Raw genomic sequence first — 72089 nt, forward strand, 5'->3', positions numbered from 1 at the left:
ATTGTCAAATGTCACTTTTTTGATTATTCCAAAAAAGAGAGAATTAATAAAATTCTTAACATTTTTTAACAGTCTATGAAGACCTCTGCAGAATCTGCAGAATGTTACAACACGATTTGAATCAAGCCTGATATATAATAAATAGTGGCCATTGCGTGGAAACCAATGCTCAATCAGCAAACTGAAACGCATGATCCAAAATGCTCCTCTATCGAATGTAAATAAATCCTTTACATTCTTAACAAAGGTTCATAACGTCAATTAGATATATTAGCTTTATGTTATACACAGTTTTTGAGAAGCAATGAACCAAAAAACGCTGGATGGGGAGAAAAACATTTGGGTGCCATTCTAAAATAATTATAAACCAACACATAACAGAAGTAATCGCATTTCACAGATCTAGCCCACCAGGACATGTTCGATCTAAGCATCCGAAAAATTCAATCTAGGTGTCCGTTTTGACATATCACCCACACACACTATGCTTCGGTTTCATTTTAGATATTTTGAAGGGCCTAGTCTTTTATAAGGCCTAATCTCATAAAAAAGGCTGAATTGTGAGATCAACATTTGGGCGCCAATTTCAAATATTAATAAAACAAACAACACAGCAGCCTTCAATTTTCACAGATCTGACCCACGGGATCCCGTCTGCTGAAAATAAAGGCGGGACAGATTTTAGATATTTGAAAGGTCCTAGTCTTACTTTTTCTCAAGTACATTTCATAATTTAATATTTCGGGATGATGATGAAAAAACTTCTAAAATTTAAAATTTGCACAAATCCTCCATATTATGTTTCGGTTGAATTTCAGGTACTTTGAAGGTCCTAGGTCAATTAAATATATTAGCTGTAAGTTGTGCAGAATTTTCGTAAAGCTATTACTCAAAAAAGACCGGATTGGGAGAACAAATTTTCGCAAAAAAGGCTAGATGGGAGTAAAAACATTTGGGCGCCGTTCTAAAACAGCACAACACAGATCTGACCCACGGGGCTTCGTTTGTTTAAAATATAGGCAGTATCCATTTTAGATATTAAAAGGTCATAGTCTTAGTTTTCCCAACCCATATTTCGTAATTTTGTATTTCGGGATGTGGATGAAAAAACTTCCAAAAATTTCATTTTTTTTACATATCCACCATATTATTGTTCGGTTTCATTTTAGATATTTTGCATCACCTTGTCTCATACCAAGGTCAATTAAATATATTAGCTATATGTTATGAACAACTTTTGCAATGCAACTACTAAAAAAAGGCTGGATGGAGAAAAAACAGTTGGGCGCCATTTGAAAATATTAATAAAATAACACAATGTCTATCATTTTTCACAGATCTGATTCACGGGGTCCCCTCTGCTGAAAACAAAGGCAAGGTCAATTAAATATATAAGCTGTTATTTATACAGAATTTTCGCGAAGCAATTACTCAAAAAAGGCCGGATTGGAAGAAAAACATTTGGGCGTCATTTTAAAATATTAATAAAACAACCAACATAACAGCAGCCAATACATTTCACAGACCTGGCTCATGGAGACCTGTTCCATTTCAAGGTCCTAGCCTTATAATTTAGTATTACGGGGTTATAATGAATAGCATTTCAAGTTTAATATCAAGGGTTATAAGGTCCATTAAATACATTAGCGGATCATTTAATCAAAAAACCGGTATTGGGAGAACAACATTTGGGCGCCATTTGATTTTAAGTACTGTAGAAATATTATTTATAGCAAAAAATTACTATGCAGCTACTTATGTTTCAATCGTTGCTATTTATCAACTTTTCCGTAACAAATTGTATATTCAGCTACTACTTTTCTAGAGAAAACGTTGCTATTCAATTGTCTTTTTAAAGACATTTTTTAGTATTCAGCTAATTTTTCAAATCTCAATCTGCTCTACATAAAGACCGGGAAGCCTCTTCACATTTGGCGAATTATGGAATTCCCCAAAATTTCTTTAGCAAAAAACAATCCCTTAAGAATTTAATTTTAAAAAATACAGCATCAATTGATTTCCTTTTTAAGAAGTATTTCCCTCTCCTTCTTTGTAAACAACTACGGCAGCAGCAACATCAACAAAGCAATCGCCTTGCAAATATTAGCAACAAAGTAGAACGAAATCCTCCATGGAAATTTATTACCCTGCTGCCGAAGTTGTTCACTTTATCGATGACAAAGACATAAAAAGAACTCCTTTATTTTTGGAATGCAATAAAAAAGAAAGAAAACGAAACAAACAACAAAAGCAAAACCTCTTAAAAAGTGTCAAACAAGGCAATTCCAACAACAACAAAAGCGAAAAAGAAAGCAAACAACAATAAAAAATCGAAAAACTCAATACGTTTTTTTAAAACAAATCAATATACGATTCTCAAATTGATAACGCTAAAGAAAAGCGTATCCTTCCTTACAGCCATGATTTTGGGCTGCTTAACTTTTATCCTGCCCCAACACTTAAGATATTAAGCACCAGCAATGGCTAGACGACGGCGGTTCTCATACAAAATATCTTTGCCGGAGGATATATATTTTCTTTTTCTGTTTTTATTTTTTGAGGGGGTGTCACAATCAATTCACACCCCCACCTCTAACATTTGAAAATCCTGAAGCACTCTCCTCTACTTAAACGTCTTCAAACGAAATCATTATTATATTGTCAGCATTGTTTGTGGGTGTGAGTTTGAGGGTGTATGTCTGTGTGTGTGCTCTGAGAGTTGGGGTATCTCTCCAAAAAAGGAAGGCGTAATAACAAAGCTTTTAGCATTGTTTACATTTGTCATGTGTTATTGTTTACATTCGAAGACATGTTTTGCTTTAGATCACACTCCCTCTCCTCCCTCCTCCGGCCACCTACTCCATTTGCCGCCAATTTCTCTTTCATTTATCATTGGAAAACAAAGTGAAACCAAATATTCCCTTGACAATTTTTAGTTGTTCTTTTTTGTTTTGCAAAAAAATATCTCTAAGTTTTTATACACACACACATACACACACCTCCTATATTGCCACATACATAAAACCATATATCAAAGCTTTTTTTTGGCCAAAAAACCATTTAAACGTTATTCGATTCCCTCTTTGCCACAATGACAACAACAACTGCCTGGAGCTGTCTAATCGAACAAATCGAACCGAACAATGGGGGGAATGGCAGCAGCAAAGAATCGGTAGCCTGACAAGTGGTTAACTTCTCATGGCTGGTTGGTTAGGTGGCTGGATGACTGCTTGGCTGCCTGCCTGGCAGTTGGGGAAAATTCAATTGATTTTCGATTGTTTTGTTAAAAAACGAAGTACTTTTCATTGTCTCTGTAGTTGTTGTTTTTGTTGTTGTTCACTTTTTTCAATTTGCCAATATGTCGTCTGCCAAGTTAGCTTTTTTTCTCCATGGTTATTGGTAGGGGAGAACCGAGAGGGAGTTGGAATTTTTAAAAAAGTTAATCTTGGCACAATAATTGGCGTTAAGTTCTGAATAATTTACAAGGCATGATTTTTTGTTTCTAAGTGAATAGAATTGAAGATTTTTCTATAAAAATTAGCTGAATAAATAAAAATATTTCTTTAGAAAAGTAGCTGAATATTAAAGAAGGGAACTGAATAGCGAAATTGTATCTGAAAATGTAGCTGAAAAGAAAAGTGTCTATGAAAATCTTGCTGTTACCAATTCAGCAAGTAGCTGAATATAAAAGAAATAAGCTGAATAGGGAAGTTGTGTCTGAAAATGTAGCGGCATAGAAAATTGTCTATGAAAATCTTGCTGAATAAGTAGATATGTTATCAATTCAGCAAGATTTTAATGAAAAGCAGTCATAAAAGGTAGCTGAATAGAAAAACTTATACAAATAAGTAGCTGAATACCAACATATAGTATATAGCAGTAAGTGAATACCGAAATTATGTAGCTGAATAGAAAAAAAAATTGTATATGAAAGTAGATAAAACTGTTGCTGAATACCAAATTTATAGAATTTTTATGAAAAACAGGTATAAAGGGCAGCTGAATAGCAAAATTTCTACAAATAAATAGCTGAATATCAACATTTTGTATATAACAGTGGCTGAATATCCAACTAAAGTAGCTGAATAGAAAAAGCTTGTACATGAAAGTAGCTAAAACAGTAGCTGAATACCAAATTTGTAGCATATCTATGAAAAACAGCTATGAAATGGTAGCTGAATAACAAAACTTCTATAAATAAATAGCTGAATACCAACATATTGTCTATAGCTGTAGCTGAATACCGAAATTATATGCATAAAAGTAGCTGGATAGAAAAATGTTGTATACGAAAGTGCTAAAACAGTTGCAAAATACCAAATTGGTAGCATATGTATGGAAAACAGCTACAAAGAGTAGCTGAATAGCAAAACTTCTATAAATAAATAGCTGAATACCAACATGTTGTACATAGCTGCAGCTGAATACCGAAATTATGTGCAAAAAAGTAGCTGAATAGAAAATTTTTGTACATGAAAGTAGCTAAAACTGATGCTGAATACCAAATTGGTGAAAAACAGCTATGAAATGGTAGCTGAATAACAAACCTTCTATAGATAAATAGCTGAATACCAACATTTTGTACATAGCTTTAACTGAATACCGAACTTTGTATATAAAAGTAGCTGAATAGCATTTTCAAGTTTAGCAAGTTTTCTATAGAAAAGTAGCTGAATAATAATATTTTCTACAAACTAAGAGCTGAATAGCAATTATTTAGATAAAAATGTAGCTGAATATCGATTTTTTTTCATAAAAATATACGATTAGCAAAATAGCCTATAGAAAAGTAGCGAAATATTAATATGATCTAAAAATATCCTTAATAAAACTAGTGGAATGACAATATTTTCGAAAGAAAAACATTTGAATAACACGGATTTCTTTATAAATTTTGCTGAATTGTAAAACTCGATATATAAACGTAGCTTGATAGCAATGTTTTCTATAGAAAACAAGCTGATTAAGAAATTTTTCTGCAGCTAAATAGCTGAATGATAATCATTTCTATATAAAAAAAAATAGTAATTATTCTGCGGGGAGATCTTTCCGAGAACTTAGAATAGTGTCAAATAAAGCGGAATTCGTATAAGAGGACCATGGCGAAACACGAGCAAACATTGAAACAATTCTGCGCGAAGATCTTTTAACAATTGATATTCGAAATCAAATTACAGCTACTTCGGTCGGAAAGTATGATTTTAACCTTTAAGATCAGCATTTTTGAACAAACCTTGTAAATTTTCAATTTCAAGGTAATTTTTTCTAAATTTTTGAGGAGAAGGGAAATAATGTTGTACCATTATACGCTGGGGTATCAACTTGACTATAGTCACTTGACTGGTCATCTCAGCATTATTACTTGTAAAATATCACCTGAAGAATTTCTAATGAAATTTAAAATCATTATAGGAGAAAATTTCTTTTTTGCTCTACCCTCTATGGAAAATAACCAGCATTTGACCAATACCTTAAAGAAAGTTATTAAAAATATTAAATTTCATATCTTTCATATATCATGATATTTTCAAAACTTTTATATGAAAATACTTATAAGTGACATGATAAAAATCTTTATTGGCAATAAAACCTCCCAACAGAAAGAAAGGGGTAAAACATATGTTTTTCCTATAACTTGGCTATAATATTTTCTTTTATTACATATTTCAAATTTTATGTATTGCTTATTTCAAAATAAAACATAAAAAACACATGCATTAGTTTAAATAGAATCACATAAAGTTCAACAGGTATCACCATTAGGAGAAATGATAATAACTCTATACTCCATGGAGTAAAAAGAGAGCTTTTCCCTCGCTTTAACAAAGAACGAACACCTGTTGATTCCATAAAAACCAAAAATCCATTAGAAAATCTCCAAACAAAAACAAAGCATTTAAAAAAAACTCCATACCTCCCCCAACCCCTTCCATTTCTAATCATTTATTTCATATTTACATGCGTTGTTTTATTCGTCAATTAATTAATTGATGATTATCGTTCTTCTATGGAAAATTGTTTCCAAACTCCAAAATTCATTATGAATTCTCAAATCATATTTTTGTTGGTTATTAGAAGACCCGAACATTAATGTTAACGTTTAATAACACAGATCGTGTTCTAGAGATAATCGACGACGACACAACAATTTTTTTGGATACTGTTTACAGTTGTTGGTGGTGCCACGATGGTGGGCCCCACACTCGGCAGCGCCACTTAAGTGGACGCTATTAATGCCCCTTAGAAAGTACCGAGTGCCGTGTGTCGCCATTGATTTCCTTAGAGATTTCCAAGAAAAAACAAAAATTCCACCTTCTGTTGTGCACACACACATGCATGTAAAAAATATGAATAATATGTTTGATTTTCTTTCTATTTGGTTAATTAGTTGTAATTGGTAGTGTTGTTGTGGGTTTTTTTATGATTTGTTGTTGTTGTCATATTATTAGTAGAAAACAACAACTCATGTAAATATTTTTTTTATCATACTGCAGATCTAATATCGTAATATTTTGCCGACATACTATTCCGCTCTGTCTGTGTGTGTTCCTCTTTCCCTCACGACACCGACTCCAGCAGTCGCGGAGGTCTCCATAAAACTGTCATAATTTGTGAAATTTATTATGTCTGCTAACCTCAAATTATCCGGGGTCTTGATGGAGACACACGTCGTGTCTACTTTGGGCAATGACATCGAATTTGAATATTGCGGCATATTGGAAAATATGTTCCCACACACCTATATTTCTTTTAAGGCAACTATAGGCTAGTGTTTCACCATAGCTCCCTACATAAATTGCAGATTTTTTAAAATTTAAAATTATTTATGTTTAAATAAAAATTAAAAAAAAAAACTAAGGGAACTGATGAGGATCAGTGGCGAGATCCGAAACTATCATAAATTGATATTTTAGACCCTCTAAGGTGGAGTGTGTACTAAAATGGTCACTTCGTTTGCAACACCTCAAAATATTTACCAAAGATCCCATTCAGTATCCATTAAAATTCTATGTCGATATAGCCAGGTTCGCCTGTCTGTTAAGATATTTCGATCGGCATTTTTAAAGTTTTGGTTACTTTTTTAACCTACTTTGATATTTTGGCAGTGCGAACGCCCAGCTAATAAGTGTCCGCATATCCACATATTTTCTGCATATTTTCGAATGGTCCTTCAGAGTTTTATCCAAAATTTTGCATAAAATCGAAAATACCCTCAAAAACTCCATTATTTCTCCTGAATTTTTTTACGAATTCGTTTAGAATTTTCGACAATGTTTTCCAAATTCATGGACACCTTCACACAATTTTGTTCTAATTTCGGTACGAACTCGGCATCAGAATCAAAAACTTGTGCAGAGTTTCGTTCCGAATTCGGAATAAACTCGGAAAACATTTTTAGCTGGGTGGGTAGAAAATCTTTTTACAAAAAATTATCAATATTGATCCTCTTTTAGGGTAACCCTACTATATCAACACCCTCCATTATTCGGTATTTTTAAGTTTTCGGTGACGTTTTTCAACCTAATACGCAGTAATTTTGTATTTCGGAAGTTCGCGGTGTAGAAAATCTCCCAACCAAAAATTATCAATACCGGTCCACTTTTTGGAACCTCATTGGGTAGAAAATTTCCCTACCACTAATTATCAATGTTGGCCCACGTTTCCGGACAGCTTCCATAAAATGGTACCATCCATTATTTTGGGAGGTACAGGCACATTTGATAACCAAATTGACTCTAATTTGATTTTTCAGATGCTCATGGGATGTCAAATATTCCTATCAAAAATTACCAAACCACCCCATATTCGGTATTTTGAAGACATTCAACATTTTCCCACTGAAAGGACTTTAAATTGACATTCCGCGTCTTTGAAGGGCGAACAATATCATTGAAGAAAATATGGGGGCAATTTCAATGTTCTGACATAGTTCCCATTTAAAGTCCCTGTATTTTGACGGTCTTCAAAGAACTTTCTCATCAACGTACATTTTATTCGGCTTTCCGGGATCAGCAGGAACATTTTGAAAAGGGACAACTTTTGAGTATAGCCTCCATACAAAAATCCCGCCTCATGTCCGGTATTTTGAAGGTTTTGACATCAATTTTCCCAACGTCGTTTCGCTTCAAGGGAGGGTGTCTATTAAAATTGTATAAATAGCTGCATATTTTGACATGGATCCGCCCCAATTGTTAGTATTTTAAAGGATTTATCCACATTTTTCAACGAAGTGACTATAATTTTGCATTCTAGAATCCAGGGGAATAAAATCCTTCTTCCCATAAAATTGTTAATTAATATCTATGTGTTTTAATAGCCCCATGCAATGAAGTTCCGAGCTCTGCTTTTTAACCTAAGTGTCTGGTATAAGGAATTTACTTTTTTCAGGCCATAAATGCATATGACCCCATCCGAATAAATTTATCGGCGGTTTTAGAGAATATCATTCGCTTGAGCATTCGATAATTTAAAAAATAAAAAAGTGTCAGTTGGTGTTGCCGACAGATATATACCCTCAGATTTGCGGAGATTCTCGGAATTAAATACAGGTTTATTATTCGCTTTAAATAAGGTATGTGTTTTTATCAAGCGGTTTAATGTTGATCCAATCGATTATTCAATTAGCTTCAAATTTAATTTACAAGTTTATAAAATATTGACCCTTTGTGGGGCAGGTAACATAAAAAGAGACTGACTGGTACCACATTCGGACTTGATATAGGTTGGTAAATATAATCGATATCGATATCGAAAGGTTGTATTAAGTCTAGTTCGAATCGAAAATTGCATTCGCCGAATATTAGATTTGTGAATATTGAAAATGTTGACCATTTGTGGGGGAGGTACCAGAAGCAGAGGGCCAATGGGTGCTATCTTCGGACTTGATCTAGGCTTGGTATACAACCCTTCTGAAATCTCCACCCCGGAATGTGTCAATATTTGAATATAAAGCAAATAGAGTATATTTTTGCCAAACATCCTTATAATCCAAAAATTGAATTTATTGAACTACTCATTCAGGTCAATTTTTGAAAAGTAATATATTTAGAGAAATAAATCGGAAAATATTAAAAAAATTATACAACTGCTGTCAAATGTATACACACATCTTTTGAAGATTTTTGTCAAACAAAAAAAAAAAAACAATATGAATTTAATTATGATAACGCCATGCATGGTATCAGGTCAAGGACTTTACAATTGGCCTATAAATTTGAAAATAATATTCCTTTTCTTTATTCCCAATAAAATTATGGTTGTTCAGCCTTTCCAATATTCAAATATTTACCATTCCAAAAAATAACACCTATAAAAATTATTATTAATATGAGGGTCATTTAATTAGCCATCGTTATTTTATTGTTCGGTCGGTCGGTCAATGGTGGCGGTACTGGTGTCTCCAATATTTTGTTTTCTATTCTCTGGTCTGGCGCCAATGCCACATAAAAACTGGCGGTGACCGACCAACAATTTAAAATAAAATGATAAATATTTTTGTTTTATTATTGACCAACAAATTTTTTTAAAATCATAAAAAACATTTATGAAATTGGTTTCCTCACCAATGAAAAACACACCGCTGATTCTACATCAAAATCATAATTCTATAGCTTGTTCTAAAAAACAATTTCTTAGAATTGTTCTGGTTCTAACAAAGCCAAACCAAAACACAAACTACCTACATTGATTCGAACGTGTGTGGAAAAAGGGTTTGAATTCGAACTTCACGTGGGTTTGTTAGGCTCAATATAACAATAAAAAATGTCTTTGCCTTTGTTGTGCCCCTCGGAAAACAAAATGGACTCCCTCCCGTATGTTATTGGATCATGTTTGTTGTTCTTCTTGTTGTGATTGTTCATACAACATCATCTGTTGCATATTAACAATGTTTTGGCTTCGAAAAGATTAAAAATTACCTTTCAAAATGCTCATGTTTGTGTATCCAGTTGCATATGACCCTTTTTAGTTCTAATAGGTTCTCTCTTACACACTCATGGCCTTTTCTCTCTCCATCACTCTCATTAGAATGTTTCCCAATTATACCGTTTAATTTATGACAATGTTTCGCGCTAATTAACTTTGTTATATTCCCTCTCCCCTCACCTCTCTTCAGTTTGTCTGTTAGAATGTGGTTTCGAAAACTCCGATGCCCATTAAAATTATCATTGATGAGGGTTAATTGATTAGACTGAAATACAAAAACAGCATATTTGAGATTTTTGTTGTTGTTGTTGGTGGTTTGGTTCGAAACAAATATTATGAAAATTTGAATTTCCATTTAATAAAGGTCAGATTACCACAGAATAGTTGAAATTGTTTGATTTTTTTGTTCAAACAATTTAGAACGAATTTTAATCATTAAGTATTGAAGTGGAGAGTTGAGATTCTAGGAAAATTCTGAATAAATAACCGCTACCATAATGATTGAATTGTGTAATTCCAAAGCAAATATTTCGATATAATGTCATGACAAGGAAATTCTGGGAATAAGCATGCAGGATTTGAGTAATTTTTGCCCCATATCCTAGTCAACATATACTTAAATCTAAAAAAATGAAAAATAATCTTAGCTGAATTAAAAATCTTTGAGAGATAATGCCATTCAGCTGTGCGAAATTAATTATTAGCTATAAAAACAGTAATTCTGCTGTGCAGAAATCATATTTAGCTAATGAAAATTCTAATTCATCTATACTAAATGTAAGTTTGTCGATAAAAACTTCTAGAAAAAATAAATCTATGAATTGAAAATTCTTTTCAGCTTAGCTGAATTACAATTCTAGTGCTGAAAATGTAATTCAGCTAATAAAAATTGAGTTTAATGAATAAAAATTCGAATTCAGCGATACAAAAACCTTATTCAGCTAATGAAAACTTAATTCAGCTGTAATGTTATAATGTTTTATTGTAAAACTACTAAGAAATAATGTAATCATAAGTAGAAAATTATATTCAGCTTAGCTGAATTAAAATTTCATAGCAACAATTTTAATTCAGCAGTGATTATTTGATAATTATCCATAATAAAACTAATTTAGCAATAGAATAACCTTATTCAGCTATTCAAAATGTAATGTTTTATTGTAAAATTGTTCTTGGAAAAATTAAAATTCAGCAATGAGAAAGTCTTTTCAGCTTAGCTGAATTACAATTCTAGTGTTAAAAATGTAATTCAGCTAATAAAAATTGATTTTTATGAAAAAAAATCAAATTCAGCAATAAAAAAACCTTATTCAGCTAATGGAAACTTAATTCAGGTGTATTGTATGGGAGTTTTTCTTAAAGATAAATAAAAATGGTTGCTATTCAGCTTTGCTAAATTTGTCTTTTATTGCATACGATTTCATTTCAATATTTGTGTAGGAGACAATATATAATTCATATAATTCGGGGAAAAAATTATGAAGCGCAAAATTTTTACTTTATTTCATTTTATTATATTTCGAAATATAAATAAACGTTATTCAGCTGTGCTGAGTTGGCTTTTTATTGAAAACAATCCAATTCAGCAGTAATTTTTATAGAAAACAAACTTTAATTGAAATTTCATCATGGATTATAATTTAGGTGGGGAAATAATACACACGAAAACTATTTTAAAATAGTTTTTTATTGAAAATTCCGAATTCAGCTTAGCTGAATTGTAAAATTTGTACTAAATTGCCATTTTATGTTATTTAGAAATACAAATAAAAGTTATTCAGCTTTGCTGAATAGGGTTTTTACTTAAAAAATCACAATTTCGCATTGCTGAATTGAGGAATTTTTAATGTTTCGGTATATAGAACATAACTTAGAAGGGATTTTTGTAATTCCTTGGGGAAATAATTGAAAATAGGCTTTTTATTGAAAATTCCATATTCAGCCAAGCTGAATTGTAAAAAAATATTAGCAAATTTTCATTTTATGTTAATAAGAAATACAAAATAAACCATATTCAGCTTTGCTGAATTGAGTTTTTATTTAAAAATCATAATTCAGCTAAGTAAAATTTTAATATTTTAAAAACAATTTAATGCTGCATTGCATAGAGAACATAAATCACCCGTGAAAAATGATATGCACAAGAATGTGCTTCAGAAGAGGATCCTTAATTCAGCTTAGCTGAATTAAAAAAATACCGATCACCTGCCTATTCCCTATATATAAAAAATTGAGATTATAAATCTTAGGCCTCCAAAAAATTGTCATCGCATTTGTGCTGCAGATGTAGCAGCATCATCTGCCTATTTATGATGTCAATTAGATAGGCGTTCGATCCGCCAGCCATCCACCTTGCAGTATCGGATCGTTTTATTATCATCACTACAATTTTCTGGACAAATTTTTCCAATTTAGCGATAAAATTATATGGTCGGCAAATGACACGACAAACATGACACAAGACATGACTTAGGTCAGAGATAAGAAAGGCGGTGGGTCAGACAGAAGCCAAAAAAAGAAAACAAGGAAACATGCCGATGCAGATGTCAAAAGCCGAAACTAGGCAAGACAAATCAAGTTATCAAAATGATAAAGATAAAGATCCAAAACACAGAGAGACAAAGAGAGGGAGGGAGAGGTAATAAATTTTCTAATAATAAATTTAATGAAGAGTAGAGATACCCATTTGCAGAGGTTGGGATATGCAGCTGCAGTAGTTAAATCAAGAAATTGGCCACTAGGGATATAAACAAAAACAAAGGTAACAAGGCAGAGCGAATTGAGATGTCCAGGAACAAAACCAACAACAACAATAATAATTTGACTGACTTACTGGCTGAAGGGATGGCCATAAATGGCATGCTCGCCTAGGTGTATGTCATCGTAAATGAACGAAGTGAGGAAATTTATGCAAGACCTCCTACAGGAAAAAATAAGGAAAAGACAGGACATCGAAAACAAAAGACTTGCCGCATAGAGCCACCTTAGCAGTGGTACACTGCAGGCTACTTTTCTTCTTCTTGTTTTTTGTGAGGAAGCAACAACGCCAGAAATTATGACAGTAGTATTGGTAGTCGCCAGACCTGCAAGAGGACAATATTGGCAGAAGCATCGACGATAATTTGTGCAACTTGCCTACCAACAGACACATCCTTAGCACCATTTCGACATATTAGCAGCCACGGCATGAGGTCTCGAGGCTCGAGACAATGACATCATACCATGCCAGGAAAAAGGATAAAGGAAAAAAGAAAGCTGCAGACTTCTGCTCTTTTGTTCGGATATTCATCTTCTTCTTCTTCTGCGTACTCTCTCACTTTTGTTCAGGACATCAGCAGCATGACATAGAAATTTTTACAGTTCATGATGATCAGTGTTAGTGTCTTTGTTAATCCTGCCAGGCCTGTTTGTTTATTTGTTGTATTAGGACAAAAAAGAGGACATTCTCCCTTAATTGATTTGTATGGCAGGCTTGTTAACAGGCTATGTGTGTATGTATGTTCCTATGTTTGTTGTTGTAGGCATTGTGACAAAGACAGAGAATTTATTTTCCAAAGAATATTAAGAATAGGCTCATCCTTCTTAAAGGCAACAAACAATGGCCCGGAGACATTCTCTGACAAGTCATTTGTGTCCTGACTAGGTGTCCACCTTAACAACCACTGATCGTCCATGAAAAGTCCAATTATCGAACACCACAATGGCAAATTCCGGCGTAAAATTTGCCATAATCATTGTAAATTGTCTTTGGATTTATTGTCAGGATTTTGATTTAGGATGTCTTCTTCTTTTCTTTGTCCAAAAAAGGATCATTTGTCCTTTTTTTTTGTATTTCTTTTTCGTAATTGATGTAATGTTCTTTTGCAGGATTTTTATTTTATATTTTTTAAGGCGGTTTTTTATTTGTCCCCTAATTGTCCTCAATGTGTGTATGTATGTTTGTTGCTGAGGAGCTAAGGAGGAGAATCTATCAAACACATGTGCCATGGAATTCCATAGAAATCCACTTTTTGTTGACAACACAAGAAAGGGGGATTATCAGCACACAAAAAAGGTGATGTCTTTATATGAGCAATTCAGCAGATGTTCGCTAGAGGAAAAAAATAATCTTGTTAGCATTTGTCTAAATTAAATTGATGTGGTGGAAAATAAGGTATTTGATTGGATTCCCTACATTTTTACACAAATATACCAAAAAAATTGTAATTCAGCTAAGCTGAATTGCAAAGTTATTATGAAAATATAGGCAGGCATATTAAAAAAAAAATAAAATGAATTTAACAAAGTTATTATGGATGATTTTACAAAGTTATTATGAAATTCCAGAAGTTTGAAACATATTCAGCTTAGCTGAATTTAAATTTTCACAACAAAATATAAGCCATAATAAAATTAAAAAGCAATTCAGCTTTGCTAAATTTAAATTTTGGCAATAAAATCGATTTTTTACAAAACTATAGTAAAATGCATTCGAAAAGTAGCAATTCAGCTTATCTAAATTTAATGTATTACTAAAGCAAATTATTTTTTATGAATTTTAGACTTTATATCAATTTGATTGCATAAATACATCAGAAAATTCGTAATTAAGCTAAATTGAATTGCAGGTTTTGGTATTAAATCAATGATTTAACAAAGTTATTATGAAAATCCAGGGTTTCAGACATATTCAGCGAAGCTGAATTTAAAATGTTGTAATGAAATACAAAGTTTTATGAAACTATAACAACACACACGTAGAAAAACAAATATCATTTTTTATAAATTTATAATAAAAAACATTTTGAAAAATTTAGCAAAGCAAATATCTTTTTCATATACTACGTTTACTACAATTCAGCTGGGCTGAATACGAATTTTTGTAATAAAATGCACTCTTTTATAAGGTTATGTGAATGTTCCACCAAAAATCTGCAAATTCAGCTTGGCTGAATTTAAAAAAAAAAATTCTAGATTCTTGCAATAGGCTGTGTTCTATATTTGATTTACTTTTACAATTCAGCTGGGCATAATTCGAATTTTTGCAATAAAATACACTGTTTAATAAGATTATATGCATTTTCTGCAAAAATCTCCAAATTTAGCTTAGCTGAATTGCATTTGGAATTACATGAAAGTTTTAATACGAAAGAATTGTATTCAGCTAATAAATGTGTTCCTAAAACATAGTTTTCTACTTAAAATAATTTTTTTAATATTAAATTTTGTATACTAGCTTAGCTGAATTGCATATTTTAGGATTAACTAATCGAATCTTCGAGTTAGATGAAGTTTTTGAGAGTTTGAAACTAATTCAGCTCTGCTGAATATACATATTTGTAAAAAATACGTATTTTTATGAAGTTAAACTAAATTTTATATTGAAATTTTAAAATTCAGCTAAGCTGAATTAAATGTTTTGTTAAATTTACTTTAATGAACATATTTTATATTAAATGTTGTATTCTAGCTGAGCTGAATTGCACATTTTGAGATTAAATAATCGATTTAATTACTTTATAAGATGTTGGGAACAAAACTAATTCAGCTAAGCTGAATTTAATTTATAATATTTAATTTATTTAATTTACAATAAAATTCACATTTTTATGAAGGTAAACTAAATAGTATATTGAAATTTTACAATTCAGCTTTGCTGAATTACATTTTTTGTTAAATTAAACTTAATGAACATATTTTATACTACATTTTGCATTCCAGCTGAGCAGAATTGCAAATTTTTGAATTAAATCTTCAATATATATATATAGCATAGCTGAATTTAAATTTATGTTATGAAATACACATTTTTATGAAGCTCAACTCAATTTTACATTGAAATGTTACAATTCAGCTTAGCTGAATTAAATTTTTTCTATAAAAAAATTATTTTTTACAATTTCCAGACTTCGTACACCATATTTTCAGCTAAGCCAAATTTAAGTTCGAATAACATTTAATAAGGTTAAATGCAAGTTTAAACTGGATTCGCAATATTCAGCTTGGCTGACTTTTTTATAATTCAGCTGAGCTGAATTTGTGTTTTTGAAAGAAAATACAACATTCAATGATGTTTTATTGATATTTCCCAGTTTTCATCCGGTTTTATATAATTCAGCTAGCAGAAAAGGTTTCTAACACAAAAACGTATTAAATGATTTTGCATTTATGTTTTAATTAAAAGGCCATATTGTATTACATTTTAGATCAAAGATCTCATAAAACCATACTAAATTTTAATTGATGATTCTCCATTCTTATCCGCAAACCATAATGAAAAAATTTTGACCTTGAATTGTCCAGTGAAGCAACTAACGCACACACAAAATGTCCTTGGCGGTTAGAGGATACACAGGTACCCACCAAGGTCACTTAAGCCCTTAAGGTTGCAATAGAAACCATAATGTAATGTGGCTTTCTGGGTTTTCTGGTTAACAGTAAAACCTGTCTATCTCAAGGTCATATGTGTGTAACTTTGCTCTCATATCAGGGATTTGTTGCCTCAAACCAAACCAACAAACATGGATCAGTCCTTTTTTCTTCCTCTAACGAAGGTCGTTGTGCACATTTCAACATGAGCTGCATTTTTTTTTTTGACAGGTCAGCATACCTTAGATTATGTTAGCAATCTAGCATACACTCATAAGTGATGACCTTCATAAATATGAATGAAGGTCATTGTGATTAAATTTTGGTTTTAAGGATATCCCACACAAGAATCCTTGATATGCGGTAGGGAAGGTGGGCAAGGCAAGGTTAGGTATTGTAAACCTTTTAAGGTCAATAAACGTAAAATTTTTAGAAATAAATTATTAGAGGCCTCCAACAGGACTGAATTTTGAAAATAATTTTCAAGAGACCTCCAACAAGCGGTATTTAAAAATAATGTTTTTAGAGACCTACAATAGGCGTGGATTTTTTTAATTTTTTTTTATTATTTTTTCTGCTGTGATTTATTTTTAATTTATTTCTAAAAATATACTAATTTTTGGAAATTGTTGAAAACGAAAAAGTAGGGTTATTTCATCACAAATGTTCTACAAAATTGAGAGATATTCCCGAAAAATCACTTAATGCACTTCGCACTGTTTGACATTTTAACAACTCATTTTTTTCTTTGTTGGAAAATCATCCCACCCGTGACCTAACGGGATGACCTGCTGTTTAACATATTAGCACCATGACAAAATAGCCATCTAAGCGGCATGAGACTAAAGTGCGAGCTGCCTGGCTGGATGGCTAACTGACTAACTGTGACATCCTTTTTGATTCTTTTTGAAATGAAAACTCAGCAGCTGTAAATGGTTCATCTTTATGGCACAACGGTGAAGGAGGACAACAATGAATAACTTCGCTATCCTCTTGCTGCAAAAACAAAATGAAAATAATGAAACCAGCATGAAATTGAAAATTTCATAGCCAATAATGTTTTGCACGAACCGGTCAGCGAGCAGGCGATGGCCCAAAAACAGTTGGAAAACTAAATTGAATAAAAAGATGGATGGACGAATGCCCCTAATGGCCACTGGTTCAGTGGCTCATCAGGAAGCAAGCTTGAAAAAAGATGTTCCTAAGTATTTCCAAGAAATAGTAACAAAAAAATTGTATCACATTACAGGCTATTGAGCAATTTTTGCTACTCTTCTTCTCCTCTCAGGCTTCTTGTTAAACGGCTGAAAGATTTTCCTTGTTTTAATTTCCACATTACATAATTGAAATATTTAAACAGCTGAAATTTTGTATGCTTCAATTGTTGTAATTGATTTACAAAGAATTCTGCTCAATTGCAAATTTATCTGATTTTGAGTTCGAATCTCTTTTTGATATCCTTTTGTTCGATTTTATCTTCAAGGAATATTAATTAACGAGCTGTTAATAATTTCCTTGTTATCACAGCAAGAAAAAATTATGTTATTGATATTATCCTGTAAAAGGATATCTGGTGGTGTGGATGGTGAGGATATTAAATGATAAGAAATATTTTTAATTTTTTAATACATAATTTGCCAGCACATTCGATGTTTATTTTTTTTCAAATTCTTAGAAAACGCTTTAGGGAAATTTAAGCCACAAAAACTGAGAATTTGGAATTTAAATGGAAGGTATGTTTATTTTGTATTTGAACCAAATTGTGTACAATCTTTTATCTTAATTAAGCCTAGATCAAGTAGGAAGATGGAACCCATTGGTCCACTCCTTCTGGTACCTCCCCCCACATTTTTAATATTTATAAATCCAATATATGGCGAATGGAATTTCCGATTTGAACTAAACATTGCACAACCTATTATCTGTACGAAGCCTAGTTCAAGTCTGAAATTGGGACCCGTCTGCCCTCTCCTCTGGTACCTGCCCCAGAAAGGGTCAATATGATATAATCTTGTAAATTTTATTTGAAACCCTGAATTGATCCACATAACATCTGAAACATCTTTGATAAAACATATACGTTATATAAAACGAATAATAAAACCTGTGTGTAACTCCGAAGACCTTCTCCGCAAACCATAGGGTGAGGGTAGATATATATCCGTCGGCAACGCCAACTGACACTTTTTTACTTGTTAAAATTACATTTATTCAATAAAATCGAATGATAAATTTTTTGTAGAAAACCGTTCGTCCTTCTAACTCCTTTCTTTGTGTGTGCTTTTCGTCCTTAATTTATTGAACCGAACTCTAATTATCACAAGATGTGATTTTTCATCCTCGCAATATTCTATAAAATTATTGCTCATAAGATTTTAGGTGGGGTCCTCAAAGGCGAGAAATCGAAATTTTAACATTTTAATGGTCCTATCTCAATTTTACCCCTGCCATGGCACTAAAACCCGGAATGTATTTCAATAAATTCAGCGTATATTCCTTATTATGTCGAACTGTCGGATTCGTCACAATTATTTTCTAAAAAACGTATATAGTTTGGTATACGCAAAAAAAATAAATTTCGAGGAAAAATAACCGGTTTTAAAAATTTTAAAACCGTATATTCAGATAATAAAACCGGTTTCAACGCCTTATATGCATATCATTAGAAAGCGCAAAAAATCGAGGAAAAAAGAACCGGTTTTGCAAAATTTTTGAACCGGATATTCAGAAAATAAAACCGGTTTCAATGCCCTATATACATATCATAAGAAAGCTAGTAAAAATTCGTGCTAAATTTTTTGAACCGGACTATTATCGCAAAAAAAATTTATTTCTGAAAAATATGCGGTTTTAAAAATTTTAAAACCGTATATTCAGATAATAAAACCGGTTTCAACGCCTTATATGCATATCATTAGAAAGCTAGAAAGCGCAAAAAATGTATTTATTTATTTTCGGATATTGAAAATAAAAGAGTTTTATATGCAAAAAAATTGGTAAACAAACGTGCTTAATTTATTTATTATCCGAATATCCTGTTCAAAAATTTAGAAACCCGGTTCCTTTTTCATAGAACAGTCGGATTAACCTTAATTATCATCGAAAAACATATATAGTTATGCAAAAATACGCAAAACATATACATTTGGAGGAAAAAAGAACCAGTTTTCAAAATTTTTTAACCGGATATTCAGTTAATAAAACCGGTTTCAATGCCCTATATATACATATCATTAGAAAGCTAGTAAACAAATGAGCTAAATTTATTAAACCGGACCGGATTATCGGTTTTATTATCTGAATAACCGGTTCAAAATTTTAGAAAACCGGTTCTTTTTTCCTAGATCTGTCGGATTCACCTTAATTATTTGCTAAGAACATGAATAGTTATGTCTAATACGTCAAAAAAATAAATTTAGAGCAAACACGAACCAGTTCTGCATATTTTTGAACCGGATATTCAGTTAATAAAACTGGTTTCAATACATTATATGCATATCATTAGAAAGCTAGTAAACTATTGTGCTAAATTTATGGAACCGTACTATTACCGGTTTTATTATCCGTATATACGGTTCAACATTTTAGAAACCCGGTTCTTTTTTCTTAGAACTGTCGGATTCACCTTAATAATTTTCTAATACGTCAACAAAAATATATTTAGGGCAAAAAATAACGGTTTTGCAAATTTTTGAACCGGATATGCAGTCAATAAAACCGGTTTCAATGCCATATATGCATATTATTAGAAAGTTAGTAAAAAAAACTTGCTAAATCTATTGAACCAGACTATTATCGCTTATATTAACGAAATATCCGGTTCAAAAATTCAGGAAACCGGTTTTATTTTCCTCGAAATTTATATTTTGGCGTATTTGGATTAGGACTTCCCGTTCTTTGACAAAATTAACTGCCTGCAATACAAATTTTAACCGCGTTATAAAGATATACCCTTTAATTGATGGCCCCCATAAATGTTATTAGGTTGACTCGGTTCTGCTCCGCAATCGGCATACGACCATTTTTATTAAACAAAAAAAATCATAACCCTATTGAATTACAAAATTCTCTTTTTTATCAATGAACTTGATCTTGTATCTTAGGTGTATCCTTTTGTTGCGAATAAAATTTCATAAATCTTCCGAACAAAAAAGAACGAACGAGAAACATCTGTTTTTGCGCATGCTTGACTTAACCCAAAATGTTTGTTTGCCAAAAACCGTTTGCCTTTTGTGGTCAAGATTAAAGATACAATAAAAACGAAGCATTGACCATTTGTGGGACTCTCCTACTCATTTGCCTTTGTTCCATTGCCCGGCCTCTGCCCATTCAATGGACAAATTTAATTTGCCAAACAATGGCTGGCAAAATTTGTTGGGTACCTGGCCGCGTGCGTATGGCCTTCCATTGAGACCGAAAATGTTCTGTGCAAAAAAAGAGATTAATCAGCAGAATTATTTTTTTGTTTGAAAAATGAGCACTCACTCTGCTCTTCTTCTTTGATGCTGATGATGATAAAGGAGATATTAGCAAAAAAGAAGATTATTTGGATCATCCATCCAAAAAATGCTGTACTTTTTGGTCCTTTTCATTTATTTTTGGTTTTCTTTTCTTCTTAAGAACAAGGAATATATTTTAAAGAGCATTAACAAATTATTGCAATTCAATAAGTTTTGCTCTTTTTTTCTTCCTGTTGCTGGACCTTTGATATTTTTTTGGAAAGGAAACAAGAAATTTAATCTGCAAGTTCCGTTTTGTATTTTTTGGAAATAAAGAAGGAAGCTGCTGATTTTCTAAAAGAAAATGCAATTAAATATTAAATTCCCTTTACGAAGTTATGGATAAAATTTGAAACAATTATGGGATTATAAAAAAAATAAATGGTCAGGATAAAATGTTGAAGAAAACGGAGCAATAAAAATAATCGCTAAAATAGTAAAAATTAAAATACGATATAACATCATATATAGTAACGCCCATTAGATGAGCTCGCAACATAGACTTCTCAACATGTCCAGAGAACTTCTTTGTAATATTGGTCCTCTATATATTTCATTTGATTTTATTTCACGTTGTAATAATTTTCTGTCCGATTGTATGAGCATCCAAAAATTTTACAACTGGCAAAAATTGAATTATCCACTTCTTTGGAAAATCGGCATACTATAGACAATGTCAAAAAATCAACTTAAAAATATTTCATATTGGTCATTATTTTTTGTTAAAAAGGTGATTTTTTTCATAACAAAATTTTCATCTGTTGCTGCCAAAAGGAATGAAAATTCCTTTACAATAACTGTATAGAAATTTCAAACAAAAAAAAAGCAACAAATTTCCGAAGGGTGTTAATTTGGCAAACAGCAGGTCACCATGCTGACCTGTAACTGTCAACTGCCTGGAAAAATAAGCAAACGCTAGACAACAGACAACAAAAAAAGACCGACAGCGAATGGACACAAAGGCGTAACAATGACATTTTAGTTTAATATAAAGAGGCTAGTTAGCCAGAATTCTAGCAAATATCTGTTGTATTACTTGCACTGGATTTCTAAAAAAGGTCAGTGGATTTAGGAAAAAAAGATGCAATAGCCAAAAAGGTGTTTTGCAGAGGCATATACAGGATTCAAGGCATTGCAAAAAAGATCTAACAAGATGTAGTTTTTGTAGTTGCTGAATAGCATGTAATATAGATTACATACTTATAAAAGTGTAATACTTTTAACATTTAAAAAAATATTAAAAATTTAATTTTTTAAGGTTCAGGAACGGACCCTATAAAAATATATCGATAATCTAATCTCAATGCTCTTATTTTTTGTATAGATTGCTTCATTATCTTATATCCACGCTCCTGCATAAAAATATACCTTTCATTGGCTATATTGGTTTCCTTGTTGTCTTAAAAGTATTAAATTTACCCAATTTTCATTTATGATTCACAATAGTCATTCAATTCCCATTGATAGTTGTGTTATTGTAGCCTAGACACAACCCCTATGTATTTAGCACACATATGGCTTTAATATCGATAAACAAGTTTAATCGATTATCACCAATATGACCAATGGGAATCTAACTGGAAATGCTAACAAACCATTTGAGAAGTCACATATGAATGATAGCATAGCAGGGAGTCCAAAATAGTATTATTATTTCTTGTGTATCGTGTCGAAATAGAGATTTAGGCCAATACCATGGTACAATAACAACAGGTATGCTTACTTAACGAAATTAACAAAAACTGTAGTCTAGTGTATTATTATTATTGGTCTGTTCCCGTACCGCAAGAATCTACTCGATTTTACTATTATCTTCGATATCATAAAGGAAAATTCGTTATAGTAGTAAAAAGTAGTAGATTTTTGCAGTACGGGGACAGACCATATGCCATATTTACATATGAACATATTCAACCGGCTTTTCTATTTATTTGAGATATTTTTACAATTTTAATCGATGCGGCAAATATCGCGAAATTGTAATCCTTGATCAGCGTAGAAATCGAAGTCCATCGGCCTGCTGCATTCACACAAGGTTAAATTGAAATGAGAGGTGGTTTACACTACCACATGTTCTGTTAAACCTGTGAGTGGCCTGAGGTGTCCTCTAAAGAATGAAGGATGTAATCATTGGATTTGCTTTTCCTAAACTTTTAAGAATTTTGTCTTTTTAGGTTGGTTATTTTTACGCAAGGTGTAATTTTCTAAGAATTGGGTTCGGAAGCTTGAAATGGCTGGACAGTGCCACAGGAAATATTCTAACGTTTCACTGTCTTCTTCACGTGCTCTACACCAGTGGCTTCCTTTGCATCCAATATTGTGTAAGTGGGTCTGCAGGTTGTTATGTCCCTTGAGAATACCCGTCAGCCTGCCGACTTTTTTGTTTAGCATTAAAATTTGGGTCTCCCCATAAAATGTTTATGGTTTTCACATTCCAAAAAAAATTGTTGGTTTCTGTTGCGCACGACCTCACTTCACTAAGAGTTCATGTGAGTATATTTGCTATTTCGCTCCCTATTATGTGATCCGATTCTTACGACACCATGTTGCGAAAAATTATTTACCGTTTTTATACATTCTAAAACAGTTTTAAATTTAACTATTTTAGAGGTTATAGGTTTTATGGCTTGTATAATGTCAGCCAATATATTTGTTATATCCTGACCAGAGTTGGCACTAACCCATTTCTGACACTCCGTTATAGTTTGAACATCTGCCTGTGGGATTGTATTGTGATCTTGTAGGCAAAGTTAAATTTCGGGTTTCGGTTCTTCAATGAAAAATCCCACATTTGCATTACTTATTTTGTCCATTGCCAGATTACTAACGCGTATGTTAAAATTGGTCTAATAAAGCTCTAATAGATCCAATGTATCACCTTTGGATTGAAACCCCATTTAAAGCCTATGGCTCTTCTACAGACATCCCATTGCTGTATGTCTTTCGATTTACTGTTCCATTTTAGTCTTTCTAGTGAAAATACATATCTTCGTCTTGTCCGTATTTACCTTGAGGCCTCACCCAATCAAAGGCGATGTTTAACGCCTACGTTTATTGCATGTACGTAAACTCCAAATAGATATTTATAAATAAATAATCATGTTAACGGGCTGTAAACATACTTTTACCTTCCAATTACCATTTCCATGTGATTATCTTTCAGCTACCAAACAAAATGTTTTACCATTTCGTAGTGATTTCCCTTGTCAATTTAATTTTGTATCGATAACACCTACAAAAACGATAAACGACAAAAGTCGACCTACATCTCCCTAAATAAGAAGAAGAACCAAGAAAGAAAAAAAAAAGTGGAAAAAAGTAAAAAAGTTCAACTGCAACGGGAAAACTTTTAAACAATTAATAGAATTAATTTATCTAATAAAACAACAACAAATAAAAATACACAGACAAAATGGTGAGTAAACGGAAAAGTGAAGAAAGTACCTACAGTTTGTGGAACTTCTAACGGAAATGGAAACAAAAAAATTGACAACGACGACTTATGTGGCCACTACTGACCAACCAACCAAATTCTAAAAGTAATTTTGGTGCGGGGGGAATAGAAACGATGACGACGATACGATATTGCAGATGGTATCAAGAGTAGTGATAGAATATTTTCTTGATTTTCTTATTGATTTATGTCGGTATTTATGTTAATAATGTGTTTTGCGTTCTTTTTTGCAGAGTTTTGCGGAAAAAATTACCAGTTTAATGGCCAGGCCTAATCAACAGCCTGGACCCACAGACGACCAGCCTTGGTATTTTAAATATGGTGTGCGGTTTCTTGGTATCACAGGAGCATTCTGTAAGTATGCCAAACCTAGCTATGGAGGATGGAAGGAAGTTAATTATGTTTGTGTGTGTGTCTTCCAAAAAAATCACCATGAAAATCTATGCTGGAATCGATTTTGTATGTGTACAAAAAAAGTTTTTTTTTGGTTCTTCGATTTTTCCTGTGTGTGTTTTTTTCTTTCTTTTTTGGTTCGTCAATTTGTGTGTATGCAAGTTGCCTTTTTTGTTGCTTGCTTGCTGCTGGCTAGTCTCTTGTTATCATTAATTTACGCTCAGTTCGGTTTGTACATGCTGCTGCCTCTGCTGCTTCAAGTTTTTCTGACTGACGAGCCTTTACATTCATTATCACCATCACAACGTAGCGGAGTGTTGTAGTACACACAAAGATTATGTGGGTGGGGGTTGGGACGGGGATGTATGTCCTTTGACTATGTTTGCACGCCTCCCAACCAGATGTGTTGTAATGTTGTTTGTTGGGTTACTTTTTAAGGTCGTTCTGTTACGTTTTTTTCATTCGTTTGTCTTTCGACGCTGGTTGACATTGATGGCGGAAAACCCCCCTTAACATCATACCATTCCTCATCCTCCTCCACCACCAACATTTACATTCAAAAATACCTTCTCTCAGTTCAGTTTAGATATCAGTCAGTGTGTATGTATATGCATATGTTTTTGTTGTTGTTCTTTGTATCCTTGATGTTATGGTTTTTGTTGTTGTTGTTCAGAATATGGGTTACCATTGTCAAGTGATTATTTCCGAAAATATGTTTAATAACACACTCACACACACATTTTTATGTCAATATGTGTCCTTGCCAGGATTTCGAGGGGGAAGGAAGTGCGCTAAAGTGTTTTAGTTTAGAAAAAAATATGCCAAAGCAATTTCGATTTTCGAATTTATTTAAATTTAATGTTTTTACAATTCTTAAGTAAATTTTATATGGCTTTGTTGTGCCTGCCCTCTGTGTGTACACCACTTATCAAATTACTTGGCTCTTTGAATGCTTCAATGGTTTCATTTGTGGTTTAAGGTTTTTGTACAGATGAACTAATAGATAGACAGACAGACATCCATCTAGCTTTGTAATTAGCACCACAAATAATTACATCAAAGAAAATTATAAAATTCGGAAACACAATTTTTCGTATAGAAAAAAAATCGAAAACAATTTATTTTTTCGTATAAAAAAATTTAAAAATCAATTTTGTTTCGTATAGAAAAAAATTCGAAAATCAATTTTTTCCGTATAGAAAAAAATCTCACGTCAGTGAATTTTTTCCGTATAGAAAAAAATCTCACGTCAGTGAATTTTTTCCGTATAGAAAAAAATCTCACGTCAGTGAATTTTTTCCGTATAGAAAAAAATTCGAAAATCAATTTTTTCCGTATAGAAAAAAATTCGAAAATCAATTTTTTCCGTATAGAAAAAAATTCGAAAATCAATTTTTTTCGTATGGAAAAAAATTCGAAAATCAATTTTTTTCGTATGGAAAAAAATTCGAAAATCAATTTTTTTCGTATGGAAAAAAATTCGAAAATCAATTTTTTTCGTATGGAAAAAAATTCGAAAATCAATTTTTTTCGTATGGAAAAAAATTCGAAAATCAATTTTTTTCGTATGGAAAAAAATTCGAAAATCAATTTTTTTCGTATGGAAAAAAATTCGAAAATCAATTTTTTTCGTATGGAAAAAAATTCGAAATCAATTTTTTTCGTATAGGAAAAAATTCGAAATCAATTTTTTTCGTATAGGAAAAAATTCGAAATCAATTTTTTTCGTATAGGAAAAAATTCGAAATCAATTTTTTTCGTATAGAAAAAAATTCGAAAATCAATTTTTTTCGTATAGAAAAAAAAATCGAAAATCAATTTTTTTCGTATAGAAAAAAATTCGAAAATCAATTTTTTTCGTATAGAAAAAAATTCGAAAAGAAAAAAATTCGAAAATCAATTTTTTTCGTATAGAAAAAACTTCAGAGGAATAACTTTAAAAACAATTTTTTATAGAAAAAAATGTTAAATCAATTTCGAAAAACAATTTTTTTATAGAAAAAAATGTTAAATGAAAATTTTTCGTATAAAAAAATTCGGAACTATTTTTTATAGAGGATGATCAATGCCCCATATTATTTGTAGAAGAAAAGGAATTCGCATTGAACCATTATGAACTGCATTGATGCACAATATATACCGCAGTCAATAGACTACATTCAAGCGCAAATATAAACAAACGAATGGCATTCATTATAATGCAATTTTCATTTGTCTTGGCAGTGCTTGAAGTTCACCGATGATTTTGTTTTGTTTTTCCGGCTAAAAATACGCACGCCATTAATGAGTCATTGGCAGGAGGGTAAACAATACCGATTTTGATAACGGCAAAACAAAAGTAAAAACAGTAAATATATAATTGAATTAGAAAGTAATACATCCCCCAACCTCTACCTCCTTCCTGCTCCAACAACCTACTGTAAATTATTAATTACTTTTATGGTTAGATTTTTGATTTATTGATGTGGCTGGCTGGTCAAAATCAGGCATAGAAAACGAATTGGCTACGTCAACATTATTACAACAACAACCACGAGTAAATGTGTAATAAAAAAGCCGGCAATGAAGTTTATTAACCCACAACAGCAACAACAACAAACATGCTATAGGAACCACGTCACTAAGCAGCACACAACAAACCTCCACATGCTGCATACAAATTAATCTTTCCGAAGTAGACAACTGCACTCAGCCAGTCAGTCATCGAGCCACCAACACAATAAAGATGCTCGCTAGTCTAGTCTATGTTCTATTGAGTGGAACCGGTTCCATGACTAAATAATAAAGTCAACAACATCATTATTATTTTTTTTCTTTTTTGCACGCATTTATTGTGATCTTTATTATTTCTATTAAGAGTTTCTCTGGTCGCTTAACGGATACTTTGCCGAAAGGTATAAGAAACCAAATAAACATCTTTGTAGAATACAGTTTTGTTAATTGATTTCCCAAGTCGGTTAGTTGGCTAAGAAGAAAATTTAATAAACCATTTTATTCGATGTTGGCTAAACAGCTACTGATGTTGTCACATACGTATTTTTTATGTTTGAGTTGTTCTAATTTTTGTTGTTGTGGTTTTTTTATATTATACATGTTTGTATTATCTGAAATTTGAGAAGTACTTTAATCTTATTAGGGGCGTCATTTGTATATGTGTATTTAGTAGAGTTCTATTAACATTTTTTTTTTTTTTTTTTTTTTTGATAAGAAAAGCAGGAGATATGTAATAAATTTCTAATGAGAAGCAGAGATATGTATTTTTGTAGGGAAATGGCTTAAATGAAAGATAATGGCATGAAAACAAATAATAAAATAATTTATTCGACTCAAAGTTCTTTTTAAGGCTACAATTGTTCCATTCTTTCCCTTTACGAAACTCAAAATAGAAGTTTTTTCTAAGACAATTTTTTTTTCTATATGAAAAAAACATTTTTTCGATTCTTTTCTATACGAAATAAATTTTTTCAATACTAACAAAATCCCAAATTTTTTTCTATAAGAAACATTTTTTCCTGAATTTTTTCTATACGAAATAATTTTTTTCTTTACGAAGTATTCCGAATTTTTTCTTACCCAAAGAAAATTATTCCGATTTTTTTTACTAAAACAAAATTATTCCGAATTTTTTCTATACGAAAAAAATGTGTTTTCGAATTTTTTTCTATACGAAAAAAAATGTGTTTTCGAATTTTTTTCTATACGAAAAAAATGTGTTTCCGAATTTTTTTCTATACGAAAAAAAAATGTGTTTCCGAATTTTTTCTATAGGAAATAAAAGGGTTTCCGAATTTTTTTTCTATACGAAAAAAAATGTGTTTCCGAATTTTTTCTATACGAAAAAAATGTGTATCACATTTTTTTCCATAAAATCGATTTCCGAATTTTTTCTATTTGAAAAAATTTTCCGATTTGTTTTATAGGAAAAAAATTATTCTATACGAAAAAAATGTGTTTTCGAATTTTTTTCTATACGAAAAAAAATGTGTTTTCGAATTTTTTTCTATACGAAAAAAATGTGTTTCCGAATTTTTTTCTATACGAAAAAAAAATGTGTTTCCGAATTTTTTCTATAGGAAATAAAAGGGTTTCCGAATTTTTTTTCTATACGAAAAAAAATGTGTTTCCGAATTTTTTCTATACGAAAAAAATGTGTATCACATTTTTTTCCATAAAATCGATTTCCGAATTTTTTCTATTTGAAAAAATTTTCCGATTTGTTTTATAGGAAAAAAATTATTCCTAATTTTTTATACAGAAAAAAAAACGGATTATTTGTTTCTATAGAAAAAAAAATCTGATTTCTTTCTGAATTTTTTTCTCAACACGAAAAAAAAATATTTTTTTATTTTAAGTAATTTGAAATACATTTAACAAATTATTTTTCCTTTCTTCTTTCCAGTTTGTATATTATTTGGTCTCTTCAATGCTTTAAGTTTATTGCTGTTAAATGTTTCCTGTCTCATTGGTGGTATCATAGAAATCCTGCTAGGTTTTCTGGTAATGAGTTTAGAGGCGCCATGCTGTTTCTTCTGTATAGATTATGTCGGGCAATTGGCTGATATTGCCGATTCAAGACCCATGTGGAATCGTGCGGCATTGTATTGTGTGTAAGTAAAAAATTTTGATTTTTTTTAAATTCTATTTATTAATAACGGATTCTTTGTTTTTTTTAGAGCATCTGTGATTCCAGTAGTTATTTGCTTCTCATTGGGTAGTTTATTCCCATGTGCTTTGGTATTTGCTACCGGTGTTATTTATGGCATGATGTCTCTGGGCAAAAAGTAAGTAACGTAGTTTTTAATGATTTTTCCGATTTTTTCAAAATGTGAATAATGACAGGCTTAAAACTAACAGCCAGCCTTTTACCCTTTGAAAGCTTTTAATGAAAAATTAATACAAGATTTTTTGTTATTGTTGTTTCTTCTCTGATCTTCTTACACTCAAAAAAAAAAAAAAAAAAAATAAATAAACAAAACAAAACATGCTTACCTAACAAATGAAAAATATTTCACAAAACAAAAAAATCGATTCACCTTTTGTCTGTCTCCCTTGAATCACTACCACTGCTGCTACCTTTAATGCCTTTGTGAAAATTAAAAAAAAACAATAACAAGGGCTTCACGTGAGGACATGGCCGCTGCTGCCTCCTCTCCCACACAAATGCAAGCCGATGGTAGTGTTGGACAAATGCAAGTGAGCACAGATCAAAATATTACACTAATGGAAGATCCTGATGTATGGCGCCCAACATAAATGCATTAAAGGCAAAATGAAAAACCACAACAAAAAAACGCCAACAACACAACTCAGTAATGAAATGAAACAAAAAAGCAAATAACAAATACAATATCAGCGAAAATTGAAAAAAAAACAGAGTATAAATAAATATATGTATTAATTGAAAACAGCCGTTAAAATTTAAATAACCACAAAACAAAAAAAACGAAGGACAAACTTGTTAAATTGTGTTTTATCATAACAGAAAAAAATATAAATAGAAAAAAATACATAACCGAAAACAAAAGTAAATAAATTTTTTGGTTTGTAAAAAAAATATTTAAAATAAAAAACCAACCTATACAACTATAGAAAGCCGTTACAAGATGCCCCACCAAAAGATTAAAACAAAAATAAAATTAAATCACAAAAAATTAAAAATAAAATAAAAAATTGATCTCAAAACCAAGCAGACAGACGCTCGCTATCAAGCAAGGCAGGCAAGCAAGATAATACAAAATATATCAATATATTTTTGGATTCCCATTGAATGAAACAACGCTCACAATTATATAAAATATTTAAACAAATAACACAAAAACACCACACACACAGACATACAAATATATGAAAGAATAATATATACATAAATTAGCTTCCATATTACAGCAACTAAAACAAAAATTAAAAACTAAACTAAAATTGAAGAAAAAGCAAACAAACAATAGAGGTACCTATCGTTTTTAAACAAAAAAGGAAAAACTAAAAACATAATCCATGCAAGGCAAACAAAACTTAATACCTATTCATAATAATAAATACTCACTAATGCTACTTAACTACATACATACATACAATATAACTACTAGCGTAGTTAGTATTTAAAATGATAACATCCATAACTTAAAAAACACTAAATAAATATAAATAAAGTTTAAATGATATATAAAAAACAAAATAAAATGTTACTTAACAAAATGTAGAATTAAATTGAAAAAAGTATTGAATTCTTATTGTGCATAAAAAGTAATTTTTCTTTTTCATTTTTGAATTTTTTTGTGTTGCCTTAAAATTTAAAATTTTTATTTCTTATTTTTTTTTTATTTAAAAAAGTTTTATTTATATATTTCTAAATGTACCTAATATAAACTGCCTTTTGCCGAACTTAATTTGTATTGAAAATTAAGCCATTGTATTTTGCAAAAAGTAAAGAAAAGAGAATTTTTAAAGCAGAAGTCATTCACATGCCAAGTGAGGAAAAAATATTCACACGAAGAAATTTTATAACAACTACACTTTTAACTTCCCCAAAAGAACAGTTCAGAGCTCTAAAAATTGATTTTTTTTCGAAAAATAATAATTTTTAAGAAAAAAATTCCGAATTTTTTTTTACAAACAAAAAAAAAATCCAAATGTTTTCTATAAACGAAATTTTTCTATAGCCGAATAATTTTTTTGTATTCTAAAATTCGGTACTATTTTTTTCAGATAACAAAAATTCCTACTATTTTTCGAGTAGAAAAAATGCTACTATTTTTCGAAATGTGGTTCCAAGATTCCACCCAAAATTCTGACTTCCCAAAAGAGCAAAACACTTAAGAGCTGTAAAATTTGAAAATTTTCCGAAGTGAAAAATTTTCATTTTAAGAAAAAATAGTTTCGATATATATTTTTTTTTGCGTTCTAAAATTCGTATTTAGAATTTTTTCGAATAAAAAATCTCTACTACTTTTTCGAATTGAATAAAAAATCTAGTTTTTTGTATAGACAAAGTGCTGTACGATTTATCGTATAGAAAAAAAATTGGGTACTATTTTTTATAGTATTGGGTACTATTATATAGAACAAAATTCGGTACTATTTTTTGTCGTTTATGAAAAATTCGAACTTATTTTGACGAGTTTGACAATTTTTGAAAATTTATACAATTTTTAAAATATTTCAAAATTTCCACTTGGTATTTGATGACTTTATTAAATGTGATTTTCCCTATATTATTTGCTAAATATATTTTTGCTATTTTAAAACCCCCTAAGTTTCCTTATAGACTTAATTGTTGATTTAAATAAATTTAAACAAAAAATTCTGCCATTTTTTAAATGCTACAAAAAAATAAATAAAATAAAACGCCAACAATAAATGTGTCGTTAAATGCTAAAAAAATTCTTTCTCTTACATTCACAAATTAAAGAAAAAAATAATACTGCCAAACATTTAAACCTTAAACCTTAAACGTATTTTGAAATTGCTAATTTGTGTGTACAATGTGTAAAGTACAACAAGAGCATTAACCATCATAAAAAATTGCAAATGTAAATGATGTGGCACACAACACAATACGTCCATCAACCTGCCTGATCGCCCAACTGCCCGCTCACTCGCCATCATCAAAACATCGTTCTGACACATCTGTATTTTATTTCGAAACAAAAAAAAATCGATCGAAAACCATTTATAGCAAAAGGCAAATATGCGATTTCTTTTCACTTGTATTTATTTTAGCTTAGAAAAAATTGCAGTATATTAAATTAGTTTTCAATTGTTTTCCTAAACAGTAGAAGTTTAATTTATAGTATTCCCTAATTCCCAGGGTTTAATGGAATTGTGGGAACCTTTTTTATTTTCGATTTGAATTATTTGATTTAAGCGGTTGTTGAATTTCTTAGACCATTAGGATTTTTTCTAAAAGTTTTTTAGCAATTTTGTAATTTTCCGGTGTAATTATTTTTTTTTTTTTTATTTTGTGCATGTTTTTTTAATATATTCTATTATAATTTCAGTCCTCATTATATATTTTAAAGTTTTTCTATGTATTTTTTCAACCGAAGTTGCTATCATTCGGAATTTCAGGGTTTCACAGAAAAAAATGGCCTGAAATAAGTAAAAGTATTTATAATTTGTTTCAATACATAAGAAGTTATTCCGAATTCTTTAAGAAAAAAATGATTCCGAATTTTTTTTCCATACGAAAATGATGATTCCGAATTATTTTCGCAATGGAATTTTTTTATTTGCCCCAAGAACGAAACCTATTGAAATTGCCGAAAATCGGTTCAGATTTAGATGTAGCTGTCTATATATTTTCGTCCGATTTTATGTAAATGGTGCACCAAAGTTCATACATAACTTTCGATTTGCACATAATTTGGCATAGCGTACTGAATTGAGTCTACAATGATGTGTGTAAAGTTTCGTGGAAATCGGTTCAGATTTAGATATAGCTCTCATGTTTACTTTCATCCGATTTTATGTAAATGGGGCACAATAATCCGGATGTTTGTTCTATTGAGACAAAATTTGGCATAACATATGGAAATGAGTTTAGGATGGGGTGTGTATATTCCGATGGTACCCCAAACTCATTGGGTTGTTATTAGGTACCAAATTTCTCTACTAAAAATTATAAATATATGTCCACTTTTTCGGGTAGCCCCATTTTAAGGGTACCCCGATTTTTCGGTATTTTTGGGTTCTTGAGGGTGTTTTTTTTTCAACCGAATACGCTGTAATTTAGTATTTTGTAGTCGTATATGTTAACAAATCTCCTTACCAAAAATTATTAGTATTCGCCCCCCATTCAGGGGTAGTCCCCATATAACCCCCTTTTTATATTAAAATGATTTTACATCCCAATTGGAGGTAAAAATTTGCTGGGTAGGTCTTGAATTTAGTTTGTTCCCCCCTGTGTGGTGGAGGTAGTGTAAAATTTCTTCTTCTTTATGCCATTACTTTTTTCTTTATCTAACTTAGAGTAGCATTTTTTGCACATAGTACGGCCTAATTCGAACCCAGTAAATATAATTTTTGTAGGAAACTTTTTTTTAATTTAAAGCACTTTTGTTTGAACAAAAAAATACCATTTTAATTTTGCACTGTAAATTAAACACAATTTTGAGTTCATTGTTATCTTACCCTTAAGGCAAATTATATTTCATGCATGTTTCCAATAAGAAATAAGTATTCAAATCAATATTAATAATATATTGCTTTTATTTTTCTAATTTACAGAGCTTCAGCTGCGGAAATGCGACAGGCTGCAGTAAATTCGGGTCTGGCGACCACTACTCAGCAACCAACCACAAATGATCGTGCTGGCATTATTAACAATGCCCAACCATTTTCGTTTACAGGAGCTGTGGGTACCGATAGTAATGTGTGATGTAATGCATGCCGAGGCAACAACAACCAAATAATTTATGACACTCATATACAAGCAAAAAAAGCCAATACATTTACATACAAAAAACACACACACTACACTAATCTTAGGGATGCCACATACATATATAAATATATAATATATATTATTTTTTGTTTTGTCAGAGAGAATAAAAGTCATATTTTTAAATAATAATAATAACAACAACTAAATATAAATTCTATAAGAAAAAAGGCAGAAATAAAAAAGTAACAATTGTGCTGAAGGGAAGCAGAAGATCAAGGAGAGACTAAAATGGTGGACAAATAGAGGACAACTATAACAATTTTGGCTAACACATGAAGTCTATATATGAGATGGCATTTAAAAATTAAAAAAAAAATAAATTAAAATGCCTCTTTAAAAAATTATTTGCTAATCATAACTGTTACATTATTCTCGTAGGTTATGAATAAAAGGCATATTGACTACCTACCCTACTTCCCCAAATTTGTATTTGGTGTTATTTCTATTGTATTAATTACCCAATTTTGTATTTTTATTGGTTGCTATTATATTGTGTATTAGTTTTCAAAAAAAATTTTCTGTTCTTCCATAAAAATCTAAATTTAAAACTTGATTTAACATAACAAAAAACAAACGACTTATATTCATTCCAAGAGACTTTAAGAAATTTAAAAAAATCTATATATTCTCATTAAAAACAAAAGCTTTACACATTTCGTTTAATTGTAAAAAATAAAAATTTTATTTATATTTTTGTTTATTTCCTTTTTCTCAATATTTGGCTATTTTTTTTAATAATAAGATTTTCTCAAAAAACATACATAAAAAAAGATTGTAAAAAAATATATACTTAACAAAAATAAATACAACAACTAATAAAAAAGACCTGTTAATTATACATATAAAAAATTATACATACAAACATTATATATGCAAAACAACTATATCATGTATTAAAATTAAAAAAAAAAAACTCAGCATTAAAATAAAAAAGTTAAAATAAAATGTATTAAAAGCGATTGCAAATTTCTGTCTGTATATTAAATATATATAGTGTATTCTTTTAGCAGGATTAAATTCAATTTCCTTATAATAAAATTTAAAAATGATAATACCATGATTACATCAAATGAGTTTTTGACAAATATAACATTGTATTTAAAACACATTTAATGTAAACATAGCTTAAATAAAATTTATTTAAAACAACAACAAAAACATAATTCATTTCTTTACTAAAAAAATAAATATTTAATTTTCAAAACAATTATATTTTTATTAATTCAGTTTCGCTTTCGTAAATTAATTTTGAAATTGAAAAAAACCTTCCTAAATAATTTTATTATAATTTACATTTAATTAAAAAATATATATTTATAATTATCCATACATATATATTTATTTAAATTATACATACAAATCAATTAAAGGCAAGAACGTTATATAAATAAAACAAATTACAGCAACAAAATTCTAGTATAAACTAAATAACGTTTTATTGGAAAAATCCAACTCATAATGAAAAACTAAAAAAACAACAAAATAATATTGAAAATAAAAATAAAATGTATAAAAAATATAAAAACGTTCAGCATGGAATTTTCAATAATTTAAATAAATCAAAGCACGCATTTCTAATTTGTCCACTGTAAATAATTGCGTATGCGTCTATTTTGAACACCTGTTTCTATATGAAGGTGTTGCCAGATCGAAACAAAATTTAACATGTGTTCATAACAGATATGAAATTTCCAAAACACTTAACTTTTTTCTGCTTATACCGCGCTTTTTGCGCTAGGCTAAGAACTTTCCGAATTGCCCTCGTATGTTCATATATGGGGTATGGATACGACAAATTTGAAATAGCCCAAACAGACTGTTTTCTAACTTATGAATGCCTAGGTACCGTATCTCAAGCGTCCCAAGAGCAATATCAAACAGAGAAGGAGGAGTAAACCAAAATTGGTTACCATTCCACATGAAATTCCAACGACCATGTCCGAGAATAGATCGACGCAGATCGGCCCATAGATCATCCGGAGAATATTTCTCTCAAACGCCCCAAGACCTGACTCATCTGTTTGCGCAAGTACCCATGCTTCAGATTCATACAATAGCAAGGGTAAAATCAGCGTCTTGTAGAGTGTGAGTTTGGTCTGGCGAGAAGTGACCTTGCCTTTAAGTTGCTTACTTAAACCACTCAATCTCCTCCGGATTTCAAAGCTGATGTTATTAGTTTTTTTATGACGGTACCGAGGTATATAAAATCGTTCACTACCTCGAAGCTGCAGTTTTCAAGTTCCGCAGTTGGTTCGAGTCTACTGAACGTCTTGCGCGTTGATACCATCAGCTTGGTCATTTCGCCATTTACTGTCTGAACCTCAGGACCCTGAGGAAGATTTGTTTCATTGTCATTGAAAATATAAAAAAAATATTTAATTTAAGTTTTGAGAAGAGAACCTGACATTCCTTAAATTTTTCTCGTATTCGATAAATCGATCGTTAAATAAACATCTTCGTTGAGTTGTAATTTCTCTTTGTCAAAAATCGGGCTTTCAAAATTCATTTCAGTTTTTAGAACCCTAGTGCAGTAGCGTTTCTTTTCGGCCTATAGAACCCTGACATCAGCAAGTATGTTCTCTGCTGTTATGTATTACACTCATTCGTAAACAATGCTGTTTTGTTTTTATTTCAGTCTTTATCACTCATTCACTCCTGTCTAACTCTATTCGCAACATATGGAACGTCGTTTTAATTTTTTTTTTCATTTCGATTCATTTGCGGCCGGGTCTATTCTTTCCATGTTGTCTTTTGATGACATTGAATGAAAACATTTTATTCGACTACAATATTTTAGATTGGAATAAAGGCAATGACTCTATGCAGCATATGCGGTCACAATTTGGATAAGCCTGATGACAGCTTGCAGGCTAAACCATCAAAGCAACTAGTAAGGAATTTCCTAAAACTTATGGATTTAAAGGTAAGTGTGTGTGTTTGGTGATTCCATGTTAACCAAATTTACTAAAATTGTACTTTTAATGTGAATAGCCTGTTACCACTGATACCTTGGAGACCTGCCGGCAATGCAATACACATTTGGAAACAATTGAAACAATAATACTACGAATAAGGCATGAAAGGAGACAATTTGAACGAAAAATACTGAAAGGAACAATTGAAGTTCCCAAAACTACAACTGTAGAAGATGGCATACAAGATAATGATCAGTGTGTTGGCCCTGAAGAACTGGAAACCGCCAAACCTTCGCCTGAAACACGACGTAATCGCAAACCACCTAAACGTTATGCCATCGACGAACCACCAACCTCCAATAGAAGAAAAATATCTACAAAAGGTTTGCTATTGCTGGACAAAAATAAAAACAAGGATATCTCTCTCTTGGAACAGCTACCCAAAATGGCATTTGTAAAAGATGCAGGTGATGCATCACAAATTCTGGGTGACCTTATTGAAGTTAGTGATCTCAACAATAGATGCAGTTTTCGTATATTGTGTCGTAAATGTAAAACTGTATCCGACGCCTTTGGCCGGGAAAAGGATTTCTGTAAGCACATAATGGACCATACCGAATTGTCGGAAAACTTTAAAACTCGAATTGATAAGTTACAATATATTTGTACAATCTGCTGTAAATCATTTGAGAGTAATTTTGTTGTTCGCCGACATTATAAGACTGCACACAGTACGGAGAGGAAATTTAAGTGTTCCATGTGTGAGGCGACGTTTAAGGTGAGTTGTACAATTTAAATATAATTTAAAATAATTTAAAATATACTTTGTTTCGCTATTCCAGTATGAATTCAATCTCAGTTATCACATGGCAAAACATTTGGACGTTAAGGCATATCAGTGTGAATTTTGCGGTAAATCATTTGTGCTAAATTCTGAACTAAAAGTTCATCTAAGGACACATACGGGAGAGAGACCATACAAATGCTCGGTAAGTTCATTTATATTTGATTTGAATAAGAGAAATCTTTTCAAGAATGGGGGAATTATAAAAGTGTTCAATGTATAGCAGATGAAAAAAGAATCTGAAGAAAAATTACACAATCTAAACATAGAGGGTGCCACTAGAGTGAAATGCATATAATTATTAGTCCACTCTATCCATCCAAAGATACCTGTATAAATTTGCCAGCAGACGGTGGATTAGTTTCTGATCAGTTTGTGTGTGTGTATGTAACACCATGGTTGGAGAGTGGATCCTTCGCAGTGAAATGATCCATAATCCATAATTTCATTCTCCTACGTTCAACCGAGTGTCTTCCACGTTGACTGCACACACTAATTCAAAATATATATTTTTTAAATTAAAGGTTTGTGAGAAAGCCTTTGCCCATCAATCCAATTTAACGGCTCATCAACGTTTACACGAGGATAAGTTCCATTATCCTGGGCATGAAAAAACTACAGATGACATAAATAATGAACCATGTATTCAGGAGGAAATAGAAGTGGCTGACGAAGTTAAGGATATGGACAAAGTTCATGTGATAAAATATGATAAAAAATCGACAAAACAAGACCAATCACAACTTGCCAGCGAACCATCTACCACAATGCATACATCCCCAAAAATAACTTTAAATCAATTTTGTCGAAATGTATCCGGAAAATTAGGATCCCAGCAAGAAGTCATCAAGATCATACCGGCAGCAAACCCCTGCAGACTATCTAAAAAGGCCGAAGACCATAGCAAACACTTTAAAATTGCCAGTGAGGATGTCCCCAATTTGCTAAGAACAACGAATGTGGTTAGTTTGTCTAACGACGACGAAAGAGGTTTGATTATAAAATCCTCGCCACCAACACAATCCAACGAATATTCACAAAAAATATCGAGATTTAGACAACCACCCAAAAACAATTATTCAATACGAAAAACACCTTTGAAATATAAAACCTCACCATATTCCCTATTGAAACGGAATGTGATAATCCCAAGCAATGAGAAAAATACAAGGGAGAGGAATGAAAAGAATATAACCACAAATTCTCCATATAAAAATCCTCCTGATGTATCACCAAATATACCCAAGGTCCCCACTAATACACCCGCAAACAATATCTCCCCAGTTGAAGTGCCTCCTTCTTCATCATCACAGTCTGAGGAACCTTTAACAAATTTAGAGATAGTTAGGATTGCAAGAGATGAAAAATCCACTAGTAAACTATCACCCAAACCTAGGATACAAACAACCGATGCTATTCTACCACCTAAGGCCATAACACAATCATCATCCTCCTCCAAAGCCCTCATACGTAATGTTATCGTCTTACCACCAGTAAATATGCAAGATATTCTCCCTCAAGCACCACCAAATCTGGTAAAAATCCCCGCAGAATATAAATTTCAATGTTCGGTGTGTTGGAAATATTTCAAAGAAAAATCAGCACTAAATAAACACACGCGAACACATACCGGTGAAAAGCCCTATAAATGTAATTTATGTCCGAAGCAATTTACCGACCCATCGAATTTTAAACGTCACAAATTATTGCATACCAAAGCAGCCGATGAGCTAAATATATCATCACGACCCAAGCCATGCGTATCACCTGCCCTCTCGACAGCAGCTTCTGACCCTGATCCGGATGGTATTGAGGCAATGCAAACGATAGATCTTTTCGAAGCGAATGCTGACGACGATGAGTTCGATGATTACGATGAAGATGATATGGAAAGTTATTTGTGGCAGGATGCTCTACAACATTCCCTTATGAATGCAGAGATTCGAGAGAATATTCGTCAGAATTTAATGGCCATTAGTAGTAGTATTAAACCGGCCGTTATGGCAAATGTATTTTCTACCGATATGCCTGATTAAATGAAATATTGAATTGTTTTTAAATTAAATAAGAAGCTGTTTTATTTTCTATTCCTCAAAAGGATTCAATTCTAAAGATTTCCCTTAAAGCAGACTTCCATTTGTATACCCTACACAACTATGTTGTCAGGGTATTATAGCTTTGAGCTTACGTATTCAGATATTATTTAGTAACCCATTACCACACTAGACGGTGAAAAAATAGCGCTGATCGTTATGAAATTTTCCATGAGGTTCCAGTTATGGTCAAGGAGAACGCCTATCATTTTCGGTGATGATCAGATAGTAATTTTGGGATGAAATGGACCAAAAATTAAAATTGTTTTCAAAAATAATTTCTTTGAAAATAATTTTTTTCAAAAAATATTTTTTTTGAAAATATTTTTTTTTAATATTTTTTCAGAAATAATATTATAATTTTTTTGAAAATAATTTTTTTTTTAATATTTTTTCAGAAGTAATAAAAAATTTTATATTTTTTATCACTTTAAAAAATTTTTTGCATACAAAATATATATATCTTAAAAAAAATTTGTTTTTGAATAACTTCAAACTTGCCTAAGAATTTATTTTGATTTATACTTTGCCGTATAATATATATTTTTAAGGACCTACCATTTCTCCCATTTTGTGTGAGTTACTAAAAAATAAAACACAATTTTTTTGTTTGCTGTTTGTTTTGGTGTTTTTGTAGTTTTCTTTACTGTTTTTATTTGCCTTCTTTTTCTTATTCTTTGTCTTTTTTTTTCTAATTATTCTTTTTTGTTTGCATTCACATTTCGCATTACATTTTTCTGGATGGTCTACAATATAGATAGAATTTTGGTTCAAAAGTACAAAATAAAGTCCAATTTTTTTTAATTTGATTTTACAATAATAACACAGTAGTTTTTCATAAAAAAATGTGGAACTTAGGTGATAATAAAAAAGAAGTTGTATCCGAGGAGAAAATTAAAAAAATATATATTTAGAAGTAATATTTTAAATTCAAAATAATGTACATTATTTATTTTTTATTGTTTTTTTGTGTTGTTGGTGTTTTTTACATGCCAAATAAGGTTGTTTTATACTCTTTTGAACCAGCCAATTTATTTTCGTATACTTCGTGCTACTATTTAATTTTTTGTTTTTGTTTTTAACACAAAAAAAATTATAAAAATTTAAAAGAAATGATATTGTTTTTTTAAATAAAAAATAAGTAAAAGGTAACACATGTTGTCCTATTGTTAATATATATATTTAAATAAGAATGAAATTATATATCTTAGATATTTAATAAAAAATTGTTTTGTGGTTGGGTGGTTTTTTTTTTTTTTTTTTTTTGTATCTGTTGTTTGGGTGGTGGTTGATGTTGGCATTCATTACTATTATTTTTTAATGTAAGTTGTCATGTTGTTGTTGTAATAATACATAAAACAAATGCACAGAAAAAATACTTAAACAATAGAAATTCGTTTAAATTCTTTTTTTATATTCTAAATGTTTAACATAATTTGAGAACAACTTCATCAAATTTATAAAAAAAACGATACGAAAGCTTTTTAATTATTATTTTTATGGCTGGATATATGTTTTATTTTGATAATTGAATTTTTTGGTTTTGAATTGATATTCGTTTTTTTTTTTAATTTTGTATTAATGATTTTTTGATATGTTTCTGCATAAAAAATGTTTTATTAATTTCGTTTAGCCAGCCAGAAAAAAATAACTTAAAAAGCTTTAGTTTGTAAATAGTTATTTTCTTTTTTTTTCTTTTAATTCAGTTTTGTTTGTTGTTAAATGAAATAAATGATCTGTTACAGATCCATCTTCCTAGAAAAATAATTATAATAATTCATTCTATTTTATATTTTCAAATTATTGCTGATATTGTCATTCGAAAAAAAGATTTTATTTTGCACTTTGCCAAAAAAAAAAAGAAATTGTATCGAAAAAGAATTTTTACAATTAAGAATAATTACAAACATTTCAACATTCAAAGGTCAATTTTCCAAAAATTTATTTATTTTTTTTGCTTGTTTTTTTCTTTAAACACTATACGACGGGTCTGTTGTAATAGTAGCTGTTATTTGTCCTTTTTTCTTGGGCGGGTTTTGTTTTCGCTTTTAATTGACCAAAACAATTTTTGTGTTGTTGTAGAAAACCATTTTTTTTCATTCATTCATATATTTCTTTCAATATGTATATATATAATTTTTTTATTTACAAAAACCTGCTAAAATCTTGTGAACTTCGTAAGGATGGAATATTTAAGAGTTTTTTTTTACAAAAAAGTATTAACAATTTTTTAGCAAGATTTTGTGTATTTTGAATTTATGTGAAAGTAGTGAAGATAAAATGTGGAAAAACAATGTTCATATTAAATTATAATTGTTGGTGGAAAAAAATTCCAACCTTTACTAAAAAAATAAAGGTTAGGTTACCAAAAAAAAATTCGAATAACAATTTTTTTATTATGTGTATTTTGATATTCGAAGTACACTTTTGTAATAAAAAAAATCGTCGAAAAATTCACATTTTTTTAAAAAATCCAAATTTGTCCAAAAAAGTGAGGTTACATCCGATCGATATTAGGGAATTTTTGAAGCTAAAAAGTATTTTTAAAATTTATTAACAGATTCCAAACCAAAAAAAAAATACAGTACTCTTGATATTAAAAAAATAAATTTTTATCAAAATGTGAGGTGAAATACGATCGATCCTTTTGTACCTGATTGAAGCATATGAAATAATTTGAAAGCTATTTTTTTAAATTTAACAGGAGACTCGAAAGAAAATATGATTCAATGGAAACAATGGATTTAAAAAAATCCCAAAAATTCAATTTTTCCAAGAAAACATTTTTTTAAAAATATTTTGGGTATTTTGACAAAGATAATAGAACATCGATTTAAAAAAATGGATTAAAAAAAATATTTTTTCCCAAAAATCCAATTTTTCCCCTGACAATCGAAGGCCATGATTTTCAAATTTATATTTTAAGAATCATATATTCGATTTTTGCCAAAAAGTGAGGTTAAAAAAGTTTATCAATATAGATAACTTTTAAGTTTTTTTAATAAAAAAAAAAAACTTTTAAAAGCAATTTGTTTTTGCTTCTATATAGGCATGGAAATGTATTCGATACAAAATTTTTTATTTGAAAAACATTTTTTTTTTGGTCTGAAAAAATTTTTTAGGTGAGAAAAAAATTTTTTGAGTTTGGATTTTTTTTTACTTTCACTACCATTACCATAACATTTGGGTTTTTACACATTTTATCTTCACCACTTGTTTTTCAAGATTTCATAAAATTCAAATAAAATATCCATTAGCTTTATTAAGATTAAAGATTTTGACACAAATTTTCAAATCAAATGTCAAAACCCTTAATCTTAATAAATTTTTAGTTTCAGATGATGATTCTTGATGTTTTATTGTATCTCATCTTTGTTGTTGTTCATTACAAATAGAAAAACATGTTGGAATTTGTTTTTCATTTTTTGCAATTTATTTATAAAAAGGGGACTTTCAAAAACTCCTTTATATAAAATCAAACATGATAAAAGCCTTAATAAGTAATTACAATTCTCAACAAAACAACAATTCAGTTGCATTTGTTTTTTTTTTTAAACGAAATTTTGAAAACGGAACAAAAAATCGAATTTGTGTTATTTGAGATTTTAGAGAGGGAGAGAGAGATTAGCTGCCAAATTTATAATTTTTTCACGGCCGATGTTCGGCCGATCTATTTCAGATGTCGGATTTGCTAAAAGACAAATAGTAGTGGCCTTGGTAAACTTTTTCTGTAAAAATTATATTTTTTAAATTAATTTTTAAAATTAAAAAAAAATTGTTTTGAAGATGAAAAACAAAAATACATCTGATTTTTTTGTTTTGTTGAGAATAGCAGTTTGTCTTATTTCTATATAGGATGGGTCCCTTTTTCCAGGCTTTGTTTTTTATTAAATCATTTATTTAGAAAAAGGGATTTGTTGGGTAGAAGGAAATGTATTTAAAAAAAAACACATTTAAGGAAATTTAACAATATTCGAAAATTGTACCACAGATTTGAATACAACAATTCAATATTTGTGTTTTTAATTTTTAATTTTTTTTTATTTGAAGAGGAAGACATTAGAGTTTTGGTAGTATAATTTTAGTTGTGAATGTTTTTGGAATTTCATAAATAAGGTATGTTGATTTAAATTTCATTAAATGTGTTTTTTTAAATACATTTCCAAAAGATTTAGTAGAAAAATAGAAAACAAAAATTATTCTGTTTTCAAAATTTCTTCTTCATTTTCAACCACTTGTAGAAGAACAAATATAAATTGATGGATTTTTTTTTTTTGTAATTTGTCCCAATGTTGAGGGGTAGGGTTGTTGTTTTTTATTATTTATAATTCAAATTTGTTTTATTACAAAATTCCCTTTGAATTTTTTCTAAAACAAAAATGGTTTCAAAGAGAATTTTCACAAAAAAAAGAAGAAAATTTAACAATTTGTAATTTTCCCAAAACGAAAAGAGATATCATCAAGGGGTGAAATAAAACACAGTAATGCAGGGAACGGAGAGAACGAGAGAAAAAAAAACCAAGATTCGAACCAAAAATTAAAACTCTTTTTTAAAATAAATTTTTCGGGAAAAGGAGAACCTCCCAATGATATGGGTGTCCTCTCTCTATTTTGGTTTATATACAAAAGAAAAATAATGTTTTTTCTCTTAATATTAAAAAACTATGATTTTTTAATGCTAATATTTAAATATATTACCTATAAAAGAATAAAAACTTTTTAACCATATCTTAAAAAAGGCAGTTAAATATGACTGTGTGGTGTTTGGATTTATATTTAGAAAATCTAAAAAAAACTACTCTCTTTTCTGTTCCAAAGAAACTTGCGAATGTTTCATTTCCTTTTTGATGATACTCTTCTTATTATTGTGGGAATATAACAATTTGTATTTTTGGGAGAAGAAGGGAAACTAAAAAAATACATCATGCAAAATAATAATAAAAAGTTGTGTAAACTTAAAAAAAAATTGTTTTGTTTTTTTAAAAAAATCAAATCACAAAAAATATTAAAATCCAAAAAAACGTACATGAAAGAAATAAAATATATCTTTACATACACAAAGTTTTGTTTTTTAACTGAAAATATTGTGGATAAGCATACAAAAAATAAAATAAGGAAACCAAAAAAGGAGGGAGAGAATTAAAAAAATTGCAGAAAATATAATATACGTCTAAAAAGCTTTTTAAGTAGTTTGAGCAATTTCTGTTTTTTGAAAGGCGGATGATTGATGTGGAATTGTAGTTTTAAAAACAATGTTATAATTCAATTTTGTCAAAAGAAAAAAAAAAAATAATAATAAAAAACAAAAAAATAAAAAATTGGATATTTTTGGTAAAAAAATAAAAATTAAAAAAAGGGGAGTTTAAAATTTCAGGAAAATAAAACATAAAAACAATTACCAAAATTATCCATTCATTAAAAACCGAAAATGAAAACAATAATAAAATAATAAAAAAAAGAAATCACCTCAAAGCGTCCAATTTGTGTTGGAAATTCATCATTATTATGATGGTGAATTTCCTTGAATAGTTTTTTCCCATGAATGAGAAAAAACAAACTAATCAAAATATAGTTGGTGTTGCAACGAACTACTAACTACATTTAACAAAAAACATTGGCCATAAAATTTTTGGTAAATGTAAAATTAGTCCATGAATTAAAACTTGGCGTAAAAGACTGCCTTTGTTGTTGCTGCTGCTGTTGCGGCTGATGAGATGTTGAACGTCTTAGTATACGTAAATTTGTACCAGATGCCATGCGTTGCAGCTGTGGCTGTTGTTGTTGTTGCATTGTATGCAAATCAGAATTTTCTCGTTTCAATGAGACCATTTCAGGGAAATGCAATGATACTGATGAAGGACGTGGCTTCAATTGTACACCAGAGCCACCGCCACCATTGTTGATGACCTTCTTGTTGCTGTTGTTGTTCTGTTGCTGTAATATTGCTGTGGTGCTATTGTTGATAAAACCATTGGCAGCTGCTGCAGCGGCTAATGCCAACAAATCATTGCCACTTAATGGTGGTGGCGTTGGGGTACCACGTTGATAACCACCGTTACTGCTGTTATTGTTGTTGTTATGTGTTGTATTTACATTCATTTTATTGTTATTATGATGATGATGATTGTTGTTGTTGTGATTACTATTTGTACTCAGCATCATTGTGGAATTGGTAACAATCATTGATTGTTGTTTTAATAAACGTTGTGGTGGTGGTTGTTGCTGTTCTTGTTGCATCAACATCTGTTGCAGTTGCTGTTGCTGTTTGTTTGGATTAACGGCATTATTTACATTTGTATTTTTATGATTCGATTGTTGTTGCTGTTGATAATTTTGTTGCATACACATCTTATCACTTTGGGATTTGGCCCTTTGACGTCCATTTAAATTGTTCTGCTGTTGTTTTTGAGATTTTGCCATAGCTGCTTTCATTTGTTGTTTTTCTTTGCGTATCAAATCAAATGAGCTGATAATCTGGAAGAGTAGAAAAAAATAAATAATAAAAGAGAGGGCTACAAAACCCCATTTCTACTTACCTTTTCACCATTTTGCTGATGTAAATTGCTGCAATGACTTTGGCTGTGAAACAATTGACGCTTTGACGATGATGAAGATGTTGAAGAATTATTGGCATTATTGTTGTTATTATTGCAACCATTGTTGTTGGAAACATTGCTGCCAGCAGCAACAATTTTTGAATGCCGTTTTTGATTGCTGTTATTGTTGTTGTTGCTGTTGTTTTGGTTATTTATATTAACACCACTAGTTGTGGAGTTTGTCGTTGATAAATTTGATGATGATTGTTGTTGTTGATTTGTTATAGTAGAACCACAGTTATTGTTGCTGTTGTTTAATGTCTTACAATTACTTTGATTATTATTACAGATATTGTTGTTGTTATTATTTATATTATTATTATTACAGTTAAAATTATTATTTAATTTAATACCATCCAAATCACCCATGGATTTATGGCGTTGTCTTTTAGAACGATTTGAATTTGAATTGTTGTTGTTATTGTTATTATTATTGGAACATGTATTCCCATTGCAGGATGTGGATGATGCAGCCAAAGCACCACCGTTTAAGGCATTTTTATCATCATTATTATTATTAGTATTTATATTATTATTCCGCTGTTGCAAATGCTTGGATTTTTTACAACTAGATTTGGTTTGTTGTTGTGGCAGACCATTGTTGTTGTGATTATTATTGAATGTGGTCAATGGGGAGGTGGATGTGGGTGAACCATTATTACCACCATTACCGCCTCCGGAGTATTTACGACGACGCGTATCAACACCATTGCGTTTATCATTAACCCATTTCTTTAAACGCTTCACAAACGGTATTATCATAAAAAAGGAATTGGCATTAATGCCTAATTTGGCTTTTGATATGGCATCATTACGATTAACAGGCAATGAATCAATGGGAAACCAATCACAGCATTTAATCTCATTACGGGTGCGCGGTGAGAATTTCGTTTCCAACGAAACATCACGCACAATATACAGACGAGTGTATTGATAATTAATAACAGCTTCAATGTAATCATTTGGTACAATAAGTTCGGTGATATCGTAACCAGTTTCTTCAAAAACCTGTCGAGAAAAGCAAAGCATATTAATGTCAGTAAATCAAAACAAAAAAATAAATATTTACCTCTCTGGTGGCACAGTGTACCGGGTCTTCATTTTCATTAACCTTTCCCTTTGGGAAACCCCATGAACTTTTGGCAAAATATGATTGCACTAATAGGCAATAGTTGAGATCCTCCGATATAAGTATAGCCCCAAATGTTGGCACGGATAATTTGTAATTTTTCCAATCTTCCAAGATTTTATCTATCGAAGATAAATGTTGTTGTAGGAATGGTATATGCTGTAAGGGAAAAGAATAACAAATTACTGAAGTCATTACGACTTTTAAAATATCACTTTTTGTGTGGCTTACCTGAAATAATTGCATAGCAAATGTTTTAATACCACAAGTTTGGAGTTTATTATCCTCTTCCGATGCACAAAAGAAATCCAAATAAAACCAATGGGCCAATTCGATTTGAAAGCATATACGAATCATATTGCTTAGCTCCATATCGGGTACGTTGATAATGAAACGACTGGCCAAATCATCGAGTATATCGGACGGAATTTTAAAATTATTTTTGCTGCCATTACCATTGGCGCCACCGCCAGCACCTCCTGTTCCATTGCCACCACCGCCATTATTTCCCACAGCTGCTGATGATGTGGTCACTGAAGTTAATGATGAAGGTGTGGCCTGTTGCTGATTTTGTTTCTTTGTTGTTGTTCCTGTTGGTTTTATAGATAAGGCTTCAATTAAAGCTGTGGTAGGATCCTTTGCACTAGAGGTGGTGTTATTAGTTTGATAATGATGATTCGTTGATGTCGAGGAAGAATTATTTACGGTGGCTGAAGTCGAGGAGGAGGCGACAGAGGATAAGACGGCCGAGGCCGAAGTCTGTTGTTGTAATTGATGATGATGATGATCAGGTCCATTTAAAGTTGTTCTGGTGGTTGTGGTAATGCTGGCCGGCGCTGCACCAACTACACTACGCTGCTGTTGTTGTAGTCCGTTGAATGTAAATAGATTAAGTTCTTGTATCTGTTGTGGCGTCTGTCCTGATGATTGCTGCTGTTGGAATTGCAATTGATTGGTTGTTGTTGTTGAATTTGATGCCACAACAACCAATGCTGATGATGTTGACGACGACGACGACAACAATGAGGATGAAGACGACGTTGAGGTCGTTGCTGCTGGGGCTGTTGTTGAGGAAATATAACCATGTTGTGGCTGTTGTTGGTGGTGTAGTGATGATGCTGCTGCTGTGATAGTGTTGTGTTTTGTGTTATTATTTTTATAGTTGTTGTTATTATTATTGTCGTTGCTGTTGATATTTAGTGCATTTTTAAGCGTAAGTGATGCAAGGAGCGCTAGTCCATTATTGGAGGCTAAAGCTGGAAAGAAAGTCATGGAATTAGAATAGAATAGAATATGAAATAAATTAAATGAAATATTATTTTGAATGAAAAATTGAAATCTAATTCTAACAACAAATAAGAAAGTTCCTGCTTCTCTTTGCACAAATGCAACAACTGTTCCCTAATGTAAAAGCGCGCGCGACTACCTCAAACGTCAAATTAGACATAATAGAACGTTTTAAAGCAGAGTCACACAGAGAGGCGCTCATTTAGGCAAATACTTAATGTCAACTCGCTGAGATCAAGCTTGAGAGCATTTGAGAGACTCTCTTAATTCAAAAGACGCGTATTTTTATACATATGCCAAAAATAAATCACAATAAAACCGTTTAATGTAGCAAAGTCAATCTGAAATATGAAATAAATTAAAGGACATATTATTTTGCATTATAGTACGTTTACATTGTACCGGATTTAATTTAATTTATTTATTCAGTGGGTTTCAATTGTCAATTCCGTTGCCTATTTGTCAAACAAATCCTCATAAAGTGGCTTAACCCTGCTAAAAGTTCTAATGTAAATGCCGTTTTAATTACCGAAATATAATCCATTTACTTCTAGGTAGAAAAGCTATTATTGTAGCACAAGGACCTAGGACCGTTAAATTAAAATACACTAAATGAAAGGGAACTAAAATTAAAAAATCTTCAGAAGATTTTTTTCCTCATCGAAATCTTCTCTTCAAATAAAAAATACGTTTAAGGACCTTTACTCGGGGAAAATTTCAAATCCTGGACCTCTATTTGTTAGGATATCATTTATTGTTTTATATTCCGAAATGTACGGACAACAGGTTATAATGTCATGATAAGCGCCTTGCAGGCCAACATCAGATTGGGTCTACATTTGAACAAAAATATTTTAAAATTGTGACAAATATTTTTTTTTCAGAATTCAGAATGACTCATCAAACTCAAACGTTTCATAATTTATCATTTTCCAACTGGGTTATTCCATGATCGCTTCATATTTCCAATTGAAGACATAATGGGGAAACATATGTTCCAACTATTTTTAGGATTGCAAGATTTCTAACGTTCCTTAAAACAGATGAGTATTTTGTAGTCACTTTGCCTTTCATATAGTGGACAAATAGCCGGATGATATTTTTGATTCCATATGTATTGAAAGAAAAAAATAAATGTGTCTACCCTCTCTGTCTAGGTAGGAGGTCACGTCTATTACTTATTAATTTCTTGTGTTGTTGTTGTACAACCTAGCCAATATATCACGTTTAACAGCGGCAACAGGCAAACTAAATTCCAATATTTACATATACAATTTACACAATTTTATTCAATACTACATCAAATTGACTATGACGACGACGGCGACCCCCGGATGAACTATGATGGTCACCTAAGTAACGCACAACCATATGTTTCGCCCCGTTTTTTTTTTTGTATTAGAGAGAAATAAAAAAAAGATATGTAGGAAAGAAAAATGGTCGGTTAATTAAAAACAACAACACATTTTACTTACCATTTTCATGTTTGAAACCTCCGGGTGTATCCGAATTTAAGGCAATTTCCATGTTTTAACTTCGTTCCAAATTATCCTTTTTTCTTCTTCTTTTTCTTTATTTTGTACACTATGTAGTTATTCGTTCGTTAGTTTCTTTCTATCTTTGCTTTTTATCACAATTGTTTTTGTTTTTTCACGAAATTAATAACATATAAACTAGCGGGGCTTCTCACACAAATTGATGGGTTTTCAAGTCTCTCCAATAGTTTAGTGAATTTTATTCTTTATAATTGTTTTTTTGTTTATTTTTTAGCACTATTGTTTTGTTTTCATGATGATCCTTAATCCTTACTGCGTTTTAAAAAATTGAAATAAAAGTGGTTGGTTTAGATTTTGTTTATTAAAATACGCGTTTAAACGACGTTTTCTTGTGTGTTGTGAACTTCTTCTTTAATCTAGCCCGTTTGACGTTGCCTTTGCACGGTATGTGTTTGTGTGTGCGCTGTATACACTCTCTCTCGCTCACTCGTTCGTTGGTGTGAATGAACAACAATGTAATAATAAAAGGGGGAGAACAGGCAACCAGTGATGGAAAATATGACAGCTGATAACATACAAAATGTACAAAATGGTATTTTTATATATTTTTTATGAATTATCTTTTCATATTTCCTTCTTAAAGAAAGTTCCTTCTTCTCTTTGCACAAATGCAACAACCGTTCCCTGTTTAATGCAGTGTCTCACAGAGAGTAGCTCATTAAGGTATTTGAGAGGCTCTCTTATTTCAAAAGGCGCGTATTTTTCATACATATGTCAAAAATAAATCACAATAAAACCGTTTAATGCAGCAAAGTCAAACAGCTCATATAGACACACACAATGACAACTCACTGAGACCATGAATTATTGCATTTGTTTGACTCAGGATTAAACAGGCTTTAATGCGAGCAACTCACTACTTTTAGCGCATTCCATATGTATTATTTCCATCACAAAAAGGTACCAAAAATATTCCAGCACATACGCAACATTGATACAAAAAATATTGATGGTACATGCCAGGAGCGGTGGGGAGGGGAAGGCAGTATTATTATAATCAGTATTATTATTGTGGTGGTTGTGTTGTTTTGCGATAAAAACAATAACAAATATGGTAGCTGATTTTTTTATTATTTCATTTTATTTTTGTTTTCATTTGTTAAGGGAAAAGAGTGCTGCGGGCAGGGCATAATATAATCTTACAAAATAAAAGCAAAAAACAAAAGAGACCACAGATATGGAAGAGGGAGAGAGAGTGTGTGATTTTATTTATTTGTTGTTGTTTTATGGTTGATGCTGTTGTTAACAGTGTTGTACTATGTTATCGCTTTATGATTTAAAATTGCCTATTGTTGCTTTTGTTTTTGTAATTTGCCTTTAAAAAGATGGCTGCTTCTTCTTTTTTGTTGTTGTGGTTCAACAACGGCTTTTTACATTATACTTTTGTATTGTACACTGTTTTTGTAACACCTTGATTTCTTTTTTTTGTGATTGATTAACACTTTTTGCACTGACCTTCAAGAATTTATTGAACTTTGCAAAACAATTTTTCCATTATATTATACACAAATATAAATTATTTATATGAAATATTTTCGTTTTTTCATTTCGTTATACCTTTAAAAGCCATTCACAACTAAAATTTTTGTTGTTGCTGATGCTGTTCTGCTGCTGTTTTGTTTTGATGGATCTTCTTTAAAAAACGAAAACAAACAATAAATTGTCATCATCGTCGCTGTCGAGACGAGAGGAGAAACCAACAAAAATGGCTTGTACTAAATTATTATTTTTTGTTGTTTTAGTACACCTTTTATTTCTACCACTCCGATACACAATTCGTTCGTCGTTCTGTCTCTGTGTGTGTGCGTATGTATATTTGTTTTTTTTTTCTGTCTCAGTTCATCAATTTTTTTCCTTCTGCTGTATGTGAACTTTCTAAAAAAAAGATTTCTTCCGTTTTCACTGGCTTTTTCAAGCCTCCGTTTGACAATTTTTCCGCAAATACACAAAAACTGTAGATTATATACACGATATTTTCATAAAATTCACTATTTTTAATGGATTTTGTAGCTTTTCTAAGGAGAAATTTGCTTTTTTTCTCGTCAATTTCACGCTCCTTGTCTTTGCTTGCGTTGTCGTCGTTTTTATTAAAGTAGTGATGGCAAACTGCTAGTTTCGATTGCTGCTGTGTTGAGGTCGTCGAAGCGATTATTAACAATAATCGAATGTATTGTACTTTGTGTGGTTTATCGATTGTTTTTATTTCTTTGCGCGTATTTATGTCTAAATTGTGTTTACACAAGGCAATTCGGAATTACCAAGGATAGTTTAATTAGGTAGCCGCATCAGCACAGCAGTTAGTACAATTAAATGCCAAAAATATTGTAATTTAAAACGAAAAAAAATTAAAAAAAAACACACACAAAGGAAAATTCGTTCCATGGTACTATAATACAAGGTAGGGCAGCTTGAGTTGAATGTTGAAAGAAAAAGCAAAAACTAAGCTAAATATACGCAATAAGTGGTTGTGTTTATTTTACATTTTTTCTATACATAACTAAAAACGCGAAAAATCCAGTAGGGAATACCATGAAATGTTTGTTTCATCCTTAATAAAGTAATTACTTCCAGATGAATGCCTTAAAAACATAATTTTCATTTTATTTAAATTTGAATATATTTCAATTTATTTTGAATTTATTTGACATAATATTCAATACAATACACACACATGCACAAAATGTGAATTTTGATTTGATGGAACAAGCCACATTGAGAAAATATTGTAATCAGTTGGTAGCTGTGCCCTACCTTTTAATAATTACACCATGCATTAACCTACCTTTTGTTTTTTACCATGATGTTAAGGTTAAAACTTTATATTAAAAAATATATATCATCAAAAAATATCTTATAATTGATTTTTAACATTTACCTACGAACAACGAAATAAATAACCCCGAATTTCCTAATAATTATTTTATTTTTTATTTAAATGCCATACATGCAGATATATATATGCTGTATAAACATTGTATTATCGATAACATTCACTATGCAACGGCATTTGACCTAAAAAAAAACAAAACTATCGCCATCGACTATCGATAGTGTTTGACAGCTCTCACACAATCATCCAAATAGTAGCAAACATTTTAATTTATATACACATCACACACAACTCACTAATTAATAAATTATTTTGTAATAATCAAATAAATTAAGTAGATCGGCTGATAAATATATAGAGCAAAAAAAAAACAACGAGTTAAAAATGAAACGAAATAAAGCAAAGTGAAGTAATAGAAAACAAATACAAATAGTGAATAGTGGAAAAAGTGATACAAATGAAATGAGAAAAAAGTGGAAGGTGGTTGGATATTGCAAAATCGATTCGCAAATACAACAACACAAAAAAGAAACAAATATTTATATGTCATTCAGTTCAGTTCCTCTTGGCGTTGTTGTTGTTGCTGATGGTGTGAAAAAATAAATAATGCAATATCTGATTGAAAAACATTGTGTTGTAATTATCGGTTGGTTTTCCGGCATTGGTTAGCTGCTTCTAATGGTTGGTGTTGGAATTGGAGTGCTGCTGCTGGGGTGGTCAACGGTCACACATACACGGTGTTGTATTTTATTAATTAATTGGTATGTCGTAATTTATAAATGTCACCGACACACACACAAACATATACTTCAAACTAAAAGGTAATTGACATTGTTGGTAATTTGTATTAAATACACAATCTCACACAAACAATTATCGTGTGTTTGCTATTACTATAATTATCATTGAGTGGAATGGATTAATTTAATTTTGTATCAATTGTTTAAGATAATTGGTTTTTGATAAGACCAAAGCATTATTCGCTTAATTGAATGCATATGACCGTGTAAACAAAATCGATATTCATTCATGGTTTTTCATGCTCCGCCCCCTTAATTTGCCAACCCAATAAACAATGAATGGAATTGTTGCCAACTCCCTTAATATTTGTTTATTTTTGTAGCAAGTATAAGAATTTTTTATTGCAAGGAAAAATTTATGTGAGAATTTTTGATTCGAAATTTATGACTGAAACATATGTTGATGGTATTTAATAAAATAGATTTAATATATTTGTGAATAGGAAGTTGTATTGTTATTGATTTTTTTATAGAAAATTTTATTCATCATAGCTGAATAGAACATGTATAGAAAATGGAAAATGTCCAATAGAATTTTGTGTTCAGGCAGGCTAAATTGCAAAATGTCCCTAGAAATTTTAATTCATCCAGGCTAAATTGAAAATTCCCTTAAAGGAATACTAATTCAGCCAGGCTAAATTGAAAATATCCTATAGAAATTTCAATTCAGCCGGGGTAAATTTGGAAATTTTCTAAAGAAATTTCAATTCAGCCAGGCTAAATTGAAAATTTCCTATAGAAATTTCAATTCAGGTGGGCTACATTGAAAATTTCCTATAGAAATTTCAATTCAGCCAGGCTAAATTGCAAATTTTCTATAGAAATTTCAATTTAGTAGGGTTGGGATGAAAATTTCCTATAGCAATTTCAACTGAGCCAGCCTAAAGGGAACATTTTGTATAGAAAATTATATTCAGCCAAGGTGAATTGCGATTTTTTGTTAGGAAATTGTATTTAACAATGATGTTGATATAAATTGACAGGTTTTTTATTTGTTTGACATCTGGAACACCTTTTTACTTCCGCTGATTGTAACAATTTATTGATTTTCGATGTTTATTCGTATCAGATCCATGGGTATTTTTCCGATAACCTACAATTATTTTCATGTTACAAATAGAGTAATATTTTTAATAATTTAATGTATACTGTTATTATCAAAAGTTGTTATCAAAGGTATACAGTTTGAAGGGAATGCTTTGTTCACTTCTTCATTACCTACACAGCGACATTGCCAGGTTACCTGATCATTAAATATGTATTATTTGGACGAAGGACAAAGGCAACAGCTAAATTCTTTGTTTGGAAAACAGCTAAGGAACTGCATTTCAAAAATCAATCGATAATTTAAATTAAGCTATCCTCTATCCTTCTAATACCTACCATATTGTCAATAGGAAACCTGCAATATTAGAATTATTTTTTCCTTTGGAAAACGACAAATATCATCTTAAGGAATTAGCCTACTAATGTAAAACTAAATATTCATAAGTCAAACATTACAAAGCGCCCTGTGTGGATGCACACATGCATTCACATACCTCCTATCCTCTTTGTCCTTCTATCCATCCTTCCCGCCTTCCTTCCTTTGTACAATTCAACTTAAAAGTAAACGTCGACGACAGTCTCCCCCCTGTATTATGGATAAATAATGGCTGGAATTAGTTGGAAAGCTTAGCACAAGGAAATGGCATACAAACAAACAAACTCGAACGGAAAGTTTATTTGTTTGTGTTGGTGTGCCTGTGTGTTTAACTATCATCTATCTGTCATAACCTTCGCCCTTCTTTGCCTTTTACTAGTTTTTTTCATGACAAAATAAATATAATAGAAAATTCTCCACAAAGGAAGCAAGCACGTTAATGTGTATATATGCTGGGTACACCATGTGTCTGTATGGGTGACATATCAGAATGAAATGCGCGAATAATGGCCCGTAGCAACATAAATGACAATACTTTCATACGATGTCAACTAAAATGACTTTCGAATGATATGTTTATTTTTTCTTTTATTGTTGCTTATTTATTGTACAGAAAAAGAGATCAAAATTTCCATGGAAATATGGTATTCAGCTAGGCTGAATTGAAAATTTCCAACAGGAAATTGTATTCAACCAGGTTGAATGGGATATTTTCTATTCAAAACTATATTCAGCTAAGCTGAATAACAAATTTCCTTAAATAAATTATATTTAGCCATGCTAAAGTGAAAATTTCCTATAAAAAATTGAATTCAGCTAGGCTAAATTGAAAATTTCCCATAAAGATTTCAAGTCAGCCAGGCTAAATTGAAAATTTCCTATAGAAATATCCATTCAGCCAGTATAAATTGAAAATTTTCTTATAGAAATTTCAATTCAGCAAGGCTAAATTGAAAATTTCCTAAAGAAATTATATCCCTTGCAATTATTACGAATTGCATGCCCATAAGAAAACGAACAAGACACGGAACCCATAGAGCAGAAAATTAAAAGAAAAGAAAGAAGAAATCGCCAACTATAGGTTAATTAATTTTAATAGCTCTGATTGTTGAATGTCGTGGACAAGCAAGGAAAAAAATATATCCACAAGTACTCTTCGCCCCATTCATTCATGCCATGCATAGTGGGTCTGTCGACACACACACACATCTTCACACATTGTTGACAAGCAAGACAAGAACAAGTGAATCTTTCACACAGACACACACTCACTCAAACAAGTCGTCGTTGTCGTAGTCATTTCGAACTTAAACATTCTAGCTAGGCAAGTGAACTTAGTTCTATACGGTCTCCTCCACAAGCCGGTCATGTGAAAAGCGTTATTTGTGCGTTCTGATTGCCACAGGCTATAACGAGGCAGACACACGAACCCACAGACAATTGTTGCGAGATTAACAAAAGCAAAGCTCAAGTGCGGTCGATCGGTCAGTTTTAACAGATAAAGCGCAATTCAACGCTTCAGCCAGATTGTTTTGAAAATTACAACAAATCATAAATATTTTGAATGAATGTGTGTGTATGCTGTTGTTGTTGTTGCTGCTGTTCTTATTTTATTATTAGCGTGATTCAACAACGAGTGTTTTGACTGTTTGTTGTTGTTGCCCTGTTAGATATGTTTGACATTAATTAGTAACACATTTCAAATGTATTTTGGATTAAAATAAACAAACAAACAACAACAAACTGTTTTAGGTTTTGAACTAACCGGCAGCTAAGATGCACAATATAGAAATAATTATATGTGAGTGTGTATATTTTGTTAAATAAAATTTTATATAGGCCACAATTCAAATTATTAACAATTTTCTTTAGGAAATTTGCAATTCAGCCTAGCTGAATATAAATTTCTTTAGGAAATTTAAATACAGCCCAGCTGAATTCAATTTTCTATATGAAATTTTTACTTAAGCCTTGCTGAAGTGAAATTTCTATAGGAAATTTGTAATTCTGCCCAGCTGAATATAAATTTCTTTAGGATATTTACAATTCAGCCCTGTTGAATTAAATTTTCTATATGAAATCTTTACTTCAGCCTGGCTGAATTGAAATTTCTATAGGAAATTTTCAATTTAGCCTGGCTGAATTAGAATTTGTATAGGAAATTTTCAATTTAGCCTGGCTGAATTAGAATTTTTATAGGAAATTTTCAATTTAGCCTGGCTGAATTAGAATTTCTATAGGAAATTTTCAATTTAGCCTGGCTGAATTAGAATTTGTATAGGAAATTTTTAATTTACCTGGCTGAATTAGAATTTCCATAGGAAATTTTAAATTTAGCCTGGCTGAATTAGAATTTCTATAGGAAATTTTCAATTTAGCCTGGCTGAATTAGAATTTCTATAGGAAATTTTCAATTTAGCCTGGCTGAATTAGAATTTCTATAGGAAATTTTCAATTTAGCCTGGCTAAATTAAAATTTCTAATTAGACTGCCTGAATTGTAAATTATATATGGGAAATTTTCATTTTAGCCTACCTGAATTGAAATTTCTATAGGAAATTTCGCATTTTTATAAGAAATTTTAAATTTAGCCTAGCTGAATTGAAATTTCTATAGGAAATTTCTTATAAACATTTTTTATTCAGCATTGCTGAATATAATTTCTTGTAGGAAATTTTAATTTTTTGATAGAATATTTTCAATTCAGCTAGGCTGAATATACATTCCATTAAATTTAACCACATTTTAACCTTTTTTAATTTTATGTATGACCTTTTTAAGTTATTTATTTAAGGTATTTAAAATATAATCGCTATTTTTTGTTAACATCATTTCAGAGAGCCAATGTCATGCCATGACAGCATTGCAACAGCAACAGAAAATATTTCGAATGCATCAGCCAGCCACAACAAATGGAATTGTTAAGATGGAATTGTTTATTCCACTGCTCACAAAATAGCTAAAAAAATAAAAAAAAAACAAATAACAAAATACAAAAACAAACTCAACGAAGAAAAGAAATTTTGACTACAAACTAGCAGATAATAATACAATATTTTTTATGTAAAGACTATAGGACTAAGGAAAGGAAGACACAAGGCAACTCACTCTCAACTCTATACTACATCACTCAACTCTACTCTCATCAATCAAATACTAAAGCGATTGCTGAAAACTAGGCGATATTGCAAAATGTTTATAAAACTTTCGAAGTCTTCGAAGATTGTTTAACGATAAAAAATATGTCATAAATGAATTTAACAAAACAACAACAAAAATAATTTACATATATTTTTCTGCCATCTTTACATTGTCTACAAAAAAAGGAAATATTGTAAAAAAAACTCTACAACTATACAACGTAACAAAAAATAAAAATTTTAAAATAATTTTTACTCTACATATATAAAAAGTAACTAAGAAAGAAAGTTTAAAACCTAAAAGCGAAATTCAACACAAAATAATCCTTGCCTAAATAATAGAATAGAAATTCCATTATTTTTAACGCCCCACTCAACTCTCCAAAACCCTGCGACAACAATTGCAAGACGACGTCGTCGCCGTGTTGCTGCTGCATTTTGCCATATATACAAACCAAAACCAAACCAAAATCAATTCAATTGTACTTTGTATTCGTATTTATTTAACAAATCTCTATTTTTTGTTTAAACAAAAACACAAAGAACACAAAATATTCAACAATGTTTAAAATACGCCAACGTAGCTGTCTTTTATTGACCTTAGCCTTAATTTTGTTGCCATGTGTTATTGTACTAATGCTAATGGGTCCAGAATTATCCACCGAACAGGCGCTATCACAACGTTTGGGCGAGTGCCATATGCGTCTGCAGTACCTGGAGACAATGTATAGGACACGTCAGGAGGATGTTGCCCTGCTGTCGCAGTATCTAATACAACTACAAAATACCAGCAATGGTGTGACAGCAATACCAGCCATAGCACCCGCAGCCTCCTCTGCAATACAGGATAAAAATTCCTCCACCCTAATAAACTCGGCAGTGCCATCAGCTCCAGCCTCTCTGCTGGATGGCCTTTCGGCCGAGGCCCGACAAATACTACGCAATGCCTCTCGCCAGCATTCACAGCAAATGCATTTGTCCAGCTCTTCAAATGTCCGGCTGCCAACGGCCTATCACTTCTTGCCACATCTCTCCGATGATCCAAATTCATTGCGTCCCGCTTTACTACGTTCCCGAGGGCGTTCTGATGTTAGCATTGTCTTGGGCATACCAACGGTAATGCGTGAAAAACAATCCTATCTTTTGGGTACATTACACAATCTGATCGAAAACATGAACGAAGAGGAACAAAATGAGACGCTGATCATAGTATTTATTGGGGAAAGTGATCCCGAAAATGTACAGAATATAGCCAAAAGTGTGGAGATAGCATTTGAGCCGTACATCGATTGTGGCCTCATAGAAATTATAGCCCCCTCGGCATCGTATTATCCAAATTTTGATAAATTGCGTATAACATTGAACGACTCGTTGGAAAGGGTCAAGTGGCGAAGTAAACAGAATTTGGATTTTGCATATTTGATGGCGTATGCACAAACAAAAGGTACATTAAAGAAATATAATAAAAAAAATTATATTCAGCCACTATAAATTAAAAATTTCCCATAAAAATTACAATTCAGCCACGGTAAATTTAAATTTTCCCATAAAAATTCCTACTCAGCCCGGCTAAATTGAAAATTTCCTATAGAAATTTCAATTCAGCCAGGCTAAAGTGAAAATTTTCCATTGAAATTCCTATTCAGCCGGGCTGAAGTGAAAATTTCCTATAGAAATTGGTATTCAGTCAATCGGAAGTGAAAATTTCCCATAGAAATTTTAATTCAGTCATTCGGAAGTGAAAATTTCCTATCGAAATTACAATTCAGCTAGGCTAAATTTGTAAATTACCTATAGAAATTTCAATTCAGAAAGGCTAAATTTGGAAAATTCCTATAGAAATTTCAATTCAGCTAGGCTAAATTTGGAAATTTCCTATTCATCCGAGCTGAAGTGAAAATTTCTTATAGAAATTGCAATTCAGCCAAGCAAAATGGAAAATTTCCCATAGAAATTCCTATACAACCGGGCTAAATTGAAAATTTCCTATTTCCTGAATAGAAAATTTCTTATAGAAATGTCAATTCAGGCAGTCGAAAATGAAAATTTCCTATAGAAATTCCTATACAGTTGGGCTAAATTGAAAACTTCCTGTAGAAATTTCAATTCAGCCATCTGAAATTGAAAATTTCCTGTAAAATTTTCAATTCAGCCGGGCTAAATTGAAAATTTCCTATAGAAATTTCAGTTCAACCAGGCTGAAATTGAAAATTTCCTATACAAAATTCTATTCAGCCAGGCTGAATTAAAATTCTTTATTATTTTAATTATAATTCTCTTTTTTCAATGTTCTCTCCCTCTCTTTCCAGGCACATTTTATGTCCAACTGGAAGATGACATTCTGGCGAAACGCCATTTTATAACGACAATGAAAAAATTCGCCATTACCAAAAGCGCTCTAACCAAACCCGATCAACCGCCATGGTTTCTCTTGGACTTTTGTCAATTGGGTTTCATTGGGAAAATGTTCAAATCGGCCGAGCTGCCTTATCTGATAACGTATTTTCAAATGTTCTACAATGATAAGCCGGTCGATTGGTTGTTGGCCTATTTTATGGAATCGAAAGTGTGTCGCAATGATCTCGACCAGAAACATTGCAATCAGGAAAAGGCCAAATATTGGCTGCACTATCGCCCGTCGCTGTTTCAACATATCGGTACTAGTTCTTCGCTCAAGGGTAAGGTACAAAAGCTAAAGGATAAACAATTCGGCTCGAAAGTACCCACCTTCTATGCCCACAATCACAATCCACCGGCCCAGGTGAAAACGAATATATCGCCGTATAAAAATTATCAGCTAAAGCGGGCGTATCGCGGTGAAACTTATTTTTGGGGTCTACTACCGCAACCGGGTGATTTGGTGCAATTTATTTTCGATAAACCCACTCCCCTAAGACATTATCTGTTTCGAAGTGGTAATTCGGAACATCCATCGGATCGTTTTTACAATACCACAGTTGAAATTTTACCCGCCGACACCTTGAGTGAAAGTTCTGCGGTATGGAGTTCATTTAACTCGACCACAGATGGCTATTTAATTGTGGGTTCCTTTGATAATATGGGTGTAGCTGAGGGTTCGATAGACACGAAAATAGGTGCCATTAAAGAGATACGTTTACACGTGCACGGGGATAGTGAAAATTGGGCATTGCTAAGTGAAATAGATTTACAGGCGGATAATAATAAAAGATGATTGGCCTAAAGGGGGAGAAAGGGAGAGAGAGGATGATATGTTGGTGCCAGGTGCAGCAAGGTGAAATAGGGTGAAACAGGGTGTGATAATGAACCGTGGGAGATTTTTGTGAAATGTTCTTCTGTGAAACTACCCCCAAGTTGCCTCAACCAAATGACCATGCTTTGTGTGTTGGTAGCAAGAATGAAACCCACAACAACAACAACTAGAGGAAAAAGAAGAACAACAACTGAAAATCCTACTATATTATCAAGCTGTGTTTTTTTTTACTATGTAACCCCTACATGATGACAACTACAAACAACAATTTGGAAAATTTTTTTTGTTCGTTCCTTCCATAATGATGTCCCCAAAGGTGTTTATTTTTTAAGTGTTTTTGTTTTTCTACAAAACAAAGTTACATACTTATATGTATGTATGCCTGGCTGTCTGTCTCTCTATGCAACCAGTCCGCCGTATGTGTTGCAAAATGTCTTAACAACAAATACTACATTTTATATATATGTATATGTATTATATGTATGTGTATATTAAAAGTATTCTACAACTACTATTACTACTACTCTACTACTATTATTATGTGTCAGATGTTGTGACTAACCACAGTTTTTTTATACAACAATATAAGATATGACGTAAAGGATTAAGGACAAAAAACGAAGAAGAAAAAAATGCAAAAAACCAAGGATTGTGTGTGAAATACTACATAAGCAAGGAATTGTAAAAAAAATAAAGTAGTTATAGTGGGTTTTATATGAAAAGCTTATCCCCGGCTTTGAGGGTTTTTATTTTTTTATTTACTTCTTTGTTGGTTTTGTTGTTTAAAATTGTTTTTTTTTAATGATGAAGAACTATAGTTAGTATTAATTTATTTATTCCTTGTCCCGTTATATTCAGCCAGGCTAAATAGAAAATTTCCTTTAGAAATTCTAATTCAGCCGGGTTAAATTTTGAAATTTCCTATAGAAGTTTCAATTCAGCCAGGTAAATTGAAAAATTCTAAAAGAAATTTCAATTCAGCCAGACTAAGTTGAAAATTTCCTATTGAAATTTCAATTCAGCTGGGCTAAATTAAAAATTTCCCATAGAAATATCAATTCAGCGAGGCTACATTAAAAACTTCCTATAGAAATTTCAATTCTGTTATGCTGAAATTGAAAATTTCCTATAAAAATGTTTATTCAGACAGGCTAAATATGGAAATTTCCTATAGAAATTTCAATCCAGCCAGGATGAAATTGAAAATTTCCCATAGAAATTACAATTTAAACAGGCTCTATTGACAATTTCCTACAGAAATTTCACTTCAGCCACGCTAAAATGAAAATTTCCCATTGAAATTTCAATTAAGCTAGCCTAAATTGAAAATATCATATAGAAATTTCAATTCAGCCAGGCTAAATGAAAAATTCCCATATAAATTTCAATTCAGCCGGGCTGAAATGAAAATTTCTTATAGAAATTTCCATTCAGCCTGGCTAACTTGAAAATTTCTTATAGAAATTTCAATTCTGCTGGGCTACATTGAAAATTTCCTAAAAAGATTTCAATTCAGCCAGGTTGAATTGCAAAATTCCTATAGAAATTTCAATTCAGCAAGGCTAAATTAAAAATTTCTTATAGAAATTTTAATTCAGCAAGGCTAAATTAAAAATTTCTTATAGAAATTTTAATTCAGCAAGGCTGAATATGAAAATTTCTATAGAAATTTCAATTCAGACAGGCTGAAATTAAAAATTTTATATAGAAATTTCAATTCAGCCGGGTCAAATCCATAAAAATTCATCATATTTGAGATGTTCATAAAAAAATTCAACCTAAATAATTCCTATTTCTAACTCCATGACAAACCTACATTTTTCTTAATTTAATTTAATTGTAAAAATTTCCAATTCGGCAGCTTTCAAAATTAAGGACTTTTATTTTTTTATGTTTTTTATATATCTATGTATGTAACTCGAATATTGTATATTCTAATTTTATTAATACTTATGTATGTTATCCATGACTGTTTTTTAATTATTATTTAGTCTCGATATATATCACTATGATTCCCATTTTTTTATAACTCCCTCTTTTTTATAAGAAAAAAATTCTAAACAAAAATCCCCTGTCTAAAAAAATATGTGTGTGTAATATTTGTTTAAATAAAGCCAATTTTTTTTTACAAAGGCTTGAAAAAGAAGAAAATAAAAAATATATATGCTACATTATGTACTGTGATTTGTTAAAAAAAATAATTTAAGTATTAAAAAGAAATAAATAAAAATATACATTTTTTTATAAAAAAACAAACACAACACAATATTTAATAAAATGCAGATTGTAATGGAAAAAGATTGAAAGTTTTCATATAATGTGTTTCTTATTATTTTTTTGTTAAAACAAGTCTCAAACAACCACCATATGTTTTGTGACAATTTTGTAAAAAAAACAACAACATTTTTTATGTAAATTATTTATTAACAATTTTAAGAAAAGGCCAAAAGCAACAAAAAAGTAATATAAAAAACCCAATTGTTTGCAATTTAGACTGCTTTTTTATTTAAATGTGTAAAAATAATGAGGAAAAAATCGAAGGAATGAAGAAATGAAAAAATAATAAAACAAAAATAATTTACAATGGTGCGCTAATTAATTTATTTTTATGTAAACAGAAAAAAACTTAACAAGAAAATAAAAACAATTAACAACAAAATAATAACGTAATAAAAAATACTTAAATGTTTGCTCAGTGTTTGAAATATTAACAACAGCAGCAACAAAAAAGAAATAGAAAATAAATGAAAACAAAATCTCACAACAGAAACAACAAAAAATGCGTTAATAAATTAGCAAAATACCAAAATAAAAAAAATAATAAACAAAACGAAATGAAATAAAAAACACAATTTTTAAATGTAATTTTTTTAGATATATTTTTCATGATTGTAGTTGTGTAAAAAAGAACAAAAACAAGAACTAAAACCAAAAACAACAACAACAATTTAGTAAAATTAACAGGAAAAATAAAAATAATAACAAAAAATGTTAAATAAAAAATGTAAAAAATTAGCTGTTTTATATGTTTTTAAAGGGAAAAGTGGGACTTCCGGACATATGTAAATCGACTTCAAATTGTCTAAAACGGATTTGGTCCAAAGAAAAACATGGGGTCTAAAACCAATATTTCGATGACGAACATTTTTGCCGAAGCAAAGTGGGAATAACCTCCCTCATTAGCCATTAGGCTGAGGTTATAGAAATTCTCCCCTTTAATGAAAAAAGTCACGACCAAGCAGTACTTGAAAAAAATATTCTATAACAAATCGACCCTATAATAGTCCTCTATCAGTGCATGAAAAAAATCTTTAAAACTTGGCTATAAATTTCAATTTTATTCCGGTATTTTTTAGTTAAATAAAAAATTCAAACTTCAAATAATTTTTTTCTTGTGTATTAATTAACACACAAAAAACTACATTTCTACCCCTATCCAATAATGAAAGTTTCATTCAAATATCTCCATTCATTGCCGAGTTATAGCCATTTGAATCTGACCATGTGTCAAAATATAGCTGCTACACGATTCTGTTTGCCTAGTACCAGAAATGAGAAAACGCAAGGAATTGCAATGCCACAAAACAAGAAGAATGCCAGAAGTGTTGCCAACTTGCTATCTGCATTCATGTAACGCCTAAAAGTATGCTCACAATTTCGCAAACCAACATGGAAACACAAAAGCAAAGCAAGTTGGCCACGCATCCGTCATGTTTTGTTTCCATGTTAGTTTACGAAATTGTGAGCATACTTTTAGGCGTTAAACGGATACAGAAACCAAGTTGGCAACACTTCTGGAATTTTTCTGTTTTTGTGGCATTGCAATTTCTTCAGTTTTTCCATTTGCTACACCAGGCAAACAGGATCGTGTAGCAGCTATATTTTGACACATGGTCAGATTCAATTGGCCATAACTCGGCAAAGAGAGGAGATATTTGAATGAAAATTTCACTATTGGATAGGGGAAGAAATGTAGTTTTTATGTGTATCAATAAAATACCATACGTGGATTTCAGAAAGGAAATAATATAAGGCGAGTATTTTTTAAATAATATTTTTAAGTCGTGGATTTTTTAATTAATATTTGTAAGGCCTAAGGTAAAGCGTGGAATTTTTGAATGTCATTATCTTTTCTGTTTTAATCAACTAAATTGTATCTTCATTAGAACCATTTCAAACCCGTGGCCGATAAAGCGTGTCGCATTCCATAATTGAAACTACATTTCAAAATCCAATTTTTTTAAATTTTAATACGTTTTATTTATTTAATGTTTGTTTATATGTATATGTGTTGTGTAATATGTAATATTATGTATGTTTTACTAAATGTCGTGCCATATCCAATTTTTATTATAAGTGTTATTTGAATAACTTTTTCTGAATAACTGAAAATATAATGTATATAACTATATATAATATTTAATTATGAATATGTTTGTATATAGAGATTTGTTTTGTTTGCAACATGAATGAAATATAAATAATAATAATAGTAAAGATCAATTATGAAATTCTAGAAATTTGTTTTTGAATACTTTTTTATATATAGAAGTTTAACAACAGTTTCCAATAATAATACAACGGGCATTTTCATTAAATTTATGTTTCTGAATCATTTCCAATGATAAAAAAGAAGTTAAACAGTTATTTGTTTGTTGATGTTGTAACATTTTTTTTTTTTTTGTTTTTTTTTTTTCGTAAGAACCTTTAAAAGGCGGTCGCGTTCGTAAAATATTTTTCTTTGTTCATTAATACACATATAAAATAGTTTATGTTTCATATTTTGCTCAAGTCTTTGTTTTTTTTCGCACACCATTCAATTAGGTTTTTAATTTCCACAAGGCATCCAATTCGTTGAGTGGATCTTTAGTAGCTTGTTTTTCTTGGGCGGTAACCTGTGGTGCAATCTTCATTTGATATGAAGTCATTATGCCACCTGCAGATAAAAAACGCAATACAATTATTTTATAGTTTCTTTTTTGACCTATTTCTACTTACGTTTGTTTAGAACATCATGGGCATGATTCAAAACAATTTGCAAAGATTCTTCCAATGTCTCAATATCTCTCAAGGCCTGTTGGCGTTGTTGACAAATGCGATGCCAAACATCGACCACATCTATAAAAAGAAGGAAAAGTGCACAAAATATTTATTTATTTGTTTCAAAAATATAGAATTTGGAAATTTTAAAATTCGGATTTTTATTCCTTACTTATTAAAACGGGTCGTTTATTTTGTGTGGCCATTATTGCACAAATGGCCACCGCCACCAATTCCGATCTCTCCGAACCAGTTAAACAATTCATAATCAATGGTGATTGGGGATCATTGAATTCCATACAACGCTGTTGATGGGCCTGGGAGGCATTACGAGCAATACCCACAACCATAGAGGGTGTACTGGAAATTATGGAAAAAATAATTTCAATGTATTTGAAAATAACATATATTTCAAGACTTACCTCTTAGTCCATTGTTTTATTTGCAATATGGCCAATTGTATAATGACATCTGAACCCAACATACTTAGATTTAGTTGATACTCCACACAGTGTGATAATTGTATTATTTTTACACATTTTACAGTGAAATCGTCGAAATGCGATTCTTTGTCCAAGGTTTGGGGCCAAAATGGATCTAACATCTGTAAACAAATTATTAGGAATAAGTTTTTAATTGAAAAATCTATTTCCATTTTTTTTTATACGAAAAAATGGTTCCAAATTTGTATCTATACGAAAAAAAATGGTCCGAATTTTTTTCTATACGAAAAAGAAAATTGTTTCGAATTTTTTCTATACGGAAAAAATTGAGCAGAATTTTTTTTCTATACGAAAAAATATGTTCCGAATTTTTTTCTATACGAAAAAAAATATTCCGATATTACCTCATTTGGTGTATGCAAACAAAGCACAGTTCGAGCTTTCTGTGACCATATCATGGACCAAAAATCATTAATGGTATTTTGCTGGGGAGTCTGAGCAATTATCAAATTAGGGCAACCACTGCCAAGATTCTACAAAACAGAAGAAGATAAAAAATAAGTTTTTTTTAATTAAAAAATACTCTTGTCCTCCACTTACCTTTATGTAGGCAGCATTAATATAATCATCTGTCTCCTTATCTAATTTGACTCGAGCATGATCATAGGGTAAACAATCCAATGAACGATTCTTTTCGGGAAATAATTTTGCAATAGTGGTAGTACGACTGCTGGCATCTTTGGCCAGAAGATCTTGCAATTCTTTCCATTTGGTCGATAATGCCGTATGGCCATTCAGCATTTTAACATTTAACGAATCGACAAGTTTTTCAAAACGTTCCACTTCTTTATGGAAATATTTTAAAACTTTATCATCGGTAAAGGGATCAATGGGTTTCATTTGGAATGTGGCCGAATTGGATGAAGAAATTATGGAATGTTTATCGCCGAGATTTTGATGTTTATCTGTGGTGCTACGCATTGAAGTGGAATCCCAATCAAAATTATCCAAAGAACTAATATCCGAACAATTGGAAAGATTATCAAAACTAGCTTTGCGTACAGCTGGAGAATCGATGGGAGATGTTAGCTCCATGGGTGTGGTGGTAAGGGAATTGACATAGGCCTGGAAGTATAGCAAAATAATTAAGAACATACAAAATATTAATGATGACCATTAAGCATACCTCAACATGTTTGGTCTTTTCTACAATTTCAGGTGTAACTTCCTCGGTGACTGATGTGGTCTTGGTGGGTGGTGTTTCCGCAGCCACCTGGCTAGCCGGTGGACTATTAACTACCACGGGTTTTAAAGCTGGCTCCGGTAATATTGGCGGTGGTACAGCCATGACTCCGGAGAAATCTATATCGGATAATAAATCAATGTTAGATGTTTTGGGAGCTGCCGTCTTTACCGGTTGTACGGGTTTAGAAGTTGTTGGCGTGGCATTATTTGTTGGTTGCAAAGGCGGTGGCTGCTGAGCTGCCTGCTGCTGTTGCTGATGTTTTGGTGTTGTTGGTGTATGCTGACTACTTGTGGCATAGGTATTAACACTCTTGGTAGTTTGGGTATTGGCCGTGGTACCCATACCACTTTGTATATATGTTGCAGATTGCTGTTGCTGATAATAATTTTGCTGTGGCATAGCATAGTTTATAGCCGCAGGTGTATTAACGGCTGGTGGTATGGCTGAATTTGTTGTTGGTATTTGGGGGTTTGGTGTAATCGTATCGGTATTATTATTATTCTTTTGATAGCCATATGGTGGATTATAATAACTTTCATTTGTCGGTTTTATTTCGGGATTTATTACCGGGGCACTTGTCTTTGTGTGTGACACAATGGGGGCCTAGAATAAAAGAAAGAATAATTAATACCTTCTAAGATATCATTAAGAAATCTTGTTAAATGGAGTAGTATATTTTGCAATTTAATTGAAATCGGCCTTAATGGCTTCAAATTGCATTTTTGGAATAAATAAATAAATAAATAAAAGGAGGGCATTCAAAATATATATCTAAATATATATATATATATACCATCTTATGATGGTGGAGGTTAATACTCAGTAGTAGGTACTTACATCAAAACCCGTGGACAAATTAGTTTTGCCCGAACTTTTGGAGTCTGTTGTACCCACTTGAGAATTTATGGGTTGGGCGCCAGTAGTATATTGACCATAAAATGGTTGATTATTGGGTGCTGCCTGATGATAACCACTGCCATAATCAAATGTACCACTTTGTGGATTATAGCTATAGCCAGGATGCATTGTGGATGAAGATGTTTTCCTCAAAACACCACCAGTTGATGTGCTAGAATTAGCTTGGGTGGTGGTAACAACATTTGGAACTGCATTTGCATTTCCACTGGATGGAGTTTGTGCAGCATTTCCTGGTAAAGTATAAGGTGACTGTCCTGGTGCAATTGATCCCGACACATTTGGAGCCATCGGCATTGCTGCTTGATTCGAAGGATTTCTAGCCACTATAGGCATATTTGAGAATGTGTTTGCTTGTCCACCAGCAGCTGCTGCAGGAGTAATCATTTGTTGCTGTTGTTGACTTGGAATATTGGCATTCACTTGAGGATTCACATTTTGTCCCGGTAGATTTTGATTTGTCAACTGGCCTCCAGTTGGAGGCTGAAATTGTTGCAAAGTCGGATTTCCTGCAACTTGATTATTTACAATATATGGTGCTTGTATTGTTGGTGGTACAATTTGATTGGTGGCCACATACAATGGTTGACTGGGAGGTACATTAGTGTTATTATTTTGGGCGGGGGAATTATTGAAATTGTTATTGGGCATGGTTGGATTTTGTTGATAATTAGCTGTGTTGGTGCCATACAAATATTGGGGTTGTGTTGCCGTGGTTGAGGCTGTCGTGACAACAGGGGATGTATACATTTGAGTAGCATTGCCTCCAGTGGTCGTAACTGGCGAGGAATAGGCTTGAGTGTAAGCCACCGGCATTTGTTGAGATAATGTTGCCGTTGATGTATTGTAGACTGAATTTCCAGGCATATACTGTTGTTGTTGTTGTAGTGAAGTCTGTTGTGTATTCATGTTACCACCATACATTCCCATCATTTGTGGATTATTCATTGCATGCGAGGCATTATAGTTATTCTGTTGTTGTAGATTTGTTGATGGAATGCTGTTATTCATTGGATTTTGATTATTGTAGACATTTGCATTTCCTGCACCTGGATTACTGTATGGACTTTGACTGTAGGGCATTTTTGGACTATTAGCCGCACCACCACTTGATTGTTGCAACGACAAATTTGCCATATTCACATTTAAATTGGTAAATTGTGAATTGGGTGAAGCTTGTGGCTTATAGGCTGGTGGTGCCACATTCTGTTGATATTGATAATACATAGGATTGGTGTAACCGGCTCCGTTGGGATCATAATATTGCTGTTGTTGTAGACTGTAGGGTGGTGGTGGTTCATTGGGACCCACAGTTGGTGGTACAGTATTTCCTGATGCGGTATTCGGATAGTAGGTGCCTCCTGAGCAAACCGCCTGTGTGGGATTTTCTGAACCCAATGGATTGGGTCTTACTGGTGGTATATATTGGGCAGCATTAAGATTATAGGCTGCTGGATTGTTGGTATTGCCCAAAGCCATATTTTTTTCCTTTGCAGCATTTTTAGCTTTCAAATAGTCACGTAGTTTTGGAGTTTGCGATACGGTTGCGGATGAATATGTGGTATCTGTGGGCAAAGGGGAGGGGCTTGGTTTATTGTTAACACTTTTCAAGCGTTGTTGGCGTTCCTCGGATTGGACATCACGTGCGGATTTACAGCGTGACAAAAGTTTTTGGACATTGGCTAAGGGGAATGAAGAAAACACCAATTAATGTACATTACAAATATTTAAAAATAAACTTTTCCTTCTTACCAGATAATTTATTATAGAACTCCAAACCTTTAGCCGACTTGGCCAACAAATCTTCATACACATCATAAGAAGCTGCCAGCGAAGCAAAGAAACTCTCTCGCTTATGTTTAACATCAGCTAAGGTCTTTAAAACCGGTGCCGCCTTGGCATATGATTCCGTTAAGGCCTTCAAAATATTATCTTGGGCCAACAGATTCTGATCAATTAACTGAGTTAAACGTTCATGTTTGGCCAATTCTCTTTCGAAGAGCCCTTGCAAATCTTCCTCTGAATCGTGCGCAATAATTTTCGATGTAATATCATCATCATTGACGGCAATGCGCAAATCAGCATGAAATTGCGATCTTTGAGCCTTCATTTCATTGACCTTATTGACAATCAATTTGACATCCTTAAAAACTTCAGCGGTATTAAGTTCAGAACTCAATTTTGGGACCGATTGTTGTATTTCCTGCAATGGCTTTGCCAAGATTTTCAAATTATTTATATGCAGTTCCATTGCTTTGCGTAGAGTGTCATTGGATTCTCCTGCACGATTATGGGCTTCATTATATTTTAGAAATTCTCTCGACAATTCTGTTATGTGGGCATTTGGTGTTCTCTGGACACCGGTCAACTGTTGAAATTCCTTTTCTTCTTTATCTTCTTGGGCGAGAATTTGTGATATCTCTTTTAGATTGGCTTCGACATCTGTACAAATTTCTGCCAAACGTGACATGGATGCCACCAATTCGGGTATAGCTGAGGTGTTGGCATTCAAGGCAGCACAACGGTCGACAATGCCTTGG

General features: G+C 31.4%; 4 protein-coding genes across 5 annotated transcripts in view; 2 read left to right on the plus strand and 2 right to left on the minus strand.

Moving 5' to 3' along the window:
* Positions 1 to 24115: 24115 nt before the first annotated feature.
* LOC133331078 (calcium channel flower) lies at positions 24116 to 33997 on the plus strand. Of its 2 annotated transcripts, none has more exons than XM_061539489.1 (5): positions 24116 to 24186; positions 24459 to 24579; positions 29018 to 29225; positions 29292 to 29399; positions 29733 to 29881. In XM_061539489.1, the coding sequence occupies exons 1-5, from the start codon at positions 24184 to 24186 to the stop codon at positions 29869 to 29871; spliced, it is 579 nt and encodes a 192-aa protein (XP_061395473.1). In that variant the 5' UTR covers positions 24116 to 24183; the 3' UTR covers positions 29872 to 29881. The 2 variants fall into 2 exon arrangements, with proteins under 2 accessions (XP_061395473.1, XP_061395472.1); XM_061539488.1 differs by lacking the exon at positions 29733 to 29881 and adding an exon at positions 33844 to 33997 and having other exon boundaries at positions 24122 to 24186.
* Positions 33998 to 45503: 11506 nt separating this feature from the next.
* Positions 45504 to 48103, minus strand: LOC133331071 (uncharacterized protein DDB_G0283357). The gene is made up of 5 exons (XM_061539477.1): positions 47869 to 48103; positions 47578 to 47796; positions 46449 to 47516; positions 46154 to 46386; positions 45504 to 45973 (listed from the first exon to the last, which is right to left on the minus strand). The coding sequence occupies exons 1-5, from the start codon at positions 48007 to 48009 to the stop codon at positions 45514 to 45516; spliced, it is 2121 nt and encodes a 706-aa protein (XP_061395461.1). The 5' UTR covers positions 48010 to 48103; the 3' UTR covers positions 45504 to 45513.
* An 11092-nt stretch (positions 48104 to 59195) lies between these two features.
* Positions 59196 to 61866, plus strand: LOC133331072 (alpha-1,3-mannosyl-glycoprotein 4-beta-N-acetylglucosaminyltransferase A). Its single transcript, XM_061539478.1, has 2 exons — positions 59196 to 60117; positions 60983 to 61866. The coding sequence occupies exons 1-2, from the start codon at positions 59235 to 59237 to the stop codon at positions 61864 to 61866; spliced, it is 1767 nt and encodes a 588-aa protein (XP_061395462.1). The 5' UTR covers positions 59196 to 59234.
* Positions 61867 to 66711: 4845 nt separating this feature from the next.
* Positions 66712 to 72089, minus strand: part of LOC133331073 (tyrosine-protein phosphatase non-receptor type 23) — a 6984-nt gene continuing 1606 nt past the window's right edge. Inside the window, exons 3-12 of the mRNA XM_061539479.1 lie at positions 71302 to 72089; positions 69472 to 71231; positions 68892 to 69237; positions 68599 to 68804; positions 67989 to 68513; positions 67793 to 67921; positions 67368 to 67549; positions 67118 to 67305; positions 66904 to 67023; positions 66712 to 66841 (exon numbers count right to left, since the gene is read on the minus strand). The exon at positions 71302 to 72089 is cut by the window's right edge and continues 434 nt beyond it. Coding sequence (XP_061395463.1) covers positions 66726 to 66841; positions 66904 to 67023; positions 67118 to 67305; positions 67368 to 67549; positions 67793 to 67921; positions 67989 to 68513; positions 68599 to 68804; positions 68892 to 69237; positions 69472 to 71231; positions 71302 to 72089 — 4360 coding nt within the window. The 3' untranslated portion in view covers positions 66712 to 66725. The remainder of the gene's footprint in view (positions 66842 to 66903; positions 67024 to 67117; positions 67306 to 67367; positions 67550 to 67792; positions 67922 to 67988; positions 68514 to 68598; positions 68805 to 68891; positions 69238 to 69471; positions 71232 to 71301) is intronic.

Source organism: Musca vetustissima, unplaced genomic scaffold, assembly GCF_032173495.1.
Source record: "Musca vetustissima isolate MV318-11 ecotype Yass unplaced genomic scaffold, APGP_CSIRO_Mvet_v1 utg566, whole genome shotgun sequence".
Classification (NCBI taxonomy): domain Eukaryota; kingdom Metazoa; phylum Arthropoda; class Insecta; order Diptera; family Muscidae; genus Musca; species Musca vetustissima.

Bases quoted from the DNA above. Each gene is read 5' to 3' on its own strand.
- LOC133331072 (XM_061539478.1), top strand. From the start codon at position 59,235: ATGTTTAAAATACGCCAACGTAGCTGTCTTTTATTGACCTTAGCCTTA. The intron at 60,118-60,982 runs GTACATTAAAGA...CTCTCTTTCCAG, and splicing joins GGCGTATGCACAAACAAAAG to GCACATTTTATGTCCAACTG.
- LOC133331078 (XM_061539488.1), top strand. The intron at 29,226-29,291 runs GTAAGTAAAAAA...TGTTTTTTTTAG, and splicing joins CGTGCGGCATTGTATTGTGT to AGCATCTGTGATTCCAGTAG. The intron at 29,400-33,843 runs GTAAGTAACGTA...TCTAATTTACAG, and splicing joins ATGATGTCTCTGGGCAAAAA to AGCTTCAGCTGCGGAAATGC.
- LOC133331071 (XM_061539477.1), bottom strand. From the start codon at position 48,009: ATGGAGCTAAGCAATATGATTCGTATATGCTTTCAAATCGAATTGGCC. The intron at 46,387-46,448 runs GTAAGTAGAAAT...CTACTCTTCCAG, and splicing joins ATCAGCAAAATGGTGAAAAG to ATTATCAGCTCATTTGATTT. The intron at 45,974-46,153 runs GTTGATGCAACA...CAACAATAACAG, and splicing joins CAACAGCAACTGCAACAGAT to CAGTAACGGTGGTTATCAAC.